The sequence below is a fragment of the Schistocerca piceifrons genome, chromosome 7 (assembly GCF_021461385.2).
Source record: "Schistocerca piceifrons isolate TAMUIC-IGC-003096 chromosome 7, iqSchPice1.1, whole genome shotgun sequence".
NCBI classification, from domain to species: Eukaryota; Metazoa; Arthropoda; class Insecta; order Orthoptera; family Acrididae; genus Schistocerca; species Schistocerca piceifrons.
The window spans coordinates 540,318,897-540,390,985 of record NC_060144.1 but is presented as its reverse complement, the minus strand read 5'-3'; positions in this window follow the sequence as shown (position 1 = coordinate 540,390,985).

The window sequence follows — 72,089 nt, the reverse complement described above, 5'->3', positions numbered from 1 at the left end:
AGCGCTAAATGTGCGTCTTGCTGTAAGATAATTCTGCGGAAGTGTCGTAGTTATCGTCCTCTGTAAGCAAAGTTCTGCTGAAGACAATGTTCTTATCTCATCATAAACGAAAGTGAAATGCTTTGCGTATAGATATCGTAGTTATCACGTACCTTACCCTCATCTAGAAAGTACTATAATGTAACGTATCGTTGTGCTACGAAAAAGGCTATCTCGTTGTAGCTACACCACAAAAGTTACTACTAGTACATGTATTACTTTCCAGAATAATTCAGAAAAACTGTGCAGATATAAAACAGGAACACCACAAAAGTAACATTGTATATTGTCACTCATTAGTAGCGTCGTGATAAAATCGTGTGGCTGTCACATAAACTAACCACTGTGTCATCTGGTATCTCACAGGAAGTACAGGGTTATTACAAATGATTGAAGCGATTTCACAGCTCTACGATAACTTTATTATTTCAGATATTTTCACAATGCTTTGCACACACATACAAAAACTCAAAAAGTTTTTTTAGGCATTCACAAATGTTCGATATGTGCCCCTTTAGTGATTCGGAAGACATCAAGCTTATAATCAAGTTCCTCCCACACTCGGCGCAGCATGTCCCCAACAATGAGTTCGAAAGCGTCGTTGATGCGAGCTCGCAGTTCTGGCACATTGTGTCTGTTCACTTCACCATTAAGAAAAAATGTTGCTTCATCACTGAAAACAAGTTTCGCACTGAACGCATCCTCTTCCATGAGCTGTTGCAACCACGCCGAAAATTCAAAGCGTTTGACTTTGTCATCGGGTGTCAGGGCTTGTAGCAATTGTAAACGGTAAGGCTTCTGCTTTAGCCTTTTCCGTAAGATTTTCCAAACCGTCGGTTGTGGTACGTTTAGCTCCCTGCTTGCTTTATTCGTCGACTTCCGCGGGCTACGCGTGAAACTTGCCCGCACGCGTTCAACCGTTTCTTCGCTCACTGCAGGCCGACCCGTTGATTTCCCCTTACAGAGGCATCCAGAAGCTTTAAACTGCGCATACCATCGCCAAATGGAGTTAGCAGTTGGTGGATCTTTGTTGAACTTCGTCCTGAAGTGTCATAGCACTGTTATGACTGACTGATGTGACTGCATTTCAAGCACGACATACACTTTCTCGGCTCCTGTCGCCATTTTGTCTCACTGCGCCCTCGAGCGCTCTGGCGGCAGAAACCTGAAGTGCGGCTTCAGCCAAACAAAACTTTATGAGTTTTTCTACGTATCTGTAGTGTGTCGCGACCATATGTCAATGAATGGAGCTACAGTGAATTTATGAAATCGCTTCAATCATTTGTAATAGCCCTGTACTTTAAATCCAGAATGTATTTTCAAGTAAACCAGAATGTTGCATTAAAATCTCATTAGCAGTACTGGTAAATGTTCTAAGTATGTAAGCCTTATAGTCGTTACGTAATCGTGCAACTAACAAGCAGGAATATACAAATAACAACACTATGTCGTCTGTTCACAATTACAATGCATTCGTAATTTCTGTTTAAAACTGTTCCCTCGGTTCTAGACTGGATATTCAGCTTCAAACATTGTTGCGTGTTAACAGATTCTAAGTCTGACAAAGCATAATAGTAATGTAACGTGAAAAATTTTATAGCAAAGACTAAGTAAAATAAAAACAGGTTATCTTTCAATAAACGGTTTTACATGTGAAATGTGGTGTAAACCATTACTCTTCCTAGTACGCAGAGTTTCAACTTCAACGCAATTATCATGTGTTATACGTCGGATTCTGTAAGGTCCATTGTAAACTAGAAAGAATTTGTGACTGAAGTGTTTCTTCGTATGTGACAATGAATGAGCTTTAATGAGAACTTTCTGACCAATATATAATTTCTTTGCATTTGCTTTACTGTGTAGTTTTCTCCTTTTGTCTGCTGCAGATTTTATATTTTTAATAGCCAAATCAACTATGTCTTTGTGTCAAAGCTTACGTGTATTCGGGAAAGGTACAAGCTCTCTGATTCTGTTCGGTGGTTATTCATTCTTCAGTACAAGAGTAGGTGGTAAAGCAGCGGAGTCATGAGGCATTTCATTCATCACATTTTGAAATAAGTGTAAATATCTGTCCCAATTCTGATGTTTTTTGTGACAATAATGTCTGCAAAGCTTATTGATTTCTTTCATAATCCGTTCAGATGGGTTACAATGTGGTGAGTACAATGAAATAAAAACAGGTTTGATTTTATGGGTCCGAAGCATGCGTGACCAAACAGCAGATCTGGATTGCGGTCCGTTATCTGAAATGACTTTAGCAAAGTGGGCAACTTCACGTAAGAAATTTTTAACAAAGGCGTTGGATACAGACCCTCCAGTGGCTTTATGTAACGGAGTGAAAGAAACAAATTTTGAAATAAGTTCAACAGCAACTAGAACGTACGAAAATCCATTCGATGTTCTGACAAGAGGTCCCAAGAGATCAACAGCAGCAAATTCTTTTAATTTATAAGGAATGATAGGAAACAACAGAGCACGATGTGAGATAGTAGATGGTTTCGCTTTTTGACAAAGTTTACTAATAGACAAGACTCTTCGAATTCTCTTTTCCATATTGTTAAAATAACAAGTCGTCCGAAGAATATGATAACATTTTCGTGGACCAAAATGTGCGTAGCTGAAATGAATGTACCAAATGAGCTTATTAACAAAATCATCTGGAATGCAAAGTACCCATAGCTTGTCATCAACTGTGCAGCGTTTGAACTGTATGTTGTTTCTAATCAGATAATAATGCCGAATCTGTGTGTGTCTTTTCATGCCATTTACTTTTGATGTCTTTCCAAATCGGATTTTTATCTTGTTCATGAGCAATGTCCTTTAAAGATGTGGTGATTAAGTTTTCAAAGGCGACTTTCTGAATGTAAAGAATACTTAAATTTTTCTCGAGGTTGCCTTCTGTGTTACTTTTCTCAAGCCCAGCCGGTGCGCGTGACAGCGCGTCCGCAACAATGTTCTCCTTGCCGGGAATGTAGACTATTGTGAAGTGGAATTCTTGCAGAAACAATGCCCAACGTTTTAACCTGTCATGATTTAATTTTGAAGACATAAGAAACTGTAATGCACGATGATCACTGTATACTCTTACGTGCTTACCAGAAAGAAAGAAACGGAATTTGTTAAATGCCCAAACGATAGCTAAAGCTTCTAATTCAGTAACGGAATAATTTTTTTCAGATTTTGTTAGCACTCGGCTAGCAAATGCAATGGTTTTCTGAACGGTAGTGTAGTTTTCTATGGCTTCTTGAAATAAATGGGCACCAAGACCGACTTTAGAAGAATCCGTGTCAAGGCAGAAATCTTGTGACAGATCTGGATGAGCTAGTATTGGCGCGTTAAGTAACGCTTCTTTCAAAGAATTGAATTCCAACTGTGCTTGTTCGTCCCAGTTCCAAATAGTATTTTTTCCAGTGAGAGAACATAGTTTTGGTGTAAATAGAATTTGCATATTCAGAAAACGACGGTAAAAATTTACGAGACCTAGAACACTGCGGACTTGTTTTTTTGTGGATGGAACTGGAATGGCTCTGATTGCTTCTAACTTTTCAGGATCCGGCTGAATGCCTCCAGAAGAAATAATATGTCCCAAAAACTTCACCTTTGTCCTACCAAATTCAGACTTTCCCAAGTTAACTGTAATTCTAGATTCTGCAAAAATATGTAACACGCTGTTGAGGATGCGATTGTGTTGTTCCCATGAGGCTTCTGCTATCAGAATATCGTCCACATATAAGGTGATGTGACGTTTTATGAACCCGGGTAATATGGAATTTAGCCCGCGAATGAATGCTGCTGAAGAAATGTTCAAACCAAAAGGAAGTTTCCGAAACTGATAACAAACGCCGAAACAAAGGAAAGCTGTGTATTTTCTACATTCTGGATGAAGTTCGATCTGATAAAAGCTGGATCTGAGATCAATAGAAGACAACACTTTTACACCATTAAAATTTTGAAGAAGTTCTTCCAACGTTTGCGGCCTCTCTGTTTCAGGAATGATGATAGTATCGATTTGTCTCGAAGCCAAGACAAGCCTGATCGATCCATTTTTCTTCTCAACAACATGTAATGGATTGTTGTATGAGCTTACTGCAGGCTCAATAATGCCCTCGTCAAGCATAGATTGTATTTCTGTTATAACATGGTCCCTATAATGTGCCGGAATTACGTATGGTCTAACACAAAATTTAGTATGCACTCGAACACGAAATTGGTATTGAAATCCCTTGATTGTTCCTGTTTTGTGAGTAAAAGCTGTGGAATGTGCTTGTAAAATCTCAAAAAGGTCTTGCCTATCAGTGTCATTACAATTCTCAATATTTTGAATTTTATTCTGAATTAACTCATTAGTATCAAATGCGCCATCTATATCATCCCTGTCAGTACTTGCAGAATGATTGTTAGTGTCAAGTTCCGTCGAAAATTCCATACTGTTGTCTAACAGGAGGTAAAGCCAATTAATTTCCTCGACATGGTTTGAGAGCCAATCTTCAAATTTCAAAGCTATTGATTTACCCTCTTTCTCTAAACTTATTTCAGCATCATGAAAGTTTTAGATTGCTTTGTATTCATTAAAAAAGTCTACTCCCAATATAATTTTCGTCGACAATAATTGGACAATAAGAAAGCTCATAGAGAAGCTGTGGCTTTGACAACAGAATTCTAAGTTGGTTTGTTGGCGTACATCTACACTTTCTCCAAAGATTGCACCTTGTAATTTAATCTTACGTAACGAAAGTGTGGGGCAATCGTTCGATTTGTTGCATTTGCTAAACACTGTTTCACTAATTACTGAAATGGGACTGCCAGAGTCAAGAACTGCCGTAAATTTTACGTCATTTATTGTAATGTGAATCACAGGATATGCAATGTTGTTATGTTTTACGTTGTGTTCCTGGAGTAAGATGTCCCTAATGTTTTCCATTTTTACGTAAGTACTAGCTACGGCAGCTGCGTCGTCAGTTTCATAAGGACGTTTTGTGGCTGCCAGCGGTATGAGTCATTGCCTATTGCCACCTTGATGGCGCGCGTCGTTATTGGGATTTGGAGACCTAACTTCTACAAATTCACCTTGTCGAGAGGGCCATGCTCTGTTTGAATTGCGCCAGTTCTGATGCAATTCAGGTCAGTCGTTAAGATCATATCGTCTGTCGTCATGTCGGTAGATTCCATAGTTTCTTTCTTGTCGGTCACGTGGTGGATAATTTCTCCCTGAATCGTAATTGCGCGCTGGTCCATTGCGTCTAAAGTTATTCTGCCTCCCTTGATAATGATTATTTTGGTTCCCACATTGTCTGTTTCTCTGATTGTCTCTGTGATTGTCACTACCACTGAGAGGTGATCTTTCCCTGTAATTATTACTACTGTGCCAATGGTTGTCGTACGGGTGGTGTCTGTTTTGGTCACGATTTGTGTTGTGAGAATAGCCTTGTCGTGTCCAGTTATTACTTCTTTCATCGCGGAATTGCGACGGATGTGACCGGCAATTGATATGTTCCTGTTTTCGCGTTCCGCGATTGTCAGTGTCAATTTCTAATTCTTGTAAGAGTCCCTGAAAAGCTTCAATGTCTCTTTGCAACGTCCTGCCAAAGTAATATGTCGTAAATGTTCAGGTAATTTGATTAAGCAAATGCGGATGAGTTCTGAGGGGCTGTATGGGTTTGACAGGTACTGATTCTTGTGCAACATGTCTTCAAAATATTTCACAAGACTCGAAAATTCAGATTGTTCGAAATGTTTCATCATTATGATGCTATGTTTTACTCGGTCCTGTCTAAATAGCCACACATAAATTCTAATCTGTGCTCTAATGACCAGTTGGGAGGAAAACAATGAGAGAATTGATGGAGCCATGCTTGTGGATGAATGTCGTTGCCAGAATTCTTAAATGTTTTGAATTTACATGTAGTAATGAACAGGTTATAGTCAAAATCATCGTGTCGGCGAGTCGCATGTCGGTCATTCTTACGTCGTTTCGGCGGTTCCATCTCAAAATTCGGTGTACCTTGCCAATTTCTCTCATAATTTCCGAAGTGCCCTGAGTTATTAATTTGTGGCTGTTCCGTATTTCTATGTCCCTCTTCTCGTTTTGGAGCACGAGTGGCCTCTAAAATATGTAATTCCTGTATTACATGTGTCAACTGATCTTGTACTTTCCGGATTTCTCTTTGGTGTTGCGTATTAATTTGATTCTGAATTTGTTTGAATTTCCTAATTTGTTTGCACTCTTCTGTGTCATTAAAGACTACCGGTTTTGTGTCATTCAGATTATCATCTACCTCCGCAGATAAAATATTTAGCTGATCCGAAAGTTCAACTACTTTCTCCGATAATGAACTAATTTCCTCCATGTGTCTTTCTGAACCAATTTTCACAGTATCTACTGTGTCCTTTAAGTTTTCCTGAGTTTTTGCAAGTTGCGTAACCGAATCGGTAGATGCAACTGAGTCAATTTTAGCTTGCAAGGTGTCGTGATTTTCATGAACTATAGTCTGATGTTCCTTTATGGCTGCTACGTGATTCTGTAATGCATTTTCATGACGCGAAAAAATTGTTTGGAAATGCTCACAAATTTGTGTTTTTACGTCATTACAGACTTTTTGACATTTCCATTCGATTTTATGTAACTCAGTAGTTAAATCTTCACGTGTTTGTTCAAGTGTGGTGTCTAACTTTTGAAGATTTTGTACCATTGTATCTAATTTTTGAAGATTTTGTTCCATTGTGTCTAACATTTGAAGATTTTGTCCCATTTGTATCTGATTTTGTTCAAGCGTTGTGTCTAACTTTTGAAGATTTTGTTCCATTGTGTCTAACTTTTGTAGTCTTTGTCCCATTTGTTGCATTAACTGTAATAACAATGCACTGGTGTCTGAAACATGTTCCTCAGTGCTTTTCGGCAGTCAAGTTGCACCGGCAACATTCACATTTTGACAAGCAGAAAATGTGTCTTGACTTATTTGAGAAAACGGTGAGGACACAAAACCTGAATCTGCAGTATTTGCAAAATTGTGTCCTGTCATTCCCGATTCCTGAGGCAAGTTTGTTTCCGATCGATCGATCGATCGATAATGCATCCCTGTTCACTACTTGTTTCATTGTGTACACCATTATTTGCCGCCCGCTCCATTTCCCTGTGCACAATTACCAAATTACTACTTCGAATGTCTGTTAATTCATTACACAGTGGTGCTGATAAGCTACGCTTGTCGTCACTATTATTTCTCAGTTTACTTTGGAGCCTAGTGTTACGTTGTTCATACACCGTAATTGTCACAATATTTCACACGACAACACAGTAAAGCACAATTTGAAGAGCAACATAAGAAATCACATTAACATAGCATTGAAAATGATATCTCGATAGGTGCAAGCGCAGCTGCGAAATACTTGGTGCAAATCTACATGCATGCCACAACTGTTTTACTGCACAAGAATGAAAAACTACAACTACAAAGGAAATTCTCTCTACAATTACGCGCAAGCAATAAACAAAAGCTACACTAATTACACAAACTACTAGAAAAAATCAGAAGATTCCAGTGAGGTATCCTCGGCTAAGGGTCGACATATAAAACGTCCCCTGAGAAAAATTACTGACACACAATATTTTTTGCCGCAACGCAATCTGACTTTCAAAAATCCCTACAAAAGAATGGCCCTGACTAACATTAACCTATACGTTTCACAAACACTTACCTCACAAAAATCTTGGTTACTCAAACTACTGCAATATAGCGAGCGCCACTACTGCCACCTAAATAAAAGATTCAAACTACGGATGGCACTAACTACTTATCGGCATAGTTAGCAAATGAACGATTTTAATAGAGAACAAAAAATGTATTTACCTTAATAGTCATCAAAAGTCATAATATAAATAGCAGTTCTTGACATCCAGTCTTACAAATTTCAAAATTCCGCCATTTCTCTCCCCACATCCACCACTGCTGGCGGCTCACCTCCAACTGCGCAACGCTACGCGCTGTTTACATCCAGCTGCCCAACACTACAATGGCAGACAACAATGCAAACTAGCCACAGACTGCACACAGCACAGCCAGTGATTTTCATACAGATCGCTACGTAACGTTGCCAATAAGAAAACATAAACAGCCTACTTACACTAGAAAGCATTCTTTACGCTGCTTTTTACAATGGAAGTTAACATCTTAGAAAATACCGTCGCCATCCCTGTGTGGCACTCTTATCTTGACGTGGGACAGCAACACTTACAATGTCGGTCCGTTCAGTGTTTACCTCTCTTTGGAGCCTGTCTTTCAGTGAGAGACAGTTTCACAGCTTGCTTGCGGTTGTAAACTCGCAGCCCTCAACTTGTCGCAGATTGTCAGTGAGCCCAGGGTAAAGAAAAACACTACTCGTATCTTTCAGCATACTGAAATTAAACTGAGAAGTACTTATTAGATTCGAAAACATTGTGTTTTGTTTCAGTCACATGTACACTTCGTGCGTCGCTAGAAATTTGAACTCATCTGGCAGTCCAATTTGAAAAGCGGGTTAGTAACTACATTACGGAACAAGTTTTTAAGAAAAACCGCCCCGTAATACTTCACTGCAGCACATCGGCACATCGAAATTATCTAAGTTATAATTAATTGCTCTGGCGCGAATGAAGTGTAGCACTGACTGTGTACATTGCAATATCGAAAAAGACGTTTCAATGATCAAGGCAGAGAGCTCTGTACACTCTGAAGTTAAGGTTGTTACGAGACGTTTGTGGAATTAACTACCTGACTTTTTGTAGTGGTACCTAAAATTACTGAAAAAGCTAAACAAAGGGGACAGAGTGTCTCTGAAAAGATAAAGGATTTGAGATGTACATCATTAAAACAAAAGCGTTTTTCGTTGCGGCGGCATCTTCTCACGAAATTTCAATCACCAAATATCTCCTCCGAATGGGAAAATATGTTGTTCAATCAGTCCTACGTACATAAGGGGGAAACGATCATCATAATAAAATAATGGAAATCAAAGCTCGTATGGAAAGATATAGGTGTTCGTTTTTTCCAGCACGCTGTACGAAATTGGAATAATGGAGAATTATTGTGAACATGGTTCGATGGAAACTATGCCTGGCACTTAAATATAATTTGCAAAGTTGTGTATAGCACATCCAAGTGTAAACACAGTTGGGACTCATTGTTTCAGCTTGTAACATGTCAGTATACAGCACTACAATTCACTGTCATCTGTACATTACACAAATATGATAACTCGTTTCTCTTATAATTAATTTTGCTGCTCTGCATACAACCTGGCGTTTAACGGATTTAGATTTTCATGTGAATTTAAAGCGATATTGTTGAAAATAAATTTTAAAGATAACCAACAACATTTAGTATAGTAGATTGAGTAATTAGTCAAAGGGACGACGGACAGAAAAATGCTGAGACGAAATCAGATAGGAAAAGCGTGGGGGTAGGCCATTGGAAACAAAAAGGTAATGAAGCTTCAAACGTAAAGGTGGAGGAGTTAGGTGTGTGCCCATGCCGCCCAAGAACTAGATCCAGACAAGCTTGGGAGGATACTGTACGGAGAATGGTAAGCCAGGTGAAAGTACTGCATCACATTGTCTTGGATGTATGTGACTTTTGTACCAGTTATAAGGACAGGTGGTACATATGGCTCCATAGCATATTACAACGTATTGAATAGGATAGAAGAGCTTAATTCGGTCAAAGTACAACAATGAGAAACAAGGATCTCTGCTTCGATAAACCTTCTAACGCATCCGGGTGTGGTATTCTGTATAACTGCGAATTCATGGATTAGTATTGCTTTTTCTGAATTGAATGTACAAGTCGATTGGAAATTGTCTGTAAATGTAGATGAATACTACGGTTGTCTCATTTAATGTCACCTGGGAACTGCCTCCTTTTTCATGTCCTAATACCATAATGTTGTAAATCAGTTAAGACTTTTAAGGCAGACAGTTAATCCGTTGAAGGAGTAGTAATTATTTGGTTTCAAAGATGTCGGTAATACAATTATTATGAATGTGTTGTCAATCTTTTCGCATGAGATATCTGTTTGAAACAGAAACTTGTACCTCACTAACAAGGCAGCATTCCCAAAGGTCAATAAACGATTCTGATGAAACTTGGCGGGTGTATGGAGTCACTAAAATAGTGCAATACGTGTTTTTTGTTTGTGCTCAGCTTTAGTTTTAAGCATTGGAACACACCCAAAAGGTAATTTGGTATATTAGGTTTAGAGGGAATGTCTTCGAAAAGATGATGCATACGAAATATATTTCACACAAAAGTTGATACGTAGTTAATGTTATTAGTAACTGTATACTTAAAGTATACCACAATTTAAAATTTTGCAAGATGCCCTAACACAATTAATTAATTCTGAAACATCAAAACATTCGTTAGAACATAAATTAAAGAAACTTTTAAGCCACATACGTGTTTGCGTGATAAAGTAGATTTCTGTAATAGCTATTTTTTGAAATAAGCTGTAGAAAATGAGCTGTTTGAGGATATTCAACATACGTAATTAAAATATCAAAACATTCATTACTACTCTAAATATTTATTTTACTTATATTCGTTTTATGTTTTAATTTTTTGAAGTTTACATTCACTGCATCGTGTTGCCCTATATTGCCCTTTCTAAGCAATGGCGAAGCTTCATAAAGCTCGTTTTCTGACCCTTGGGAACGTTCCCTTGTAAACGTTCCTCTACTACGTTTTGATATGTTCCTGACCGACGACTGACAAGTGTTATTACATGGGCTCTTGCCTAATTTTGTTGCTGATGTGCCGGTGGTGAGTGTGTGTGTGTGTGTGTGTGTGTGTGTGTGTTTGTGTGTGTGTGCGTGTACGTGTGTTCGTGTGTATACCGTGTTGTAAAGACGATTTTCTGGATCTACTGAAATCAAATATTCAGGGTGCAGTTGCAGCTTTTAACTGTATTTTCAGGAAAATCAACTCTTCTATCTGCAGAAGTTGCTAGTAGGACACGGTAAATAAATTTGTATCAGTTCATACTTGTACGTCAGAAGTAAAATAGCGAAGTCAGAGACAAGTTATTCCTTTCTAATCGCAGTCGTTGGTAATAGAAACCTATTTCAATTTCACAACTTACTTATTATTGGACAACCTTGTCGTTAACAGTAGCGCATTAAGAAGCTGTACTGATGACCGTTTTACTTTCACCATTAACGTGAATGATTGGTGTTTGCAGATCTTTGTCATACTGTTCTTGTAACTGCATTTCAGTTAATTTTTTGGTCTATGATAAACGAGGAAATTGCGGTATGACCTTATTATTGCCTTATCGAAATAGAAATTCAGTTCTTTATCGGAATTATCTTTCACGACGTGTTTTCGTAGAAAACTGGGTTTGGAGGGAAAGAGAATATGGTCTCGAGGTACATCTTACGTGCATAGATTGCAAACAAGTCTCTGGTAAAGTCAAATGATCCTGTCAATGGAATATTATTACTCAACGATGCCACCATCCTGCCGATATAGTACAAACTGTAAGTAGGCTGTTTAGGTTTTTTTATTGGTAACGCCACCTCTGTATGAAAATCACTGGCTGTGCTGTGTGCAGTCTGTGGCTGCTTTGCATTGTTGTAATACTCGCCATTGTAGTGTTAGGCAGCTGGCTGTGAACAGCGCGTAGCGTTGCGCAGTTGGAGGTGAGCCGCCAGCAGTGGTGGATGTGGGGAGAGAGATGGCGGAGTTTTGAAATTTGTCATGAACTGCTATATTTATATATGATGATATCAAGGTAAATACATTGTTTGTTCTCTATTAATATCTTTCATTTGCTAACTATCCCTATCAGTAGTTAGTGCCTTCCATAGTTTGAATCTTTTATTTAGCTGGCAGTAGTGGCGCTTGCTGTATTGCAGTAGCTTGAGCAGCGAAGATTTTTGTGAGGTAAGTGATTTGTGAAAGGTATAGTTTAATGTTAGTCAGGGCCATTCTTTTGTAGGGATTTTTGAAAGTCAGATTGCGTTGCGCTAACAAAATATTGTGTGTCAGGTTAAGCACAGTCTCGTGTAGAATTGTTCAAAGGGGACATTTCAAAACCTTATACCATGTTCCATAAATTATACTGCAAATAGAAAACTGGCTGTGTGAAAAAATTAGCAACAGTCGAGGATTACATCAGGTCAGTAACTTACGTCCTACAGCTTTTAGTATTTACAAAACGTAACGGAAAAATTTCTTTCCTCTAATACCGCAACTGTTGCACAACCTAGGGCGTTGATCATTATACAGATGAAAAACTGAGGTCATATGTGAGGAAAAGAAAAGAAAAAATAAATAAGAATAATGAATTAAGGAAAACGAGAAAAGAGACGTTAAATGAAATTTTATAGCGTGATAGTTACACTATCTTCTTTTTTTTACTATTCAGAGATGTAGATGGAGAACAGCAACCATTTTAGTAAGACACAGATATGTGTAATGGGATTCTTGATGTCTATGGTAGGCAGTAGGATATCTGAATACTTAAAAAAAATAGACGATATAATCTATGAAACTAATGAAAGTGGCTTCTGCTCCTGAAAAAAATCCAAGGTGGAAGAGGCCCAAAGAAGGTATTCTTAAGTAGACTGAATGATGGAAGAGACACGGGGAGACAAATAAAACGTGACCAGGGAAGCGAGTCGCCTACAGTCGTCTCAACAGATCTGCGTCTAACACAGGAATGACTTGGCGTTCAAAGAGCCTTTCATAATAACAGCTTTTCTCCGCCCTTTGGAAAACCGTAGGCAGCACGCGCGTAGGATGAATCAGAGATTGTCCACTTGTTACCGGTGTCCGATTTCGCAGATAACTTGATTGTGCGCTGGGAGAGGGATGAGCAGCGACCCGTATGGAACAGGTTGCTGGCTTCATTAGGAGGCGCCACCTGCGCGTGTGTAATAAATTCCCCCTCTGCAGTCCATCAGAGAGCCTCCGTGTTGATAACGTAACTCAATCCGACTGGCGCGAAAAATAAAAGCACCCTCCACCGCCGTGCGGAAGGCACGTCGCAGTCCATTGGAGAGAACAATAGCCGTGCGTCGGCCGCTCGGATGTGATGAAACCGCCTGACGGTCTCTCTGCCCAGCGCACTCCAGCCGTGGCGTGCTGCGCGGAAGCCGCTGGTCAACCGATAACAATGTCCGCTCTTTTTGTTCCGTTCCCGATCCGGATTTGGTTCCCGTCCGTACCGTTGTGCAGCTAAAATAAAGAGGACCGTTTCAGTTACCACACGCTTTGAAAGAGGACCTGGTATTGATCCACACCAAAACGTCAGGTCTAAAAAATTCAGAAATTCCGCCTCTCCTGTAAAACTGGATCTAGAGTGTTCAATAGAGATAAGGCACTGATGTTAACAGTAGCTTATAGCTGCATGGACCATCCGTTTCTATCATTGTTAGATCTGTTACATCGATTTACTGACCTGAAATATTTGTATTTAGCGGCATAAAATTATCCTCATCTAGCACGCTATGTGTTACTGTCAGGCGAAACCAACTAGAAAAAGGAACAATTCTTTAAAAATTGGGGTAGAAGCAAACAGCCGATCATGTATTAGAAAACCGACTTCATCCTTCCCGTTTGATTGATGTTTCTCATAATGAGCAATGAGAAGTAGTGATCGGAATATTCTTTGAAGAAGATATCGCTTTCAAAGGTGATTTTTGTTGCACAGTTTCGAGAGTTAAGACTGTTATCTTCAGATTTATAGAAACTTTGCGCTTCTTGTCTTAGCTGAATGTGTTTCAGTATTGCCTCTTCCCACGTCTCTATGAGTACTGTTGTTATGTCAGTGTAAGGAAAAGAACCGGCTGTGCTGTTAAATATTTTAATCAAAAATATAGAAACCAATTTATCAAATATTCTGTTGTATTATGTGCTCCACAATCAATTCATGAGTGCAGTATATGACGTTCAAAAGTATATCTACAGATCTTACACGTGCACGTGCGAGAGTTTCTCTGTTCGCACGTCGTACTAAACAGTTTTTAAACAGATCGACTCACATTTCACCGAACGATCCGCTTTTGAAAATAGCTACAACCTGAAACATGCCGGTAGTGTTAACACAAGATGAATTTCATCTGCACAAAAATCTCTGAAAGCCTATGGAGAAGATAAAAATTGTTTTATAATACAGAAATTATGTCAGGTTGATGGTTCGACACACTAGGAAACTAATGACTCCCTAGAAATATTGATTTCACTTTCCATAATAGCAAAGTTTCGACATTACGTTATTAATAAATTTCATTGAGACAGAGACGTAAGAAAAATGTAGTGAATGTTTCAACTACAACAACATTCCCTGCGATGCGATGTGTTCACAATTATTCATTTACTTGCACACATATCCTCAGCCACAGCAAAAACTGTTACGAACAACTTTACTAACACTGTACCACAGTTCTCTCAATATTTACCACGAAACGGTTTCCATAAACTCTAAACCACAAAGCAGAAAAGACACTGTGACGTAACTGTAAATACAGTTATACGTGAACGAACCGCTAACGTTAAAGTATACCACTGCAAAAAGTGTAAGTTAATGATTTTTGTACGCACAGTAGTGTCTTCACACACAGATTTCTGTGCATCTGTTCGTGTTACAAATCATACATATCTTGATAATGTGCATGTACCTTCACATTACTTCAAAATGCAAGTAAACTGTCAATCACAATTATACTTAATAGCTTTTTCAGTTACAGGATAATCATGTGAGTTAGTCAGTTCAGCATATTGCAGAGGACACTACATATTTCTCGACAGTATATTATTAAGAAACTTATTGGCACATATGTAAATCAGCGCATAATGCACGTATAACTGTAACTGATAACTCCTTAAAACTGTCTTTTACTTCTCTAATATATACTTTAGAATGTGTCAATGCGACTTCATGGCCGAATCTGTAAAAAGAAGGATAAAGGGGCATTACACGACAGTCAGTCGTGGAGTATTTTGTCTTTCCATAATCTTCTCGATTCTCAGATCTGTTTCAAAGCTACAAGTATTTTTTCCGATTGATGAAATATCAGTGCCAATGCACAATATTAAAATAATTTGAAGTCTGTATGACGTCCACCGCACTCATCGCATGAACAGAAAAAATATACGTTTTGTCATGCAGCGCGATTTGTGGTTTCCCTTACGCATCTTTGAAACAATATTGTACAGACATTCCAGCTTACGCACTACTCCGTTTGGTTAATTCTCCTTTGTCCAAATTCGTCTCAGCAATATAAAACTACAACTATAAAACAGTGGTATAAAATTACCAGCATAATATGACTGATAGCCAAGTGAGGAAGAATAATAAACAAAAATCACCAAGGCCTGCAGCATGTTTGAGTAAAGTAACAGTAAAATACGAGGCATTACAGAAGGGGAAACCCTCTACAAATTTTCATAGGAAGTACGGAAGTAGGAAGAATTTCAACATCGAAAGATGTTTACTTACAACATTAATTAGCGTTCGAAATCCTCTTATAAGGGAAAGACGCAATATTAGCTGCTTGCGGCTTCGAGATAATGGACTAAATTCTTTCGTCAACAAACGCACAGAATTTTCAATGTACCCTGCTTCTAGATGAATATACGGTATTAAGCCCTTTTTTAGTTGGGATCAGTACGTCCATAAAATACATTTTTGCAAGTTCTGCATACTAGACAACTACCGATGCCAAAAATGTCTTCGGAATCGAACCTGGGACGTCTGACTCTGACAGGAAAGTGTTTTACCGACCGAGATATCCAAACACGACTCACAGCCCCATCTCAAGCTTTACTTCACTTTTATGGTGAATTGCCATCGACTCCGCTGTATGACTGCCGTGTTTATTCTTTATAAAAGTGTAGAGCCGGCATCTCAACACTTCACCGTACAACAGTACAAACACTGGTTGAATTAACCTTCTGGAATTTTCCTGAAAAACAGTACACGTATTTTGGAGGGATGCTTTTCCGAGGCCGCTTATAATTAGCATTCATCTACCACGATACTTATCTCGGTCAAAGCATTCATGTAGGTAAAACTTCACGCAACAAGCATTATAGTCTTTATTATTTATTTGTAGTCATTATAATTAGTGTTATCATTCGTTTCATAATGTTTACATCATCTATTGACCCCTATAATATTATACGCGTTCTCGGTGTTCCTGTGTTTCGTGGCATTTTAGAAGATTTTTCACATTGGTCGTCTTCAAAAGAATGTGTTCTTCTGCAGATTTTCCTATTGTTTTAGGACTCGAGTACTTAATTTTCTGCTCACAGCCTTTCCCATCTGTGGTGTATTTAAATATTACGATGGTGCAATATTCCATTTTACCAATTAGGCCGAAAAGCCAACAAATCAAGTATTTCAAAAAGACGTTTAAGGATAGCTGTCTAGCAGATTCAACTGACACCACTCTTATGTTCCTGAGGAAAATACACCAAAAAAATTCACTGTTTTCAAGAGGCTGGTGTTGTCTCTATCTCTAGGCAACACTAACAACTTATTTCCATAGAATTATTATTAACTACGCCGCATTTGTAGAAGAATGAACAGAATCGCACTTTCCATTTTAATACATCATTCAATAGCCACGGCTAAGTGACTTTAAAAAGAAAGCACTCATTCAACAAAATTTATAGCTTCACATTCCTTTCAGAATTTACTGAATGGATTCACCGAATCACTATTTTTCAATAAATATGCTTAAACAGCAAATGAATTAGTTTCAAGTTTCGTAGTATTTAGGAATTTAGTTTCCAGACATTTTACAATACTTATCTCAAAACTTGATAAATCAGAATTGTTATCATTTTTCATATGCAATGACATGCTTTATATTTAGAAAGTATGCTTTGATGTGCATGTAAAAATGTCACATTTCCGAGGTGTTAGCAGCTACAAAATATTTCTGATTATTGCCATTTATTGTTTCCTTATGTCGTTTGCGGGTGTACGATAACAGATCTGTGTTTTAGTTACTATATTAGTCTAATTAACACATCCACTTAACTAAAAATTCGCGGGCTGCAGCGTCTGCCATTAGTAGTTTCAGTCCTGGACACAGGTAATTTCGTATTGGAGAAGGGTACAGCGTGGGTAGCTCAAAAGTGACAGACAGCTAGACGAAAACTTGTGTTAACTGCTGAAGGTTCGTAGATCAAATTACTTGCTCTTTGGTTTATATCTGAACGTTATTACGGATCACGTTGATTTATGTCACTAAAATGATTATATAGTTTACGTATTATTTTTAGTCGGTTTGCTAATGCTTACACGAGTTTCGACAGTAACTGAGTCACAGCGGCAGGTTGCTATCCCTCCTTTCATGTTGAGTGTTATTTTACGCACATTTAGTACGCATATTTCGATTAATTTTTGTAGGAGCGGATGATTATTAAATTAATTTAATTGTATACCATCTTGTAGTGACTGTAATTTGTAAGTAATATCCATCGTAACGAAATCAAGGATATCCCCATTGAATAAGTTGTTACATAGAGAAGAACTTTCCGAAAAGATATAGAACCACCATAACATAAAATATATTTTCATTACTGTAGGACGGACGACATCCGTTACGAAATATTATTTCCTGGATATCTACACTTGAATGGCCGTCAAGCAAATCAAGATTGATATTAATGGACCTAGTCTTTGCTTATAATTAGCAGAGATGACTACAGCAGAACGTCTGCTAAGTGTCCTCCTTCCTGGCGATAAAGTTGCCTTGGTAACTTTTTCACAGGATAAAGTCACTGTAGCACAATCTTCTACTGCGTAAGAAACTTAAGCATTCCAAACAACGTACCGCCCAAGCTTCTACATCACCCACGTTACTCCAGGAGAAGATTCCACAGTCAAGGATCCTGCTTGTGGCATTCACATACCCCAGCGGCGGTAACATCACTCAGTAACCCTTGGCCGCAGTTTACGCTTGCTCTCTCTCTCTCTCTCTCTCTCTCTTTCTCTCTCCCTTTGTCCCTCCGACCGTGGTCAGTGATTACACGTCTATATCACAGCTCCGCTAGCTGAACGGCATCTTCCATTCAGAAATCGAAAAGCTGTCCGCATATCCCCCTTCCTTGTATAGATGTTATTTCAATTAAACTTAACCAGAGACTTTTACGTAAATCCTTCCACATTTCAATCACAAACACACCATTGGTAAAAATGCACTATCCACGACGACCACACAAGGCAATAACTCAGTAACCCGTCAATTAGTTGCCACTGATAATTCTAGTGCGATGTAAACCAGTATGCTACCTCAGTTTTAGCAGACATGTAACGTGTCGTACCCGCTGTATCCCAGCGAGTGTAAAGCAGAACCCAGTATCCACAAAACATGAGGAGACTGTCACTATACCGTACGTTCATTAGAAACACTACTCCACCCTCAAAATTTCATACTTCTCACTCTCAACTCAGAAGGTATAATGTTTTCTCACAGCTGTCCTCCAGAAAATCCGTCCCTGTAAGCGAAACTCCATGCTTGATCAAAGCAGACTGGCTGGTCGTTCCATGTGTCACTTAGATGCAACTACCACGTTCTTCAAGGACTATTCGAACTGTCCGTTCTTCGGTCTAAGTATCCCTTTATGATCGCCCTACCACCATATCAAGTGCGCTATGCCTGTGCTAATCCAAACCCTTGGAGTGGCACCTGATAAATTCCCTCAGGCATACCCACTCCCCGTCCATGTCTATTTCTACTTTTCTACCTTTGATACGTCTCCAGTCACATGTTTACCCGAAGCTTGTGATTAAGTCTTGAGACCGTCATCCCCCTGATTACCTACAGAAACATTATCATCATCTCCTTGGATAGCACAGACCTCAACGCTCTCCTGGAAATAACGTAGCTACATGACAAAGGTATGTCTTAACTCATATCTTCCAATTTTTTATCCAATTCTGTTTTTATCTACAATGTATTTAAAAAACCTGTGCCGTTGGAGAACAGACTTATCCAATCTATCTCTGGAGGACGCAAAAAACAATAAATTGGAAACGATTCAGTTATGTACAGATGAAAATGTAATCCATACATTACATGTATATAATTAGTTACCTGCACCTGTCGTAACTATGTACGTCAGATCTTCGCTATTTTTATCGGTGATATCCCTTTGTAGGTTCAGTACAGGCTGAAATCAGAATGTTGTGTCAGACGTGTACACTTCTGTCTAATAAACGAGAAGTAACTTGAGTTAGCATTTTGATACAGTTTATTATCATTTTCTCTATTGAATCAACAAGCTCCTGACTGGAATGAGATTTTCACTCTGCAGCGGAGTGTGCGATGACATGAAACTTCCTGACAGTTTAAAACTGTGTGCCGGACCAAGACTCGAACTCGGGACCTGGCCTTTCGCGGGCAAGTGCTCTACCAACTCTTTATTTTATTTTATTTTTTTAAATCTCATTTTATTCGGATTGGTTCGTCACATCTTCTCGGGGCGGACGTCGTAAGATACCCGTTTTAGTTCGTTGTTGATCGGTAAACTCAGTTTTTTTTATTACAGAGGGCAGCTAACCCTCTGACCGATCACGCTGAGCTACCGTGCCGGCTTTTTTTGTTCGTTGCATTAGCTCGGGGCGGACGTCGTAAAACATTCTTTTCAAGCTCGTTGTTGATCGATTAACTCAGTTTTTTTATTACAGAGGGCAGCTAACCCTCTGACCGAACACGCTGAGCTACCGTGCCGGCTATGAATGAGATTTCCACTCTGCAGCGGAGTGTGCGCTGAATGAAACTTCCTGGCAGTCGAAAACTGTGTGCCGGACCGAGACTCGAACTCGGGACCTTGCCTTTCGCCGGCAAGTGCTCTACCAATTTTTAATTTTATTTTTATTTTTTTAAATCACATTTTGTTCGGTTTTGTTCGTCACATCTGCTCGGATCGTACGTCGTAAGACACCCGTTTTAGTTCGTTGTTGATCGGTGAACTCAGTTTTTTTTTATTACAAAGGGCAGCTAACCCTCTGACCGAACACGCTGATCTACCGTGCCGGCTACGAATGAGATTTCCATTCTGCAGCTGAGTGTGCGCTGATATGAAACTTCCTGGCAGTTGAAAACTGTGTGCCGGACCGAGACTCGAACTCCGGACCTATGCCTTTCGCGGGCAAGTGCTCTACCAACTGAGCTACCCAAGCACGACTCACGCCCCGTCCTCACAGCCTCACTTCTGTCAGTACCTCGCCTCCTACCTTCCTAACTTTACAGAAGCTCTCCTGCGAACCCTGCAGAACTAGCACTCCTGAAAGAAAGGACATAGCGGAGACATGGCTTAGCCACAGCCTGGTGGAACTGTCATTTGTACTCAGACGATTCGTATGAAAACGTTTCCGACGTCATACTGGCCGCACGACGGGAATTACTACACTTTGAACGCAGAATGTTAGTTGGAGGGCCTGGGCATTCCATTTCGGAAATTGTTGAAGAATTCATTACTCAGTGATCCTAAATGTCGAGAGTCTGACGAGAATGCCAAATTTCAGGCATTACCACAGACATCGCAGTGGCTGACGGCCTTCACGTAACGACCGAGTGCCTTTGCAAACATCACATCAGCCGCAATGGCTCTCTTCGGCTCATAATCAAATCGTTTGGACCTTACATGCATGAAAAACCGTGGCACGGTCAGATAATTCCTAATTTCAGTTGGGAATAGCTGGTGGTAGGTTTCGAGTGTCACGCAGACCCCATAAAGTCCCGGACAGAAATTTTCAACAAGGCGCTGTACATGCTGGTGGTGGCTCGATAATGAAGTGGGATGTGTTTACTTGTAATGGACTGTGTCCTCTAGACCAACTGATCATTGACTTGGAATTGCTATGTTCATCAACTTGAAGACAAGTTTCAACCATTCATGGATATCATGTTCGCCGATTCTACGGAGAATCTTAACGTTCCTTGCCTCATTACTCCACTTAATTTTCAGTCTTCTTCTCTAGCACCACTTCTCAAATCCTTCGATTCTCTTCTGTTCTTTTTTCACACAGTTCATGATACATTACCACAGAGTGCTGCTCTCGACGTACGTTATCAGTAATTTGTACCTCAAATAAAGGCATATGCTTGTTATAAATACGTTTCTTTTGGACACAAACACAGGCTTTAATTGCGCCAGTCTTCTCTATGCTTGCTTCATGGGTCGAGCCTCTTGGGTTTTTTGCTGTTTACGTCGCAAAATTCCATAACTTCACCTACTTCATGATCAAAAATTCTAATGAGTTCTTCGCTGTTCTCATGTCCGCTATTTCTCAGTAGTTAATTACGTACTTAGTTACTTACATGTTCCATCGATCATTTTGTACGTTAGATGGTAATGACGTGATACAAGTCATTATACATTCAGATCGCAAATCTGTTTGTATATGCGGCTACAGACTGAACATCTGTAACTTTTTCACAACAAGAAAAAAAGAAATGCAGATATAAGTCAGTAATTCGTGTCCACCACATTTTACACGTTACAATATTAGAAATTCTTCTACGGAGCAGAAGGAGTTGTCAAGCAAAACTTCTTCAGTTTTTTTTTTTTTAGATTTTACTTTTCTGTCTCTCACATTGTTTTATCTACAACAATTTCATGAAGGAATAAATATACTGCGAAGCAGTAGTCGGAATGCGCAACTCCTTAAACAGGTGCCTACAAGATGATTGTGGGAGAGCACCACATGTTATTCTCACTGCACGTTTTTGCGTAATGAGGCCTTTGTTTCTTAAAGACGAGTTACTCCGGAACATTATTCCAAATGGCAGTACTGAATGAACACATGCAAATTATTTTGGCCAATTGATTTGTCTCTCCTCAAGATTTGCAAGACTCTAAGCCCAAATGAAGCTGAACTAAGTCGTCTAAGGAGTTCCAAAATGTATTTATTCTCATTAATATGGACCCCTAAGAATTTTGTAGTCTTCAACCTGTTTTTTATTTCCTCAGCATGACTTATCATTGGTGCAGTACCTCTAGATGTGCAGAACTGAATACAGTGGGTCTTTTTAAAATTGGGAGTGAGACCATTTGCTGAAAAACTTAAGAAATTTGTTTACTGTGTCTTCTGTGTCTGCATGTATGCTTGGACTGATTACAATACCAGTGACATCAGCAAAAAGAGCTGCTTCTGCTTGTTGCATATTAGATGTAAGGGGGTTTACATACATGACCGACGGTAGTGGACGTAAGACTGAACTTTGGGGAACCCCATACGTGATATCTCCACAGTCAGAATTATGTTCATGTTTGCTTGAATTACTAAGTACAGTTTCCTGCATTTGACTGGTTAGATATGAAACTATCCGTTGCTTGGTTATACCATCAATCCCATAAACAGTTTATTTATCAAGGCGAGTACTGTGGCTAACACAGCCAAATGCCTTGGAAGGGCTGTAGAAAGTACCAACCGTTGCTATTTTATTATTTAATGCTCGTAAAATCAGGTTGGTGGACATGTAAATGGCGCTCTCAGTGAGCAACCCATCTGAAAACCAAACTGCGATTTGATAAGGATACTACTGTTTCTGTGCTGTGATACTATTGTAGAATTCATCATCATCTCAAAAGTTTTGGAGAATGATGTCAGCAGTGAAACATGTCGTTAATTATTGACATGTCTGTTATTACTTTTCTTAAAGAGGGGATTAACAACGGAATATTTCAGTGTCTCTGGAAAAATGCCTTGAGTTAGTGATGCATTGCATATTTCAGGTAAGACTGGGCATATTACATGGGAACAAAGTTGTAGTACGCTAGTTGAAACACCATCAAACCAGATGAGCTCATATTTTCGAGAGAATGTATAATTCTCTTAATTTCAGAGGGAGAAATTTGTGATACATTCATATGATAGGATTTTATGAACGTTATATTTTCAACCTACTACTGTGATTATGCTCGTAAATTGTTCGTCCCACTGATTTCTACTATATATAAGAAATGATTATTAAATGCATTTGCTACCTGTGGAACATCATTTATAGCCATTCCATTCAGTTCAGTGATGATGCGGTGTTGTTCTGTGACTGTTTGTCCCGTCCCTCGCTTCCCTGCGTTCCATATTGCCTCAGATCTGTTGTCAGAAGTACTGATTTCTGACATTATGTGCATCTTCTTTGATTTTATAATAACCCTTTACAGTAATTTTGAGTAGTTTCTGTAGTGTGCAACCACTGCAAGATCCCTATTTGTTCTTTTCAAAAGATGCATTGCCTTTTCCTTTCACAAGGTACTTTAATACCTCTAGTGCTCCATGGGTTTTTACCTGGCTGTTTAGTCTCCTTTCGACTAACTTATGCGGAAAGCTATAATGACAGGAATTTATCATGGAATAGGTTAAATTTTATAGTACGTTTCATTATAAACTACCGTACATACCATGTCATTTCCTGTAAGATATTCGTAAAATCATTTATCCTGGAGTTAATTATCCTAACTCATTTCCACTGAGGAGCATCCATACTGTACAGCGCTATATCGCTTAACGTAACTAACTGCGCATGATGATCAGAGAGACAATTTTTTACTGGGTAAGCAGATATTTTTTACATCACTTAAGACTTTCGGGCTATTACACTACTAGACATTAAAATTGCTACACCTAGAAGAAATGCAAATGATAAACGGGTATTCGTTGGACAAATAGTTTATACTATAACTGACGTGTGATTACATTTTCACGCAATTTGGGTGCATAGATCCTGAGAAATCAGAACCCAGAACAACAACATCTGGCCGTAATAACGGCCTTGATACGCCTGTACATTGGGTCAAACAGAGCTTGGATGGCGTGTACAGGTACAGCTGCCCATGCAGCTTCAACACGAAACCACAGTTCATCAAGGGGAGTGGCTGGCGTATTGTGACGAGCCAGTTCCTCGGCCACCATTGACTAGACGTTTTCAATTGGTGAGAGATCTGGAGAATGTGCTGGCCGGGACAGCAGTCGAACATTTCCTGTATCCAGAAAGGCCCGTACAGTTCCTGCAACATGCTGTCGTGCATTATCCTGCTGAAATGTAGGGTTTTGCAGGGATCGAATGAATGGTAGAGCCACTGGTCGTAACACATCTGAAATGTAGCGTCCACTGTTCAAAGTGCCGTTAATGCGAACAAGAGGTGACCGAGACGTGTAACCAATGGCACCCCATACCATCACGCCGGGTGATACGCCAATATGGTGATGACGAATACACGCTTCCAATGTGCGTTCACCGCGATGTCGCCAAACACGTTTTGCCATTCGTGCACCCAGGTTCGTCGCCGAGTAAACCATCGCAGGCGCTGCTGTCTGTGATACAGCGACAAGGGTAACCGCAGCCATGGTCTCCGAGCTGATAGTCCATGGTGCAGCAAACATCGTCGAACTGCAGATGGTTGTTGTCTTGCAATCGTCCCCATCTGTTGACTCAGGGATCGAGACGTGGCTGCACGATCTGTTACAGCCACGCGGATAAGATGCCTGTCATCTCGACTGCTAGTGATACGAGACCGTTGGGATACAGCACGGCATTCCGTATTACCCTCCTGAACCCACCGATTCCATATTCCGATAAGTCATTGGATCTCGACCATCGCGAGCAGCAATGTCGCGATACGATAAACCGCAATCGCTATAGTCTACAATCCGACCTTTATCGATGTCGGAAACGTGATGGTACGCATTTCTCCTCCTTACGCGAGGCACCACAACAACGTTTCACCGAGCAACGCCGGTCAACTGCTGTTTGGAAACTTTCCTCATATCAGCACGTTGTAGGTGTCGCCACCGGCGCCTACCATGTGTGAATGTTCTGAAAATCTAATCATTCGCACATGACAGGATCCTCTTCCTGTCGGTTAAATTTCGCGTCTGTAGCACATCATCTTCGTGGTTTAGCAATTTTAATGGCCAGATGTGTATTTCTAAATTCCCCATTGGTTATCTATATACAGTTATAAATAAATGTGAACTATTTTTCAACATTTATTATGAGGCACGTACTTTTGTGTGTTGATCACTACAAAATCTACTTGTCTCAATGTTTTTGAACTTATCTTCATTACATTCATCTTTCTACGACTTACTCTCAGTCCATATTCTGTACTCAGAGTCATCTGCGAATCTATTCATAGATTCATCCTGAATTTGGATGCCACTCTTGACCCTGTCTTATTTATATCTTTGTTGTTTCGGTGTACAGACTGAAAAGATGACAGTAAGGTCTGCATTCGTCTCTTACATCTTTTTAAATCTGATCACTTTGTTCTTGGTTGTCTAATACTATTGTCCCCATTTGGTTCTTCTACACATTAGTAATGTATGTTAGCCGTCTTTCCCTAGAACTTTCTCTTATTTTTCTCAGAGCTTTGAACATCTTGAACCATTTGTCTTTGAACCCTTTTTCCAGATTGAAATATTGTATCTTCAGATTTGCTTCCATTATCAAGGGCCTCATCAGGACTGCCTCTGGTGCCTTTATCTTTTCTAAAGATAAACTGATCATCTAATAGACCAAAAATTTCGTTTTGATTTTGTGGGATCTTGCCCATTCACAGCTTATAGGGTGCCTAAAGGATGCTGCGTTCTCGGAATGCTATGCAACAATTTAGACAAATAATATTTGAAGTTCTGTTTTTGTAAAGCAAATGACAATACTTTGGAGATTCATCGGTGTCACAAGTAACATGCAAACAGTAAAACTCCTCGCTATAGACAAAGTCCAGACAAGTAACTGATAAGGATCACAACTACTTATTCTTGTAGCACGCTCCGCAAGTACGTTCCACTAATGTCAGAACTCTGAGGCGATCTGAGCGGCCGAGCCTATCAGGAGGGGCCCTTATATTCACTTCTTGTAGGGGGCGCTCCTGCCGCGGTGCGGTGCAATTCCGAGCACCAATGGCTGACGTTGCCTCACCACCTTCTCTGGTCTTGCGTTCCGGCGCTTGTGTTTACGCCGGAACAGCTTTCTTCTTTATATTATTCTTGTCAGCAACTGGATGCGTGAGATGATTGTGCGGCAGTCTCGCAGTTATCGACCCCTGTTGTCATCGAAATTGTGTTGATGTTATTTTTCTGAAAGTTAGAAGGTATGTCACCACCTCATAGATTCTATATACCAACTTTCCGCCACAAATTCAGATGGAATGTTGCCTGTCTCTTTTGCATTACTTGAAGCTTCATCAATGCTTTCAAATTCTATTACTTGATCCGCTATTTCCGCCAGTTCGACTCCAGTTTCTTCTATGATGCCACGAGACAATTACTTCCCTTATGGAGGACTGAAGTGTGTTTGACAGCGAAGTTCCCGTGGCACTCTTAATACAACTGCCCTTGCTTTTAATTTCAACGAAGTTTGTTATGAGTTTTCTGTACCTCAGTCCACCCTACCGGCGTTTAATTTTTTTCCATTGCTTCACTTACTCTTGCAGACATTTCGCCTTGGTTTCCAAGAATTTTGCGTTTGTTTCATTCTTAAGTGATTTGTAAAGCTGTATTACTGTCTTCTGTTGAATTGAAATATTTATGCTGTTATCCAAAAGTTCTTCGGAGTTACTTTCAGCGATACAGTGAAAAATCGCAAGTGAAGTTAAACGGAATAACAACCAGTTCCGACGCAACCGGCTAACGGGTATGCTTCACCTGCTAGACTGGTCAAGGAACTGAGACACCTGCTCACTCTTAAACACTGACGTCAAATGACATTAAAGTGCGTGTGATAACAACTGATCAAATTTACACCTAAGGTGTTAGTATTAACCACAATAATCTATTTTCTCTAAAAACCCCATTTAATTCGAATGCTGTGAATCCCCAGTAATATCAAATTGTGCATGCATTTTCATAACGGATATGAAAATATGCACCTCAAGATCATACAAATGGACATACATTAAAATTTGATAGCAACGTCTCCGAGATTAAAAGGACGCACATGCACTTCAACAGGAACTTACAGCTTAACGCTCGACAGGAAATTACTATGGAAAGTATTTGAATTTTAGTTTGTACACAAATCATTTAATTAATTGCACGTGCTCTGCCACTTAACCTAGAGGACATAGAATTTATTAATTAATTACTGTGAATCTCTTAGATGACCAATTAAGTAGCGATTGACCAGGCGTTCTAGCAACCTCAAAGTTAATAGCTTAATACTAATAAAGTTCTTTAACGAGTGAGGTAAGTGTCAACAGCCAATGCACGTGAATCCGCTTTGCTGTACGAGCAACTACTGGGCTTGCTACACTCAGAATTACTGTGCCAAACAGAGAAGAGCTCCTGTCAACACACCAAAAGCGAGTGGAATTAATTCACAAATTTCAATTTCAAAATACCCTAATCAGACAGCCCATTCAAACGAGATGCAAGCGGGGACTGCACTGAAACTATTTTATGAACCACAAAATCTAAAAGGGGTGTACAGGATGGCGGGTATGGGCTGGCGGTGGGCGTTATGGAATAATAGTGTAAATTTTAGTGAAAGACCATTTATTGGCTAAAGCATGATGAAAAGGGGCTACATAGGCCTAGGGAGGTGAGGGTGAGCCAGAGCTTACAATTTGGCGAACATTGTTCGCGAAGCTACCGAAAGTGGTCGTCTGCCAAAACTAAGTCCACAGTGCCGTAGCACCGGGAGAAGCGGGAGATGTTCAGTGCTACAGGACGCGCCTCCGACTCGCGGGTGAGCAAGAATACAAGAGAGCGGGCCCGGCGACGGGCGGCCGGGTATGTTCGACGCACCACGCGGCTTCCTCCACCCTGATTGGTCAGGACCGAGCAAACCGTGCGGGCGGCATGGAACTTTCCAGAGCGTTGCCTGCTAAGCGACGCCTGGGACGGCGTTACCTCGTCAGCACACGAGAGAGGCGCGTGAACAAGGTGCCCTTTCTCGGTGCTGACTTCCTGTTACTAGACCGTGGGACGAAAGAATTTACAGGCAGCTAACACTGCCGGCCGTGGCTTGGCCGTAATGAAGTAATGAAGTTACTGGTTGGAGGCTCACATAATAAAGTAAAATCTCCTATTGTCTGGCTCATCCTTTACAGGGGACTGTTCTTAAATACCCAATTGCAAACACGAGAAATACTAAGAGGGCTGAGTTGCATCGCTCACAATTTAACAATGAGAAATATACCTGTCTGGCCCCAGATGAAATATGTCTACATCATTCAGTAATACGAGGAGTACAATACACAGCATCGTCGGTTAAAACCACCGAAGAGATTGGAATAACTGGTCGCACACCAAACTTTCTCGCACCAAGACCACAATATGCGGCACAACGACTTTAATAGCCTTCGAAGTTCGAAATCGTTCTCAGCGTAACAAGAAAATCTATAATGGACCAGATATTAGCCAATGCGGTATTCAAGGAATATGAAAACGTTAATGAGGCCAGGATTGGCATACGAGCCTGTTGCCAGGGCAATAAACATTCACACTTTATCTGGGAATCATCATGCAATATAACTAACGCAGGTTTGACCCTCTCGGTGAAGTACTTCAGAGGATAATTCTGCGTCGTGGTAGCATGCGTTACACCATTCTGGAAACAAAGCTTTCCAAATTGCCTAGACACAAATGCTGGAGAGAGATTGCTCACCATATCCTTGTGTGAACGAAACGACGAAAATTTCAGAGTCAGATGTCGTATGCTGGTTATTACTCCACCACAGGGCGCTAATTAGGTGAAGCGGGATAACCCATTCACTGCCACAAAGATGAACTTTCTCTCTCTTTGAGTGCGAGGTAATGGCCTCACAATACCTTTAAACAACCAGTCCATGGGATGCACGGCGCGTGCGGACCGCAGGAGCCTCTTGCGTCCATCCTAATTAGGTTGGGCTCCCTTGTAAGCCGAACGCTGACCCGCAACAACGTCGTTACAGAGAGAAGGCGAAGTCAAGGTCTTTCTAATCTTACGGTTTGCGTTGTAAGTGTCCTGATGATCAGCCCCCACCCCCATTCCCCGCTTCAAACTCGTGATAATACAGGGTGTCGAAAAGTCTTCCCATGATTACATAATTTGATAACTCAGGCTAGAAGTAAAATACAAATATGAAACTGGCGTCTAATTGTTTACAAACTATCAAAGTTTTTTTCACACAACAGTAAACTTCCACATGAGCACCCTTGGTAGCACGTAGCACATCTAGGCAATATTCAATTTCCGTCCACACTTTAGCCAACATCATTGGAGGGATCGATTCAACGATGTGGTTATCCGTTGCCGCAGGGTTTCAAGATCTGGTACACGTGTTCGGTAGACCTCGTCCTTGACATAACCCCATAAGAAGAAGTCTAATGGGGTTATGTCAGGAGAGCGTGGAGGCCAAACCGTTGGCCCATCACGACCAATCCATCGCACAGGAAAGGTCATATCGAGATAGGCGCGGACGTCCAAACCCCAATGAGGCGGTGCAGCGTCTTGCTGAAACAAGACATCGGGGTGATACTGAAGCAGCTGAGGAACAGCGTATAGTTGCAACATGTGCAGATACACTGCAGATGTGATGGTAGCCTCAGCGAAGAAGAATGGCCCGATAATTCGATCGTGCAATAGCGCGCACCAAACATTCACCTCTGGTTGCCTCTGGTACTCTCCATGACCTCGCCAGGGGGCTGTGAAGCCCAAATGCGCACATTATGGCGATTCACTACTCCACTGATCAAAAGGGTCGCTTCGACGGAAAAGGCAATTCGTCTGAGATAACCATCATCGTCCCCAATACGTGATAGCAAAAAAAATGGCTCTGAGCACTATGGGACTTAACTGCTGAGGTCATCAGTCCCCTAGAACTTAGAACTAATTAAACCTAACTAACCTAAGGACATCACACACATCCATTCCCGAGGCAGGATTCGAACCTGCGACCGTAGCGGTCGCGTGGTTCCAGACTGTAGCGCCTAGAACCGCTCGGCCACTCCGGCCGGCCTTGCGTAATAGCATTTCGACCGCGAAGTCATATCGACTTGTACTGTCATTTGGCAACAAGGCCTGAAAGATTGTCACTTTGTATGCACGAAACAATAAACGTTTGTCTAAAATGTCATGGAGAGAGCTTTTTGGCATCTGTAATTCACATGAGGCCCTGCGCACCGATTTCTTCGGACTTCTCAGAAAAGACTGCCTTACAGCATCCACACTGTCTACTGAGGTTCTTGGTCGACCAGACCTTGGAAGGTCAGCAACCGATCCTGTGTTCTTGAACTTCTCATACAGGCTTTAAGGCTCTTGACATCAGGTGGATTCCTTCCATACGTTGTCTGGAAGTGTCTCTGCACTGTGGTTGGTGATCGTGTCTCATGGTACCACAGGACACACTGTGACTTCTCCTGATTGGTTAACATGGCTTCTTGGGCACTGCACCTCATCCACTACTTACGTGCTGTGAACCCAAAACAGAAAAAAAACTTTGATATTTGTAAACTATTCGACACATGTTTAATATTTGTATCTTACTTCTAGCCTGAGTTATCAATTTATGAAATCAGGGAAAGACTTTTGACTCATCCTGTATTTTAAACAGATGGTACCACCTCGCGTGGGAGGCAAATCTAGAACGCACCTTCTCGCTGGCTGCGGTAACCAAGTGTTCCCTTTCATAGCTCGTAGCTGTGACTTCCTCTCCCGCTCTCAACCCTATCCCAATCGTTCGTAGATCCTCTGAACCGCCGAACAATCTGCACACTTCAATAACGACGGCACAGGCTTTTAGCTCAGGCCCCTCAGAGTAGAGACGATCCCTACCGTCCTCTTCTAACGTGTGACTGTAGGCGACAGCCACCACGGTTTCCGAACCTCTTATGTGTTTGACAGAAAAAGGGAACGCGGGGATGCGTACTTCCCAGTGCGCTATTTGAGCCGTCGTACGGGGACGCGCTAAGACCCAAGAGAGCGTCAGCATATCGGTCTCGAGTTAATATTCTCAATGTTCCAGCTAGAATTTGAGTTTTTCAACAGTGGAAATACAGCGAGACCCTCCAACTCATAGGTGAAGTACCAACTCACTGTCAAGGACAAAGACCTGGAGGCGTACGCTACTGACTTACGGTTACCGTCCAGCTCCTGCAGTAACATAACCGCGATCCCTGAGTTTGACGCGTCTGTCTGAACGACAAATGGGCACTCGAAGTCTGGCACCGCCAACACAGGAGCATTACTGAGGGAAGACGTAATCGCTTCAAACGCCTCCTGATGGCTGTCGGTCCGCTTGGTTGGCTCAGCCTTCTGCCACAAGTTATTGAATGCTGCGGCTAATTCGGCGAATTTAGTCATGAACATCCAAAAAAGTTTCCATGATGGCAAACCAAGCTATGCGCTTCCTTGTCTTAGGCGGGAGAAAGCTACAGATCGGCTTAGTGCGCGACTGATCTATCGTGATCCCTGCGGCCGAAGTCAAAGGGCCGAGAAAAGAGCCAAATTAACTTTAGAGGGCTTGATAGTAAGCCCCGCCTCTTAATCTCGTGTAGACCCTCTTTAGATTTCGTGGTATACAGGAAACGACGGATTTATGAACTACCACGTCATCAAGGTAATCGTAAACGATGTTGAATTTAACGTCCTCAAGAACCGAGCCTAGAGGACTAGACAGCACAGAGGCACCTGTAGATAACTGAAAAGGCACGCTATTAAATTCAAGTGGGTTTCAATCCGTGGCAAAGTTTACGACAGCCTTGGAATCCTCTGCTTGCGATATTTGGTAATAACCCTGATTCTGATCAAGTATGGTGAAATATCGCGCCCCAGCAAACAGGTAAAACAATGATGCAAGCCAGGAAGATGAATTGAAAATAACCTTTTGATTTGGGGCACGATAAAGAACCACTGACCTGTGCCCTCCACCGCTGCTCTTAGCTACAATAAAGAAGTTTAAGGGGAAGTTTAAGGTCTAATAATTTCGTTTCTTTGCATATTTTCTGCCTACAGCCGCAAACTTTCTTTCTGGGAAGCGACAACCTATCGGGCGACTGTTTGACCTGCACCTGATTCGAAAGCCCATTGCGATACTCTTTCTTATTTTATACGACCAGCGTGACTGTGAGCACCTCGGTAAATCTCTGCAATACTTAAATCCCTCCAATACTCCGAGTAGGTGTTCTGCTTCGCTGACTTGTATGTGTGCCGCATCAATCCCCTTGGATTCGATCGATATCCTGCTAATACCGGATGACCATGAATGTCCGTCTAACCTAAACCTTTGCGATGGACGGAAACCAAAATAAAACAATCCACCTGGCTTATCCAAACCCGTCTTCTTAACAAAATCACATTCCAACAACAGGTTAATACTCAAATACCTTGTCACAAAGGTCCAAAGAACAAGAAAAATTACCAATCCTACAATTAACCTGCAGCGCTCCAATCACGGTGAGAGGCTGACGATTAAGAGTACTACAAAACCGAGTAACAGGAATCAAACTACAAAATTTACAAATGGACCGGTAGCGGCGATACTAAACTAATCTTCACCTGAACACACCACGAAGACCGACCGGTACCGACATGCCGCCACGTCATCCTCAGCCCACAGGCTCTTCCGGCCATATGTCAGTTTCCGACACCGGAGCCGCTACTTCTCAGTCACGTAGTTCCTCAGTTTGCCTCACCAGGACTGAGAGCGCCCTGCTTGACGACAGTGTTCGGTAATCGGATGGTCACCCATCCAAGTGCTAGCCTAGCACGACAGCGCTTAACTACGGTGAACTGACGGGAACCTGTGTTACCACTGTGGCAAGGACCGGCGATACTACTCATAATTTAACAGCGAAATACAGCTTCCTGAGTCAAGCAAGCCACATACTGGTCCGTGGTTAATACTAGCGCACACGAAGGGAAGCAGACTGTTACTCACCGCCCTTAATTTCGTAAGTAGCCTGTTTATGTGTCTGTATGTTGGCAGCGCGGTTGACAATAACGCTGACAGCGCTGTGCGATCTCTGTAAGAGACTCTGTGTGGCTGGTCGGACCAGCAGTTCGAGGCGAATAGCCAGCAGTGTTGGACGTTGGAAGTTTATACTTAGCAGTGATGGAGGTCGGGAGTCTGAAGTGTTAGCGCGAGTGGACGGTCTGGACGTTCCGTCATAGAGATTTAAAGTTATTGACAATTTTATAATAACAGACGATTATTTCATTTTTGAAACTGGATGTTACATTATTAAAGTAAAATTTGATAAATACATTGTTTGCTCTGCAACAAAATCTTTCCTTTGCTAACCACATGCCTGTTAGTAGTTAGAGTCTACAGTAGTTAGAATCTTTTATTTATCTGGCTGTATTGGTATTTGCTGTATCGCTGTAGTTCGTGTAATGAAGATTTTCTGTGAGGTAAGTGTCTTATGAAATGTATAGCCCCGGGAGTAGACAACATTCCATTAGAACTACTGTATAGCCTCGGGAGTAGACAACATTATATTAGAACTACTGGCGGCCTTGGGAGAACCAGTCCTGACTAAACTCTACCACCTGGTGTGCAAGATGTATGAGACAGGCGAAATACCCTCAGACTTCAAGAAGAATATAATAATTCCAATCCCAAAGAAAATTACCGAACTATCAGTTTAATAAGTCACAGCTGCTAAATACTAAATCGAATTGTTTGCAGATGAATCGACAAACTGGTAGAAGCCGACCTCGGGGAAGATCAGTTTGGATTCCGTAGAAATATTGGAGCACGTGAGGCAATACTGACCCTACGACTTATCTTAGAAGAAAGATTAAGGAAAGGCAAACCTACGTTTCTAGCGTTTGTAGACTTCGACAAAGCTTTTGATAATGTTGACTGGAACACTCTCTTTCGAATTGTAAAGGTGTCAGGGGTAAAATACAGGGAGCGAAAGGCTATTTACCATTTGTACAGAAACCAGATGGCGGTTATAAGAGTCGAAGGCATGAAAGGGAAGCAGGGGTTGGGAAGGGAGTGAGACATGGTTGTCGCCTCTCCCCGATGTTATTCAATCTGTATATTGAGCAAGCAGTAAAGGAAACAAAAGAAAAATTCGGAGTAGGTATTAAAATCCATGGAGAAGAAATAAAATCTTTGAGGTTCGCCGACCATATTGTAATTCTATCAGAGACAGCAAAGGACTTGGAAGAGCAGTTGAGCGGAATGGATAGTGTCTTGAAAGGAGGATATAAGATGAACATCAAGAAAAGCAAAACGAGGATATTGGAATGTGGTCGAATTAAGTCGGGTGATGCTGAGGGAATTAGATTAGGAAATGAGACACTTAAAGTAGTAAAGGAGTTTTGCTATTTGGGAGCAAAATAACTAATGATGGTCGAAGTAGAGAAGATATAAAATGTAGACTGGCAATGGCAAGGAAAGCGTTTCTGAAGAAGAGAAATTTGTTAACATCGAGTATAGATTTAAGTGTTAGGAAGTCGTTTCTGAAAGTATTCGTATGGAGTGTAGCCATGTATGGAAGTGAAACATTGACGATAAATAGTTTGGACAAGAAGAGAATAGAAGCTTTTGAAATGTGGTGCTACAGAAGAATGCTGAAGATTAGATGGGTTGATCACATAACTAATGATGAAGCATTGAATAGAATTGGTGAGAACAGGAGTACGTGGCACAACTTGACAAAAAGAAGCGACTGGTTAGTAGGACATGTTCTGAGGCATCAAGGGATCACAAATTTAGTATTGGAGAGTAGCGTGGAAGGTAAAAATCGTAAAGGGAGATTAAAAGATGAATACACTAAGCAGATTCAGAAGGATGTGGTTTGCAGTAAGTACTGGGAGATGAAGAATTAAGTGAGGATACCTTACTGGAATTTTCTGTTATTCTGGTAGTTTGAATAATGAGTGTATGATTAGAAATTAGATATTGTCTACTGCTAGTGCATAATTATATATAGAGAATTTCCTTTGTAGTTGTAGTATCTCATTGTTGCACTGCGTTTTGATGAGCAAAGCAGTTGTGGCATGGAGCTGGATTTGCATTAAGTGTCTTGCAGTCGCGTCAGCAGCTAATTAGATATTATTATTTTCAGTGTTATTTTAGTATGTCTTCTTATTTTTGCTTTTCAAATTGTTTTTTGTGTGTAATTGTGTGAAACACCATGACAAGCGTAACTCTAGCCTGAAAGCAAATTGAGATATGACAGTGACAATGAGTGCAGCTTGTTAGTATCACCTTGTAACGAATTGACAGATGTTCAAGACAGTAATTTGGTAATTGCGGATAGGGACATAGACCAGCCGGTAGATAACGGGGAAGAAATGGAAACAATCAGTGAACAGGGAAATATTGTTGATCGATTGGTCGGTAACAGTTGTGAGGTAACGGGCGAATTGTGGCGCCCTGAAAATGTTCTGAGTTCGGAGTTGGCGTGGCCACACGGGCCACTCTGTCAGCTGGGGCCCGGCAGCAAACACGTGGTGCCAAATGTTAGCCGGACGAGAGGGGTAGCCCCAGCGCATGGTCCAGCTGCATGGCTGGGAATTCCATGGTGATGCTGTGTTGATGAAGGAGACGCGCTTGGAGTGCCAAAGATGGTGCACTTTGTGAAACCTTAATGGCAGACATTTCACAGTTCGTATAAGAAGTTAATAGTAGCCAGATTACTCATGATACCTCAAAAAGAAACATGTACACTAACGTTATTTGCAAGGCGGCTCTGATGGTGTAATCAGATATTCAGTATCTTTATTAGTTTAAAGTTTAGTATGTGACTGTAAATTATACAAGTAACACCCAGAAACGAATTTCCATAATCTAAATGCTTCACCCCTTTTCGGCGATCGACAAGTCTGTAGAAAGCTATTACTGTAAACTTAAATCGGTATAAATTACAGGCATGTAACTTGAATAGTACATTAGTTATTGGAGGTCAAAGTGGCCAATTACTATCGATAGCGTCATGTCATAAGTACTCCACAGTGACACGAGAAAACGATAGCAGCATGCTTATAAAGATATTTATGCGTCTATGTCTTTGTTTATATCCGATATATATTATTCATGAAGAAATTGGTCAAATATTTAGAAAACACAGAGACATTAGGCTACTGACCTAATTATATGTTTATTTGAATTTGATTTGTTTATGTATTTAGTAATGTGTGTTAGAGAGTGTTTATGTTCTAGCCGTAAGAATATTTATTTAATTTCAAGTTATTTAAATGTAAATCCAGTATTTCGAATGTGTTTCATTATGTTTGTGTGGATACGTTGGTTTGGAGACATGGAGGGAGCGCTCTAGCCAATCACTGCGCTCGTTACTAAGAGAGAACTATGGAGGTTGGGGAGGAGCATCGTTTCTGGAGAGAGGAGAGGAGTTCTGGGGAGTACGGCACAGGACACGGGAAGTGCTGGACGCGACGGCGCGACGGACGTAGGGTCGCAGGAAGGACTTGGAGAGTGTGGAGAGGTTTGTGCATGATCGCGGTCGACTGAAATACTTCGGAGTGCCGACTTGTGAACGTGTGAGATTTCTGTGCCTTCCACAGTGAAGACGTGGCATGCGTTCAGAAGTGAATATCTCGCGAGATATGTTGTTCAGAACTAATTACGTGAAGTAGGAATCTATTGTTTCCCTGTTATTCAACTTATATTTTATTTTATTGCTGGACCACCAATAAGTGTTTTGCAGAAATATACCGCATTCTCAAAAGTACTTCTACTATTGTACTCATCATTTAAAGTCGTTAAGACAGTACCTGCAGATTTTATTTAATTGCAATCTTTCATTTATAAATTTATATGTTACATTCATAATTCGCCATTGCCGAGTGATAAGAACCATCGACCATTCGATTCATATGTGTATTCATATTGTATACTGTAGATTCAGCAGTATTTGGCTTCTAACGCGGCAACTACGTATCCCAGCCCCTAGACAACGAAACCTGCAAAACTTTTAATGTTTCAACTCTGAGTCAAAGGGAATGTAGCTGAGGGCCACCATAACTCATTCATTTCATTTTATTAATTAGAAAGCCCGCACAGTTCGCCTCAGGAATGCAAAATAACAGAATGAAATCTGGCAAATACAGTAGATTCAGGTTTCGCGTCATCACCCTTTTGTCAACTAAGTCAAGATTCATTCTTTTCTCTTCAAAATATGAATATTGCTGGTGCAAATGCACTGCCGAAAAGCACAAATCAGGACATTACATTTATTGATACATTGTTATTACAATTAATGCAACAAATGGAACATAATCAGAAACTAATAGACCAAAAGTTAGATACAATGTTACAAAATAAGGAACGAATACTGCAACAGCTCCAAAATTTAACACAATTGAACAACCACTTGAACAAACACGTGAAGATTTAACCTCTGAGGCACCCGAAATCGAACTGAAATATCAAAAGTTTCTGAAGATGTAAAAACACAACATTGTGAACATTTACAGCTTACCTTTTTGCGACACGAAGACACATTACAGAATCATGAAGCTGACACAAAAGAACTGCAGACTAATGTTCACGAAAATCACAACGCCTTGCAGGCAAAAATTGACTTAGTTGGATCTACCGATACGGTTATGCAACTGGCAAGAAATCAGTTAAATTTAAAGGACACAGTAGATACGATTTCGACACAAATGTACAATCAAAAATTTGGTTCAGAAAAACACTCATAATCTGAAAAAGAGCCGAACTTTCAGACCAAGTAATAAATTTTTCTATGAAGGTAGATAATGATTTGAATGATAAGATACTGGTAGCTTTATTGATACAGAGGAAACCGAGGACATTAGGAAATGTAAACAGAGTCAGAAATAAAACAATACGCAACATAAAAGAGAAGTGCGTGAAAATCAGTTGGCTCAGGTGATAAAAGAGTTACGTATTTCAGAGGATACTCGCGTTCCCACACGGTATTTAGAAATACCGAAAGGTTACAAAGCAATAATACATGGTATTTCGGAGGTCTTGAAACAATTCGACATGGTGCAGTAAGCCTTGAGAAGGAACTGCTGACTCGACGTAAGAATGACAGATTTGCGATTCGGCGCTATGATGACTTTGACTATAAGCTCTTCATCACAGCGTGTAGATTCATAACATTCAAATATGCTAGTAATGATATACATTCACATGCCTGGCTTCATCAATTTTCTTATTGCTTTCCTCCTAATTGGTTATTAGAATACAGACAAAAAAAGAAAAAAATACTTTATCAAAAGGTTATATCACATTTCTCGAGTAAAACCGATTATTGAGAAACAACTTGCTTTCTGACTTAGGTTTGCCATTAAGTTTTTCACTACAAGTTACTATTACGTTTTGTCACATTTCGCTTGCAGCGATGTTTTGAAGTCAGCTATCTAGTCAACAACGTATGGAACTTATTAAGACAATAATTTTACGAGTTCACTTCTATAAGGAACAGACGATACAGTCTCATTGTGGGTACATTTTTGCTTTTTGGTTGCACGATTACGTCACGGCTATAAGGTCCACATACTTGGAACATATACTATTAATGTGGTTTTAATGCAACATTTTGATTTACTTGAAAAGACATTTTTATTTAAAGTACTTTCTGAGAAGTCACAGACAAACAGTATTTGGTTGACCTGACAGCTACGCGATTATACTACGATTCTACGTATCTTAATTATTGCTTTTGCGCTGTATATGTTTTACGTCTGCACTGTTTTTCTGCATTCGTCTGAAAAGTAAAACGTGTTTTGGTAATTCAACAAGACAGGTAATTTTCTTAACACAACAATACGTTACTGTATGGTACCTTCAAGGTGACGGCAGTGCACGTAATAACCACGACATTTATACGCATAGCTCTTTACTTTTGTGTATGACAAAGGTAAGAACATTGATTTTTGGAGAACTTCGCTTATGAACGACGATAACTGTGACACTTAGTACATTTTTTCCGTTAGCCAGTGACAGAAAATTGCAGCAAGAACTATAGATTAGCGCTACATGATAATCATTTGAGTGATTACCTTTTGTACTTGGAACATTTTTAGAATTATTTTTGAACTACTATGATAAGAGAAGGTTTTCGGCGATACATTTCATTCCGCAGTTTTATTCTGTAGCATCTGAGAGTTTAATTACATTATCCCTCATCGGGCACGCCTACTTTGTGAACCATGCGTGTGGCAAGCGCAAGGAGCCCTAGCTTATGTGGTATTTGCTTACACTATTTTACACATCGGTACCATATTTCTCTAACACAGAAGTACACAGCTATCAGGTCATTTCTCCAACACAGAAGTACACAGCTATCAGGTCACTGAAATGAGAGAAATGAACATTTAACGTCAGTGACACATGCCTATGTAATTACACAGTTCGATTACTTCGCAAGTAGGAAACTGTACTTTGTCTGTATTCTGTGATCTGTTCACATGTATTTTCGGAACCAATGTCATACAGTAAGAGCTTTGCGAGATATGTTTTACCTGGGATCATGATTTTTGAAGTATGTTTTAGGTAGAAACAAGTAGAGAATTTTTTTAAAGGTTTTGAGATTATTGGAGGAAGCTATGACGATTTTGAGAGTTGATTGATGTGTTATGATGATGTCTATTTTATGTTATGTATTAGTAAGGCGATGCTATGTACATGAATAATGGGTAGGGGTTAGAAACTCTGGTTCGTGGAAAAGAATGTTGAAAACCACGAATCGTACTTTAAGAGTTATGAAAAGTGAGTATATATGTGAATGTGAGTACCTCAATGCTGATGGAAATTTTTGGACAGTTTTTTTGATGGGATGTTTCTACACACTTCCAGTGTAAATTTTCAGCCTGTGAAATTTTTTATTGGTATCAAACTGTCATTCTAGCTGAAACTGCTGTCGTAAATATGTTGGCAAAAAGTGTTTGTAGCATTGACGTAATGCTCTGCGGCACCCAGCTGCGTGCGAGCCACCTTGAAATATACCCACTTTTGTGTGGAATTTCAAATTTAATTGTGCCGCTTTAGTCACTTTGCAGCTCCCCGCACTCCTAAGCTCTCGCATATCTGCAGAAAAGAGAGCCCGTTGACCTCACTATTGACAATTCTTTACAGAATGCACCATAAACACAACACTCTATTACTTGGAAACATATGATTACACTTTGAAGTTTGTACTTTGTGCCGGCCGCGGTGGTCTAGTGGTTCTAGGCGCGCAGTCCGGAACCGCGGGGCTGCTACGGTCGCAGGTTCGAATCCTGCCTCGGGCATGGATGTGTGTGATGTCCTTAGGTTAGTTAGGTTTAAGTAGTTCTAAGCTCTAGGGGACTGATGACCACAGAAGTTAAGTCCCATAGTGCTCAAAGCCATTTTTTTTTTTTTTTGTACTTTGTGCTACTTGCTGAAATGCTTATGAAGTGATGAGAAATGTTCTTACATCTAAACACCAGATTATGCGAAGTATCTCTCTACGAGAGTTTCGAGAATTTTTACTGACTTATGACAATGCTACACATGTTTTACTTTGACCATAATTGCCTATTTTATTTGATATCTACTTTCTAGTTGGCCTTGAGCATTGCTTTTACAAAATAAAATTTAATACACATGCTAACGTATACACTTTCTGTCAACACATCTATTGCATAATAATTCAATGATCCACATTCTTAAAAAAGGAGCACTAAGAAAGGAAACAAGCATTACAAGAAGAAGGGACTAATAACAGGAATTAACAGAGCCTAGTGTGGCATTGTGGCGAGAGGGAAGCAACTCGGCATTACTTCTCTGGTTTCTGTATTGCTAACCTGGTGTCCTGTTGTTTCGGATTGTCCCTCGTTGCACAGTAGTAGCACTGAGGCGCCAGGTTCAATGTAGGTTTGTGATCCAGATGAAGTAGGGTTTGTCGGAATGGCAGTTGTTAAATGTTAACAATGTTCTGTAATATACTCGTTTTAATGAAGAATTCTTTGAAAGACACGTCACAGACTTTCCAGTATGGCGGCTCTTGGCTACGCCATTATACACAACCCTTTACAACACACTGATCGCTTGCCATTATCGTTATAGATACTGCCCTCGACACGTGGCGTTCACTGATAATTAACACCCGCACTTTAACTTTACATCTTTTTTATCACTGCTATATTTACTCGCGACCATTCTTTTGGAGCAGCCTCAGGTTACTCTCGACCGTGCGTACTCGCCCTGTCTTCCCGACGCACAAGAGAGAACCCAACATTCTCCCTCAGCCAATAGGGACACTCTACTCGTCTCCTATATATATATATATATATATATATATATATATATATATATCAAAACTCTCAGCCACTGGGCGTTTAGATCGCTGTTGCCAGGCGGATCTGACGTCAGGTATGCGGACATTGTGATGGAAGTTTGTCTCGGAACACTGTGTTAGACTGTAAGATCCTACTCCCGAACAGTCGGATCTTGTCTCTATTAAGTTAGCACATCATAGCCTCTTAAGATGTTCTCGTTAATGCCCCTTGCTGCCGCGTAATTGTCAGATGGACATGTAGCCTAGCTGCCACTGAGCATTGCCGATTCCACAAATTTGTGTAATGATTGGCACAAACACATCAATGGGATGCGCGTATGCATTTCTAATTGCATACATAATTTTTTTTCAAGGACTTGGTAATTTTTTGGTATAATAAATTGTTGCGGTACAAGACTTTAGTGATAAGATGTGCCATAAACATTAAGATGTGAGTAGACATTTCCCTTATCAGCATTGCTGCCTCTACTGTAATATTTTTTTTTTGCTAGTGCTTTGTCATGTTGAAATAATTGTTTTTAGTAAAACTCTACCTCTTGCCTAAAATGAAATGGAAAATATTATAAGAAGCCGTTTTCTATTTCTTGAGCTAAATCCTTTGAATACTTTCACAATTAAATGACTATCAAGTAATTTTTTTTCATTTTAACAACAATGGCGTCGCTTCAACAATGCACTTCCACAAAATGGTCAGGGCATCATTTAATTGTTACGATATTATATATGGGGCAGTGAAGGTACTTTCTTGCTAATAACAGAAACACATGTTCACTGGATAAGGACACATATATTTAACAAAAATTATAATTACACTACATATAGTTAAATTAATTACAGACCGTGATGTATATGCGACCTTCAGGTAGGACGTCAGAACCAAGAAAACGAAAGAGAAGCAGAGCACAAAGAAACAAAAGTTCTTTTATTATATACTAAGTAAGAAAGACAATGCCTATTACAATCCTAGGACCTCATATAGTGCTTTCATTGTCGCTGAATATCGATTACTAGATTTTATATTCCTTTTTTCTGGAAGAAATGCTATAAACCTAAGAATAATATTGTTTAAATTGCGTCAATATTATTATTTAAAATATTGCATCTGACAAATATTTCGTGTTTTTTAATTATGTGTGTGTTCATTTACAAGTTTGTATCCTAAAGCAATATTCTTTTTCATAAATTAATGTACGAATATCCTTCATTTTTTAAAACACATATGACTAATATGTAGCTAATCCTATATATTCATTTGGTAGTTAAGTTTCGTCTGTGACTTTTTACTCACTTCACCCATCCAATGGGATCGGTACACACGTTAAACATCCCACTGTTATTGTTGTAGTCTTCAGTCCTGAGACTGGTTTGATGCAGCTCTACATGCTACCCTAGCCTGTGCGAGTTTCTTCCTCTCCAAGTACCTACTGCAACCTACATCCTTCTAAATATGCTTAGTGTATTCATCACTTGGTCTCCGTCAACAATTTTTACCCTCCACGCTACCCTCCAATACTAAATTTGTGATCCCTTGATGCCTCACAACATATCCTACCAACCCGTCCCTTCTTCTCGTCAAGTTGTCCCACAAACTCCTCTTCTCCCCAATGGTATTCAGTACCTCCTCATTAGTTATGTGATCTACCCATCCAATATTCAACATTCTTCTGTAGCACCACATTTCGAAAGCTTCTATTCTCTTCCTGTCCAAACTATTTATCGTCCATGATTCACTTCCATACATGGCTAAACTCCATACGAACACTTTCAGAAACGACTTCCTGACACTTAAATCTATACTCGATGTCAAAAAATTTCTCTTCTTCAGAAACGCTTTCCTTGCCATTGCCAGTCTACATTTTATATCTTCTCTACTTCGACCATCATCAGTTATTTTGTTCCCCAAATAGCAAAACCCCTTTACTACTTTAAGTGTCTCATTTCCTAATCTAATTCCCTCAGATTCGCCCGACTTAATTCGACTACATTCTATTATCCTCGTTTTGCTTTTGTTGATGTTCATCTTATACCCTCCTTTCAAGACTCTGTCCCTTCTGGTCAACTGCTCTTCCAAGGCCTTTGCTGTCTCAGACAGAATTACAATGTCATTGGCGAACCTTAAAATTTTTATTTATTCTCCATGGATTTTAATACCTACTCCGAATTTTTCTTTTGTTTCCTTTATTGCTTGCTCAATATACAGATTGAATAACATTGGGGGGAGGCTACAACCCTGTCTCACTCCCTTCCCAACCACTGCTTCCGTTTCATGCCCCTTGACTCTTATAACTGCCATCTGGTTTCTGTACAAATTGTAAATAGCTTTTCGCTTTCTGTATTTTACCCTTGCCACCATTAGAATTTGAAAGAGAGTATTCCAGTCAACATTGTCAAACGCTTTCTCTAAGTCTACAAATGCTAGAGACGTAGGTTTGCCTTTCCTTAATCTTTCTTCTAAGATAAGTCGTAAGGTCAGTATTGCCTCACGTGTTCCAATATTTCTACGGAATCCAAACTGATCTTCCCCGAGGTCGGCTTCTACCAGTTTGTCGATTCATCTGCAAACAATTCGATTTAGTATTTAGCAGCTGTGACTTATTAAACTGATAGTTCGGTTATTTCCACATCTGTCAACACCTGCTTTCTTTGGGATTGGAATTATTAAATTCTTCTTGAAGTCTGATGCTATTTCGCCTGTCTCATACATCTTGCTCACCAGATGGTAGAGTTTTGTCAGGACTGGCTCTCCCAAGGCCGTCAGCAGTTCTAATGGAATGATCTCTACTCCAGAGGCCTTGTTTTGACTTAGGTCTTTCAGTGCTCTGTCAATCTCTTCACGCAGTATCGTATCTCCCATGTCATCTCTTCCATTTCCACAATATTGTCCTCAAGTACACCGCCCTTGTATAGACCCTCTATATACTCCTTCCACCTTTCTGGTTTCCCTTCTTTGGTTAGAACTGGCATCCCACGGGGAAAGTTATTTGTTTCAGAATATAAGACAGCCTCCATGTTAATTCAGAATATAGGCTATCTACATCACAAAGTTCATCTAAATCCGTCCAGCCACTTCAGCGTGAATGAGTAACAAATATACTGAGTCGACGGAATAGAAAACAATTCGCATGTTGTAATCCATCCTCACTAAAACTGTACAACGTGCTACAAACAAAGGCCGTCTCTCTATTTGTCATATACTATTTAAACGGCACCGTCGGTGTGAGTATTCAAGGCGATTCCGTAGATGACCAGGATTTAAGAAAGTTGTCAGAAGACTCATTGGAATTTTGCACGAAATGATCACCGTTTCCAATTCATGGAGGGTTTTTCCATGGTGAAGGCGTTGCAAAGTACGCTGAAGGTCCCGGAGGTGAGTAACAATGAGCCTTGGACGGAGAATGCGGAGAATCCAGTTTGCTGACAGGAGAGTAATACACCGGTGGACACTCTGCAGACTCTAAAAAAAGTTCAGGTATTTACGACTCTATGCTCAATTATTGAACTATGTAGAAAAAGAAACGTAAGTTAGTTGCGAGCTACAGCGTGTACACACTTTGTTGAACATATTAACGTCACTACAGATATTCGGATTTAGGTTTTCACATGTGCGATATGCCTGCCAACCTTGGCGATGAGGTGCCGCAGACGAGTAGCGAAATTCTGCGTGACCCGTTGTGGTGTCGGAACATCGATGTTGTCGATGACCTCCTGAATGCCTGTTTTCAGCTCAGCAATGGCTTTGTGGTTATTGCTATACACCTGAATATAGCCCCAGAAAAAGTAGTAGCATGTGTTAAGAGACAGAGAATACGGCAGAAAATCTAGGCCCATGCCACTGGACTCATGGTACTGCAGACACAGAATGCGGTCGCCAGAATGTTCCTCCAGGACATTAAAAACTCTCCGGCTTCGATGGGGTCGAGTTTCCGTCGTGCATGAACCACATGTTGTGGAAATCATGGTCACTTTGGATAATGAGGATGAAATCATCATTCAAAACCTTCACGTACCTTTCGATAGACATGCTGTCGTCAAGCAATATCGCACCGATTATTGCGTGACTGCACATTGACCACCATACAATCACCTGCTGAGGGCGAAGAGACTTCTCGATCGCGAAATGCGGATTGTCAGTCCTCCAAATGCGCCAATTTAGATTATTGACTAACCCATCCAAATGAAATATGGGATTTCTGCGCTAAACCAAACCATACAACGCATACTAATTTCCATCGTGGCACGCGGCCAACCTTGCAGTTTGACGCCCTAAAGCAAACCGTTAAGAAGTTGTGACTATTTTATTTCTTATAGTCCAGTAAGTATTCCAAATGGTTCAAATGGCACTGAGCACTATGCGACTTAACTTCTGAGGTCATCAGTCGCTGAGAACTTAGAACTAATGAAACCTAACTAACCTAAGGACATCACACACATCCATGCCCGAGGCAGGATTCGAACCTGCGACCGTAGCGGTCACGCGGTTCCAGACTGAAGCGCCTAGAACCGCATGGCCACACCAACTGGCCAGTAAGTGTCGCCCTGTAAATAAAGCAGGTAGGTATCTTAAAAGGATCGTAGGAAACAACGTGCTAACATGCACCTTCAGCGCGCCGACAGGACAGAACGAAAAGCCTTTCTTTAGCTGTAGGCCTCTGATCGCGAAGATGACGAATTTCATTGGTCGGTCTGGTCTGACGTAGTCACTGGGAAAATCATTGAGAAGCGGGAGGACGCCCTGGGAGAAGTGACGCTACTCACTGGGTGAGTGCTCGTGAGGGGTTTGGATTGGCTTTTGAAGAAGGAGTGATTGTTACGAGGGAAGACATGGGGAAATAAGGTAGCACTTTGTCCACTGGTAGTTAGAGAGGCAGTTTGAATTCTGTTTGCAGAATTCGGTGAGAGAAGAAGTTATTTAACATTGCAGCTCCAACTGTAGCATCGTCTAGCACAGTGGCCACCTACAGCAGCACTGGCCGACAACAAGACGCTGATAAAAAAATGTAAGGTCGGTAGTTGCCTTTGGCTTGTATAGGTTACAATGTAGTCAGTAACCGAAGTGTTAGTGAGTAGGAGGAAGACGTCCCTCTGAAATGCACAATTTTACTAAGTCAGATTTTTGCAGTCACTGTCATCAGATAGCAGAAACGGAGAAGTGTGCTAATACAGTAGTAACCCACCTATCGGTTACTTGTCTTGAATCTCCACCAAGCTTAGTTACTTATAACTGTATCACTTTCTTGCAATAATTTTATCAGTGACTAGTGTCTGTTGAACATGTTGGTCTCATACAGCTGTGCAACTGCTGAAATCGTTTTGTGCGAGGACTTAGAATAAATAACAGAACTCATGGCAACTTTGACTTTCATTACATACGTATCACACCTGGTCACAAAATTAAATTACGGTCTCACTATTCCACCATCCCTTGGATGTCTGTAGCTCCTTAATTATGACGGAGCGAGGAGGCGCAGTGGCTAGCACACTGGACTCGCATTCGGGAGGACGACGGTTCAAACCCGCATCCGGCCATCGCGCTTTAGGTTTTCCGTGATTTCCCTAAACCGCTTCAGGCAAATGCTGGGATGGTTGCTTTGGAAGGGCACAGCCGATTTCTTTCAACATCCTTACCTAATCCGAGTTTGTGCTCCGTCTCTATTGACCTCGTAGTTAAACGCTAATCTCCTCCTCCTTAATTTGGGATTGTTAAAAAAATCCTTGCACAACAAATGATAATTTGCAGTCTCCATTGGGCATCTGCAGTACCGATACGTGTTAATTACTGGAAGGTATAGGCTGTGGGGTACATCAATAAGAGAAGCTGTCTATAAATTTCGGGTAAGTATTCTTGACAATAAATTCCATTATATTCTAAGAAGTAGTAATATGGACATGTAGTTCTCTTCTCGTCAAATGTGAGATGATATTATTAATAGGTCTTTAATCTAACATTCCTTGCTTTTTTTATTCTTCTGTTTTCGTTATGAACCCTTCTGTAAAACTTTGGCCACCTTCCCGCCCCAGATAGTTAATTATTTTTAAATTGCTGTAATATATCATGACATTCGAACCTCCATGAGGCAAAATTGACACTTAAGTTAGAATAAAAAGTGAACAAGTGGAAAGGGTTTCACTAGAGAATGAAACCAGATAATTTTAATAAGAAACATTACTTAGTGCTTAAGAAATACAATTTATGAAAACATTTAATCCTAAATGGTTTTCTGTAGTGTAAGAATACATTCACCTAGAAGAGAGTTTCAATATGAAATTTTTTACATAAGGAATTTCCATTTTCCTCCTTGTACACTGCAACGCACTGCTTTGTAGAGAAATTAACTTAATTTCTTGTTCGACGACAATCATCTCGTGTCCTTTTTGCATGCATGCGTTTTCACAAAAAAGAAGTGCCTGGGTCACTATTCTGCGCTTTGAGTACTTCTACATTACAGGACTTGATCATTTTCATGTTTGATGTATTGTTATTGTCTCAGTCTTCTGTGAGAGTATTTTCAAGTCCACAAAATCTTGGTATCCCGAATTTCTTCCTTGTGTTATAAATGGGACCTAATTTAAGAGCTCGCTTAATTGACTCCTCGATGACCGAATTAACACTGTCTCCTTCGTTTTGAGTGTAACGTGTAATAAAAAATTCGTTTGTAATCGATCTGATCTTAAATTTATACAATGCACAGGGGCATATTCCCATTGCGATTACTTCTTTAGCTACATACAGTATATCGCTGATAATTAGAATAGTTGTGTTTACACAGTGTCTGTATTTTACACTGGAATGTACTTCGGACTTATATGCATGCCTGAAAGACATAATAATGTGAGATACAAACGCTGTATAAACACGGACATGGTGTAATAATAAATGATATTAGAAATTAAATTCAACTTACCGTATTCTCTGAAAGTTTCACAACTCAGAATGTGCCGCTATTACTGAATGACGCTTGCAGACCTGATACCAGCAGTGTTCATGCCACACTGTTTTCTCTGTGGTGAATCTTGAAGTGGGTTGCAACATAACTGACGCAACTGATCTCAAGAAGCCGCGGGACAGAGATGTGAGGTGCTTGGAGCACGTTGGGACACTTCGCACGTATTTCTCAGTGACATAGGTAAAATCTCCCCTTTTTCGACTCGTGTCATTTTTCTTGCCGGTATGCGATGTATAAACTGTTTGATTCTGACAGTGTGCATTACTTATGACGACGTATTTCTCTGGAATAATGTACATCAATGCTCCGTTGGATTGAAAAACAAACAATTCTGTTCGCAAAAATTGTAACGGTGTGCCACGCTGTTTGCAGTTGTACGTTAAACTCTGTATTTTATTATTATATGATTGTGGCTTATTGAAAAGCTATAAATAGTAATAAAATAGAATCATATTTGGGACGATGACTGTTAAGAGTTTTTTCGAATACATATTTTTTACACAACAGATAGCTTAACTACAAATTAAACCCTGTCGTGCAAATAGCGAAATGCATTTGTCTTCACCTCTTAGATTTGTGTTTCCGTGATGTTGTTTCTATCACTGTTTTACTTATAATATGGGCATTTTATCAACTCATCCATTTAACAAAGAAAAAAATGTTGTGAAATTTGTAGATTCTATCAATATTGGACATCCACTGTTTATGGGATTTAAAACACGTATATGTAAGACAAATCATATTTTAGAACTTCTAGAACAACTTAGTTCAGCCACATTTGCACCTAGAATCATGGAAAATCTTGGTATGAGACAAATCAGTAAGCTGACCTTCTCTCATGCCTATTGTTACTTCTCTATTTTGCATTTATCCATTTATGGAAGGAATTTCAGGTGATTATAACAGTTAATACTCTAACGGCAGAGGTTGTAATTTATAACAGTGTTATATTAAATGTATAATATTATCTTGAGTAGATAGTGACGGTGTTCTTGTCTTAACGTTTAATTCAAGAATCCTCGTTTCCTAGGCATTCTCAGAAACCCCGAAATGATTGATCAATGTGTTATCGGACAAACTTTTCTAACATAGCCTTCTGTTTTAATAGAAGTAGGCGATACCAAGATTAATCCTGAATCTGGTACAGGTGAACATTCTGTGCTGTTTCACTGAAAGAATTTCATTTGATTTTGTATTCGATGTATTATGTTTCACACAAAAATGTGCCAGAAAATAATTTATTATACTCTGTTTGCGCGGTTAAAATTATTCTTTTTGTAGAGATATCTGAAATTACGAAATATCTGGTACAATTAAAATTCATGTAATTAAGTGCACTATCCAACGCATATAATTAAATTTATTTCTGGGTTCATTTATAAAAAAATGATATAACTTGGAGACGATTGTTCTTTTGTCAAGAAAATATGTCATCTCTTCTGCCTTGTAAACTCCTAGGGATATTTTGAGTACTGCAGAATGTAAGTAGTAGTGGGTATGCCTCTGATGGAATCAGACGTGTTTTTGATTGTGTCACTAATTATGTAATTTGTGGTGTGACATTAGTGGAAATTGTAAAGACGATGTGAAATTGAAAAATGCGACAAAGAATAAAATTTAAGAATAATACAGGCAAGTCATCAACAGTTATTTAGTCATCAGGAACCTACAACGTTATAAATCAAAATTTCAGCAGCAACAATGTACCCCAAGACGCAAGAACTGGAGCGAAGAACAAGAGATAATGAAGATAAGTAAAAAGCTTTTCTTCTGTAGATCTTACTTGTGCAGAGACAGAGAATTTTAATAGTGATGTGTGGGAGGGTAAGATTACAGTCGAGTAATTTACAAACATAGCGAGTGTCAAAAAGACGTAAAGTGCAAAAGTTTCTCAAGTTAAAAAAGTTAGTCAGAGTATAACGTTAACTACCTGTTTTAGTCAACAACATCTTATTTTGCTTATGTTTGGTTCGTGGCGCTGCAGCTTCTTTTCCCATGAATGTGTGCTGGAGCACCTCTCTCTTCTTGTTTACGCATGAAAAATTTTAGCACAAGTGATTTCTTTTTTCGAAATTAACGCCCGTGTCAGTTAAGTTGCTTTTTCTAATTCGTTCCTTCTCTGTACCCTGCCCTGTGAAGAGCCGCAACGGACCTCTGCCAAAACTTACAAGCGAGCAACGTAATTAACATTAATTACTCAAGTTAAGAAGCTCCCTTTATTTAGCTAATTCCACGTAATTGCAATTCGTCTTGAGCCGAAACTGGCGGACAGACAAGAAGACCCAAGCGAGCGGCTTTTTCGGTCAGGCCGTCTCCCGTGAGATTTCAGAAAATTGCCTCTCGTCTCAGGACGCTAAGAGGACGACAGGAAAATTAGGGAGTGGAATGGGCTGTTTAGCATGATCAGATGCCCCTCCTCTGGGCTCCTCTGTTTGTTCCGGATGAAAGGGAGTCTCCGGGGAGCTGATACAATTTACCGTTTTCGTTCCCTAGCATCTTTCAGGACAATAACGCATAGGTATCACTGGTTAATTCCACCTAGATAACAACGGCTGCTTCATTTTCATAAGCTGTTATTCTTGTGTTTTCGGACGTAACTGCGTCATCGAGAGGGTTTTTTATGACTTGTGTCTCAATATCCGGAAACTGTATGTATGGCATGACAGTTAACAACAGCATAGAAACAACTTCGCACATGGGTCGAAAAAATGTCTATGAGCTCTTTCTTCTTGTCTGGCGTTAACATTATCGGTAAATGGCTAGTAACTTACGAAATTAGGATAACATGATAGTATCTAGGGGTGATTACCGATAGTAACCGCTACCGAATAAGGTATTAAATCAATGAGCCACCAATGACGATTGATTCCGCTTGTAATGAGCATTAACGAAGCTCAGATACTTTAAAAGGCATTTATCTTCGGCGAGTTGCAAGCAAATAACAGACTGTAGCTCGTTTGTATTACATTATGCCTTAATTGTCTCATAGTTAAGAAATTTTCAGTATTTCTATGAGTCATGTGACTGGAATTCTACGGTACAGTCTATATTACTAAAGTACTAACGGGTTTCGTTGCGCACGAAATCCAGTTGCAGGTTGCCTATCTAACAACTTCCAGGGGCAACAAGCATTTTATTTTCTGCATTTGGTAAAATTGCTAACCGAAATTAAAAAATTTAAATGCTGTCATAATCTACTCATTGGGAGGTATAATCGTATGTTGAAGGTTTAACATCGAGAGATTTGTTTTATACTTGTAACCGGTATGTACCTCTATATTTGGAGGTTGCGAAACTCACACCACGCATATTACCCAGACTATACTCATTCTGTGATTGAAAATAGGAGTATAACGTACTTGAGGCATTATTTCATACTTTTACGAAGTTTTTTCCACGCTGACACCGTCCACAGAAGGATGAAAGGGAAAATTTAATGTTCGTGCACTTAAACTTCAAAATCAAGCATTGCGTTTTACTGTACTACATCTTTATTATTAACTCTATTCGCAACACATTTTTCATACAGTATCCACATACATTATCTGATCAAAAGTTTCCACACATCAATTTTTGTACATTAATATGTCATGTAGATACAAACATTACCGCGTGTTTCTCTACTGTAGGTAATTCAAATCGAATGAACTGAGCTCATAGCGTTAGGCATTTAGCACTTAACGTAGATTAAATACGTAGAGGAATCATAAGCAAACAAATAGCTGCGAATATACCCCATTTATATTACAAGTGCGGAAGTTCGTGTATATGTTTGTTATTGGGTCACGCTAAAACACGTGGACAGGAGATTGCTTGCCCCCTGGATTGGCACACAACGCTACTTTTAAAAGTGTGTAATGCAAAATACTTATTTATTTGCACGACGTAACGTGAAATATGGACTAATAATTGAACTCCAAGCTACGACAAATGTCAAATCACAACTGGGAAGCTAATCAAAAAGCGCACTGTGTAAACGTTAATTTCCAAATTGAAACAGTGTTACGACAGTACTGCGTTGCAAGGCAACAGGTGATTGAAGATTTACCACAAACCCAACACCTTTGGTATGATTTGCTCTACCAAACTGTCATTTAAAGCCTTATTAGCAGTAACAGCTTTAACAAGCTACTAGTATATCAGAACAAATTGCAACAATAGAATGTTTCACGTAGACGCACGGTTAGAGACGCCATGTTACCAAACTAAATTGCGCATTACCCTGGTTTGGGTCTATAAAATTTTTTATTATATTTTCACCGTTATAAAAGATTCTGAGAGCTTAGTATTTGAAAATGATATAGTTACAACATTGCTCCCCACTAAATATTGCTTATTTTTATTACGCTTGTGTCCTTTTACAAGGTTGCTCACACGTGGTGTTACCAGGAGGAACATTCTGGCGACCGCATTCTGGGTCTGCAGTACCATGGGTCCAGTGGCATGGGCCTAGATTTTCTGCCGTATTCTCTGTCTCTTAACACATGCTACTCCTTTTTCTGGGGCTATATTTAGGTGTATAGCAATAACCCCAAAGCCATTGCTAAATTGAAAACAGGCATTCGGGAGGTCATCGACAACATCGATGTTGCGACACCACAGTGGGTCACGCAGAATTTCGCTATTCGTCTGCGGCACCTCATCGCCAAGGTTGGCAGGCATATCGCACATGTGAAAACCTAAATCCGAATATCTGTAGTGGCGTTTATATGTTCAATAAAGTGTGTACACGCTATAGCTCGCAACTAACTTACGTTTCTTTTTCGACATAGTTCAATAACAGAGCATAGAGCCGTGAATACCTGTACCTGTTTTAGAGTCTGCAGAGTGTCCACCGGTGTATTACTCTCCTGTCACCAAACTGGATTCTCCGCATTCTCCGTCCAAAGCTCATTGTTGCTCACCTCCGGGACCTTGAGCGTACTTTACAACGCCTTCGCCATGGAAAAACCCTTTAGGAAATGGAAACGGTGATCATTTCGTGCAAAATTCCAATGACTCCTCTGCAGCCGTCCAGACGCCACGGCGTTACCTGCTGTTCGCATTGCTTCGACTCACAACGGGCAACGCTTCACCCCATCCAGTACAAACAACAGCCTTCGGCGAGCGCTGAACTACTTGGCGTCGTTATCACCTTATACAGCCTGCGTTAAGTTAACGGCGCCCTTCGGCCCGCTTTGATCTACTTTCTGTGAAATTGCCACCTCAGCCGCATATAATTCACAAGAAATAAAACGGCAAGTACTTCGTGTTCTGACATTCAATATAGAATAGCCTTTTATAAAAATAAAGGAACACGGTATACATAGATAATAATAAAGTCGACGAAACCGTCCGTTTCACCGACTGTCACTACTCCAATTTAAGTTTTACAGAATTCCTCAAGTCGGTTCTTCTCAAGTATCGCGTTTTGGAGCTCTGTCACTTTTCTTGCCCAGTTGAAACGTATAGACACTACGATCAAATTTCCACATTACATTATTCTCCAATAATGTCCAAAGGAGTGACTGTTATGGAATCTGTAGAAAGAGACGCCAGTTCCACAATAGAAACCAGTACTATGTTACCTCCACGCATAACCATCATGTTTCGCTTATGTTACACATTTCAGTAAACAAGGAAGTGCACGTGCTGTGGTAGCAGCGGAGTTGGAAAAAAAATTAGAAACAAATATTCTAAGAAAATTATGACACCTGTAAATTTAGCCACACATTCCTTGCCCATAAGTAGAGGAAACATACCATAGCCTTAGTGTGATCCAGATCAATCCTGATGGCATCAGACGAGCCAGTGTGTCCCAAGAAGGATCTTGGAAGGTTTTACAATTAACCCAGCTGGGAAAAGTAGTCAAGGTGATCTAAGTTATATGAGAAAGTCGTCTAGAGAACTGTAAATGCAAATAAGCCTAGGTTCATCGAAAACTGTATCCAGTAAAAGACACAACACAACTAACAAAGTAGGCGAACTGAAGGAGACGCAGTTATATCTGAACAAATTCCAATGCATACAAAATGTGGCAAAAGGTCTAGACTGTTTGGTCACTGGCACATAATGATAGGCCAGGTTGAAATCGAGAATTGTAAAAAGACGGACACCAGCAAACAAAGCGGAACAGTTGCGGAGATCAGGCTAGGGGATTAACTCACAGTTGTGGAGATCAGGTTAGGCAATAAACTCCAATACTACCTTTTGATTCAGGACCTAGCAAACAGCCATCGGCCAATAACTCTCATCATTAGGTTTTGTTATTAAAGGAATAGGTGAAGTGTATGAAGAAGTTATGGCCTAGTAGCCTCGTCGGACAAAAGTTGATTGAGCCATGTTATGCGTTGGTTGAAACCTTGGTTCCTATTCTGTGTTTCTTTTCCCGCGGTTATTGCGATTATTCTGTTCTTCTCTCTCTACGTGATAGGCAGCAGCGGTGTGTATCGATATTCGCACCTTGTACAATCTTTGGTCTGGTGCTTATAGTTTCCGGCTGTGCTGTGTGCGAGCAGTCGTTCGGTTGGCGTGGAGCAGCGAGGAAATCTCTGTGGGGCGTAGATTGGCCGGCCCCTATGGCGGTCTCTACACAGTGTCGGAGTGTGTGGGGCTATTCCCATTGCTACGTGGTTCATGGCTCACCGACGCTGGACACGAAAGTTGAGTTTGGATTTAATTTACCAGTAAGTCAAGACTGTTCACATTGTGCCGTTTGGTTCTCGATGTTGGCTGTTGGGACATTTTCGTATGCTACAACAAGTGTGTTCGAGTTGGATAAGGTTTAGCCACCGTCCGGTGGAGTGTAACTGTATTTCGTTATTTGCAATTGAAGTCCACCAGCGGAATATTCTGCCTTGTGGCCGTTAACGTTCCGGTTACCTGCCCTGGCCATTGACGTAAATTCAGTGTCTTTTCCTCACTTTGTTGTCGCTGTCCAGCACGGTGTGTAGGTTTATAGCTTAATGCATGCTAGGTTGTAGGCGTCCATGCCTTTTTACGTTTCTCATGGAACTCCTGGTTGTGTGCTGGTCAAGTGGAGCACACGTTATCTTGTCAGTGGGTCCGTTGACTGTTGATTGGGTTGTCGTCGGATCGAGAATGGTTGGGCCGACTGCCAGCCTCATCTAAGTGATCGTCACTATTTCAAGTGCTGGCCGATCCCCTAAACTTCTGAGCGCCGTTAGCTGCACTGCCCTTTCTTATTTTATGTTTGTATTTCTATGGCTCATAGCCGATCGTTTTGAATTAAAGTTGAATTGGTGTTTTAAGTCATGGACCTTCAGCCGCCTTAAAATTAAAACTCCTTACTTGTCAAGTGTTAGATTGTTTGGGCCTTCAGCATGATTAATATATTGTTTAAAGATATAACCTTCTGCCTTCTGCTACTAAAAATTATTTTAGTTGTGTTTGAAGTCATGGTCCTTCAGCTATTTTAAAACTAAGGTTCCATTCTTGTCATGTGATATATTGTAGGAGGCCTTCAGCCTAATTTAAGATGTGGCTTTGTTGTTTAAATTTATTTTACCATGAGTTTTAAGTCATGGGTCCTTCAGATTTTTTTAAATTAAGGATCTTTGATTTTCGAGCATCAGACTGGGGCCTTCAGCCTAATTGAAAATAAGGCCCTCTGCCTTGTGTTTCTTATTTAATTTTTCATTGAGTCTTAAATCATTGGTCTTCAGCCATTTTCAAATTGATTGTTGCTTTTCAAGTGTTAGATTTTTGGGCCTTGAGCCAGATTATAGAACGTACTTTACGTGAGGCCTTCTAAATATTGTTTTTGGGTCTGTATTTTGAGTTTATGGGTTTTAGCCGTTTTTTTCTAATTAAAGTGGTTGTGCCCTAAAGGCATACGGTAGTGTGGCGTATTCAGCCGATAACTAAGTCGAAGAACTTGTACTGTAATGTTTGGTCAAATAAATAAAGTTATGTGTTGGAGTGTAGCTGATAGCGCTCATTTAGGCCCCTTCCCACAATTCCAACTACCTGTCCGGTCCTGCTGGTTTAGCAAGGCGTTTCATTGATCTATAATCTGACATAGTTCCTTCGTTTGAGGATGAGGTAAACAATAGGGAACTTTACAAACATTAATTTGATCTGGAAGCTGAACTTGATACTTAATGTAGTTCTCGACCCCTAATTTGACGATAAGGACATCAGGAGACTGATCGAGTACTTGAACTAATTGCTGGGTTTATAACTCGTTCAGATCCCCCCCCCCCCACTCCCCACCCCCTAAGAGGAATGACTCGATCCGGTATATTACAAAAACCCAGAGCATAATTAATGCTCCACAAAAGAATTGTTTCAATATGTTATGTAAGATACACCTTGTCTTCTTTATGAAGTTGCTGTCAAGCAACAAGTCAATGGACAGTTGCTTTTCCAGCGATAGAACTTACGGCCCATGACAACTCATGAACATTTACATTTAAAAAATGGAAATAAGAATCCGAAAATCGTTGAGTCAAGAAACGGGCTATTTTGAGCGGCTTCAACAATACGGTTAAACTGGCACCGAAACGAAAAAGTGTGTATAATCATGTAATCTTATCAGCCCACACATCATTATTGAAATTCTCATTCTTTGCACAAATTTTGGAAGCTTCTAGAGACATAAGATACACGAATGAATAGCTATAAACTTTATTATCTCGTTGTTGTCGATGGCTCAAAGTCTTGTCTAGGGGTACATTATTGCTGAAATTTCAATTTTATATGTTCTTGATGACTAAATAACTGATGAAGATTTGCCTGTATTATTCCTGAATTTTATTCTTTGTGTTATATTTCAACATCACACCGTTATACATTTTCCACATTCAAAAAAACCAAACATTACGTAGTTGATGCCAAACGTAAGAATACATGTACTTGCAACAGAGGAATGCGCACCACTACTTACATTCTGCACTACTCACAGTATTTCAAAGACTTTACAAAGCATAAGTGTTTACAGAACAAAAGATGAATTTTATAAATTAATCCAGAATTTAATTTAATTAGCTTTAGATTGTGCAATTATTAATATGAATTTTAAGTATACCAGAAAATTCGTACTTTCAAGTATTTTTAAAAGAAGAGTAATTTTTACTGTTAGTACGTATTGATTGTAACACATTAATTTCTTTTTTATACGTTTTAGCCTGAAATATAATACATCGTATACAAAATCATACGAAATCCTTTAACGGAACAGCTGAAATAATTTTACCCTATACAAGAACCGATAGTATACAAGGTATCGGTTGTCTCCATAAAAAAGAGTAATGTTAGAGCAAGGAGATTCTTTACGACCAGAAACCTGTTTTCTCAGCAGCAGTCGCCATCCCTACCATGCATATCTCATTGTTCTGACGAATAGGGACCATCGAGCACTGCGGAAGCTGGTTATAAACAATTACAAGAAATGACTTGTGAGTTAAGTGCTCCAGCAGTGCTGCTGGCACAATGACTGTGTGTAGTCAGTTAGAAATAATGTGGTACGATGGTCGAGCAGCCCTTCATAAGCCACAAATTTCTGCAGGAAATTGTGACACTTCATGTGGCGTAAAGACTGGAAGGTTGATGACTGAAAGCAAAGTACCAACAGTAAAGTCGGAAATGGTGGTGCTCTGGCATGGGTTAGGCTGTAGTCCTCTTATTGCACTTAAGAGTTCCCTAATGTGGAAGGGTATGGACGTATTTTTCAGCACTGTGTACTGCATACTGTAGAGGGAAAAAACTGTTCGAAGGCGATCACTGTATCAGCACGATAACGCACATCATCACACAGCAGCGTCTGTGAGGCAATGTGTTGTGGACAACAATAACCCGGAAAATGACCTGTCCAGAGTCCCGATCTAAGCCCGATGGAACACCTTTGCGATGGGTTAAGACGTCGACTTGGCTCCAAATTCTCCAACATCACCACCTTTCCCAGTTTCGAGTCTGGAGAAGTATTGGACTGTTATTCCTCCGCAGACATTTGGTCACCTCATTGGAAGCGTCGCCTGCAGTGTTCAAGGCGCGACAAAGGTGAACGGTGGTTACAGTTCATATTAATGTCCATGAAAAAGTGCCCGGATACTTTTGACGGGATAGTGTATTTTGTAGGTAGCCATCGCGAGAGCGTTATAAATCTCATAGAAAGTTTGAAGTGTGACACACTTGAAGGTTGACGACAAGCTAAACGGAAGGGGCTGCTCACTAAATTGCGAAATCTGATCTTCGCCGATGATGTAGAGCGTACATTATGACAACCAACTTTCAAATCGCGCAGTGATCACTATTCAAAGATAAGGGAAATCAGAGCTCGTACTGAGGCGTTCAGACAGTCGTTTTTCCCTCGCGCTATCCGCGAGTGGAACAGAACGGAAGGGGGGGGGGGAGGGGGGGGGAGGAGGGGGGGAATATGACTTTGGCGCTAATTGTACCTTCCGCCACACACCGCTTGGTGGATAGCGGAGTATATATGTAGATGTAGATGCAACTGTTTTGAGTTTAATTTTGTAAGAAGCTGTGCATCGCATAATTCATCTTTCCTTTTCGTTGAAAGTAACAGGAGTTGGCTGCCGCTGGCTAAGGTTCCGGCTGTGTTTTTGGTCTGATAGGTCAGTATATGTTACAAAAATGTGCACAGTAACAGTTAATGAGTTTCACGCACCTTGGAAAAGTTTTCCAGCAAGGCCAATTTGCGGCTGGTATTTTACAGATATGTCTGATACTCCATTAATTTAGAATTCTGTGTTGATAATCTGGTGCTCTATATATTGGATACGTAAAGCTGGAAAATGTTAAAAGTACGAAATATTTGTTGCAAATAATATGATGATAATAACAAAACAGTTTCAATAAAGCGATATTAGGACGCAGATTATATTTGACATAAATTTGCTGTCGACGAGGCAAGAGCGAAACAAAAAGTGTCACTGTAATTATTCTTCATGATCGGACGGCATATTAATATGACTATGGCATGCTATTCAACCATCGAAAATTTAATAATGTATTCCGAGCATTCATCACAGGTCTAATAATTAAAACGGAAAAGTTACGTCAAAAGCTGTAGAGCATATTCACGTCCCGTGTGTACTGCTTGCTCGTGAAGCAGAGTTACGTGATTACCCGCTGTGGTTATCAGGTTAAGACTCTACACAGACTGCGTATGTACTGCGACAGTCGTATGCTGAAGAAACTGAACTTAAATAACGCAATATATTAAGAACACCGAGAGCCAGCGTGTCAGAGGATACACTTACTACAATGTTTTGAGCCATTCTGCAAGACAGTAATTTCCGAGTACATTAAAGTAAAATATATTTGCTTGCAATGTCTGACCACTCTGATGATGCACACAACATTATTTCTTTCGGCATCTGTACCATTGTGCTAAACTGTAGTGGTTTCGTCATTGTTGTAAACTTTATTCCGAGCAACTGAAGGTCACACTCATCTCCCATAGCCTATCTCGTGAAAATCTCTCCACACCAAGTCTTTGTGCAACTTCTACAACCTACGAACACTTGAAAATGATCGTTCTGGTCTTGGCCTTACTCTGCAATGTCTATATCCTCCACCACTACTTGATGCCTCAGGATATGACGTATCAGCCTACCCCATATTCTAGTGTTCCTATGGCATAAATCTATATTTTCTCCAATTCGATCCGGTACCTCTTCATAACTTCATATGTTCAGTGCTGTTCTCTAAAGTCGCTTACCAAACACTGTAATCTCTTCTCTCTAATCCCGATAAACACTCTCCTCTTTTTCAAAAACATTTTTCTTTCTATTAACTGTCTGAATTTTATATCATATACACTTCAACCATAGTCAATTTCTCCCCAGAAAGATTCAGCATGTTTCAGTGTCTTCTGAAGACATGGTAATTCCATTCGATTTTCAAACACCTTTGCAGCCTCTGGCAAAACTGCAATATCCCTGTCAAAATTTTTCTCCCTTTTCCCTTATTCTGTTTGGGTTTCTTTACCGATTGCGTAGAAACGTACGTGTTAAAAAAGGGAGTTTTCTTATTGGTAACGCCACGTAGCGCTCTATATGAAAAATCGCTGGCTGTGCTGTGTGCAGTCTGTGGGTAGTTTGCATTGTTGTCTGCCATTGTAGTGTTGGGCAGCGTCAGCTGGATGTGAACAGCGCGTAGCGTTGCGCAGTTGGAGGTGAGCCGCCATCAGTGGTGGATGTGGGGAGAGAGATGGCGGAGTTTTGAAATTTGTCATGAACTGCTATATATATTATGACTATTATGGTAAATACATTATTTGTTCTCTATCAAAATCTTTCATTTGCTAACTATGCCTATCAGTAGTTAGTGCCTTCAGTAGTTTGAATCTTTTATTTAGCTGGCAGTAGTGGCGCTCGCTGTATTGCTGTAGCTAGAGTAACGAAGATTTTTGTGAGGTAAGTGATTTGTGAAAGGTATTGGTTAATGTTAGTCAGGGCCATTCTTTTGTAGGGATTTTTGAAAGTCAGATTGCGTTGCGCTAAAAAAATATTGTGTGTCAGTTTAAGCACAGTCTTGTACAATTTTTCAAAAGGGGACGTTTCATAAGTCGACCCTTAGCCGAGGATACCTCACTGGAATCTTCTGATTTTCCCTTGTAGTTTGTGTAATTAGTGTAGCTTTTGTTTATTGCTAGCGCGTAATTATAGAGAGAATTTCCTTTGTAGTTGTAGTTTTTCATTGTTGTACAGTAAAACAGTTGTGGCATGCATGTAGATTGGCAGCAAGTATTTCGCAGCAGCGCTTGCAATTAACTAGATATTATTTTCAGTGCTATGTTAATGTGTTCCCCTATTTTTGCTCTTCAAATTGTGTTTTTCTGTGTTGTCGTGTGAAATATTGTGACAATAATGGCGTGTGAAAAACGTAATACTAGGCTTCAAAGTAAACTGAGAAATGACAGTGAAGAGGAAAGCAGTGTGTTAGCTTCGCAGAGTAATGAATTAACTAATGTTCAAAGTAGTAATTTGGTAACTGTGCATAGGGAAATGGCGCGGGCGGCAAACAATGGCGTAGGCAGTGAAACAATTAGTGAACAGGGAAGCATTATCGATCGATCGCTCAGCAACAGCTCGCCTCAGGAATCCGAAATGAGAGCTCACAATTTTGCAGATACTGTAGATTCAGGTTTTGCTTCCTCACCGTTTTCTCAAATTAGTCAAGACACATTTTCTGCTTGTCAAAATGTGAATGTTGCCGGTGCAAATGCACTGCCGAAAAGCGTAGAGGAACAGATTCCAGACACTAATGCATTGTTATTACAGCTAATGCAACAAATGGAACAACACCAGAGACAAACACAGCAAAAGCTTCAAAAGTTAGACACAATGGAACAAAATCTTCAAAAGTTAGGCACAACGCTTGAACAAAATCAGAAACAAATTGGACAAAATCTTCAAAAGTTAGACATAATGGAACAAAATCTTCAAAAGTTAGACACCACACTTGAACAAACACGTGAAGATTTAACTACTGAGTTACATAAAATAGAATCGAAATGTCAAAAAGTCTGTAATGACGTAAAAACACAAATTTGTGAGCATTTTCAACCTATTTTTTCGCGGCATGAAAATGCATTACAGAATCACGAAACAGCCATAAAAGAACTGCAAATTATTGTTCATGAAAATCATGAGACCTTCCAAGCTAAAATTGACTCAGTTGCATCTACCGATTCGGTTACGCAACTTGCAAAAACTCAGCAAAACTTTAAGGACACAGCAGAAGACACATGGAGGAAGTTAGTTCTTTATCAGAGAAAGTAGTTGAATTTTCGGATCAGTTCACTAACTTATCTACAAAGGTAGATGATGATCTGAATGACACAAGACCTGTAGCCATCACTGACACAGAAGAGTATGAACAAATTAAGAAATTCAAACAAAATCAGAATCAAATTAACACGCAATACAAAAGAGAAATCCGGGAAGTACAAGATCAGTTGGCACAAGTAATACAAAAATTTCATATTTCAGAGGACACTGGCGCTCCAACACGGGAAGAGGGACTTAGAAATACGGAACAACCACAAAATAATAACACAGGACACTTCGGAAATTAAGAAAGAAATTGGCAAGGCACATCGAATTTTGAGATGGAACCGCCGAAACGACGTAAGAATGACCGACATGCGACTCGCCGACATGATGATTTTGACTATAAGCTGTTCATTACTACACGTAAATTCAAAACATTTAAGAATTCTGGCAACGACATTCATCCACAAGCATGGCTCCATCAATTCTCTCATTGTTTTCCTCCCATCTAGTCGTTAGAGTACAGATTAGAATTTATGTGTGGCTACTTTGAGAATGAACCAGCTGAAAGAATGCGATCGGTCATTCACGATTGTCACAGTGAAGGAGAGTTTTACCATGCGTTCCTCTCAGCATATTGGTCTCCAGCTACACAAGACCGAGTAAAACATAGCATCATGATGATGATGAAACACTTTGAACAATCTGAATTTTCCAGTCTTGTCAAATATTTTGAAGACATGTTGCACATGCATCAGTACCTGTCAAACCCATACAGCCCCTCAGAACTCATCCTCATTTGCTTAATCAAATTACCTGAACATTTACGTCATATTATTTTGGCAGGACGTTGCAAAGACGACATTGAAGCTTTTCAGGGGCTCTTAGAAGAACTGGAAATTGACTCTGACAATCGCGGAACGCGAAAACAGGAACACAACAGTTACAGATCACATCCGTCACATTTCCGCGATGACAGAAATAATAACTGGGCGCGACAAGGCTATTCTCACAACACAAATCGTGACCAAAACAGACACCACCCGTATGACAACCGTTGGCAGAGTAGTAATAATTACAGGGAACGATCACCTCTCCACGGTAATGACTATCACAGAGACAATCAGAGAAACAGTCAATATGGGAACCAAAACAATTTGTAAAATTTTTTGTGGGGAGCATGGGGGCTATGTAAGTAGGCTGTTTATGTTTTCTTATTGGTAACGCCACGTAGCGCTCTATATGAAAAATCGCTGGCTGTGCTGTGTGCAGTCTGTGGGTAGTTTGCATTGTTGTCTGCCATTGTAGTGTTGGGCAGCGGCAGCTGGATGTGAACAGCGCGTAGCGTTGCGCAGTTGGAGGTGAGCCGCCAGCAGTGGTGGATGTGGGGAGAGAGATGGCGGATTTTTGAAATTTGTCATGAACTGCTATATATATTATGACTATTATGGCAAATACATTGTTTGTTCTCTATCAAAATCTTTCATTTGCTAACTATGCTTATCAGTAGTTAGTGCCTTCAGTAGTTTGAATCTTTTATTTAGATGGCAGTAGTGGCGCTCGCTGTGTTGCTGTAGCTAGAGTAACGAAGATTTTTGTGAGGTAAGTGATTTGTGAAAGGTATTGGTTAATGTTAGTCAGGGCCATTCTTTTGTAGGGATTTTTGAAAGTCAGATTGCGTTGCGCTAAGAAAATATTGTGTGTCAGTTTAAGCACAGTCTTGTACAATTTTTCAAAAGGGGACGTTTCACCCTTTGCACTACTGTGTCTCCGCAATATCTTTTGACTCTTGAAATTGCTGTCTGGTTGTTACGCTATTTACTCTTTCGCTCTCTGTAGTTTATCCCTGAAAATTTCAGAATTTCAAAGGATGCATTTTAATTTTTTAAGTCTGGAAATTTTCCTTTAGTCAGTCTATCTTGTATGACAAAACGGTAGCATCAGGAGTTCCCAGAACGCTTCGACATTACTCCAGAACGGAAACTGGTCGTCACCCAGATCGACTTTTATCAGACGTCCATCGTTTTGTAGATAATCTGTATTAATATTTTGCAACATGGATCATTAACAGGTGGTTCAGCAAAATACTTTTGAGCACTTGCTTTTCTTGCTATTGCGATTATTGTACAAGGTTGTTATGCTTTCTAGTGTAGCCTACCAGCGACAACAGTTAAGTCTAAGTTGATTTTTCTTATGACCTTAACAGCTCTGCTCAAATGTCTTATATCTTAGGCACCTCGTTCGGACTCAGGACTTTTCTGCGCTCTGTAAAACTGATCTTAGAGTATAGGACGTCCAGTCTTCTCTTCAACTATTGCCTCTTCCTTTTCGATAATACTGGCAGAAAATTCTTTGTTTTCTTTTATACGATCCTTCAATAAATTGATTTCAGTTTACGGTCTTCTCTTCTTTGTTTGGGTCAGATTGGTGGCCTGAGTCCATTGTGTCTACACAGCTACTTGTTCGACACTGGAAGCTTTAGTATTTCTGTATGGGGTAAGTATCTTTTCTCACAGTCAAACAAGTCTAGCTTTCCCGCTTTAGCCATTCCAGCTTTCCTTATTTGCACTTTCTGTCAGTATCATTTTTAAGATATTTGTATTCGCTTTTGACTCCATTTTAACAGTCTCCTTTCTTTGTTTAAATTTAAAATCTCGTGTCTCTCTGCTCAGTTACCTCCCTGCTGTCGTTACTATTTCATCTTTCGTAGTTTTCATTCGTCTTGTGTTGTATTTCTGTCATCTGTTTCACTCAGTCGCTGACTGGCTTGACGATTGCTGGTTCTTATAACGAGCCTCATTCAGTCTGTTGAATTCTCTACCCTCCTGCAACAGTTTCTTCAACCTTTATGTGGATTTCATTTCTAATAGTTTGTGTCGGAGTTCCTCGAAATGTTTCGCACTTTAAAAATCTGGATTTTAAATAGCTGTAATCTATTCTAAACTTTTAGTTGTATCCACATCGCTTGTACGTTTGTATCATCAAACGACGTGTCAGCGGTGACGACACTGCGGCCGTTAGTACTGCGTACAGTGTGCCGTAGGCGATGACGCGCTAGGTGACGTGCTGCAGATCCTCAATTCAGACGTTACCACCCCTGCCACTAATCACTTACTGTTTCTTAGTTATCGTTTTTGAAAGATTCCAGAATATTCTTGTATTTCTAATGTTTGTGTACGTAGCAGCTCTCTCATTCCGAGAGGTCAATTTTGTTCCTTTCTGCTCGTACACCGGTGTCCGTAATAAACATGCATTCACTGTTGTTGTATGTCATTGGGAACACTGCTCTCAGATTTGGACTTCATTCTGGTTACGATGTGACGTTTCTGGTGGAGAAGCAAGGTGCTTAGAAACATCTACGTCAAGAGCGCTCCAATTTGGCAGCACAAGAGCTGTCGCATGCACGATTAAAACCGGACGCAAGTGTTACATCATTCCTGCATATTCTGCCTGGATATTAAGTAGACCAAAGAATTACAAAACAACAGCAAGTCAGCGTCACATCAGGCTTCCACAGAGGTTTTCCGAAGAGGCTGGTGAAACCCGATGAGATGGCTGAAACTATTCGAGTCGCTAAGCACGGTGGGATGAATAATGTATTTGGTCGAAGTGTACATCTGATTTCATCTTACAGCCCAGCAGTGGTTCGAGAACAACGCAGAGAAGCGCAGTAGCTCGGATAAGTTCCAGGCTGAACTGAAGAAATCAACAGAATGTCTTCTTAGAGGAATAAAAACTAAAGAACAGGCCCCTACGACAGGGGAAACGACACACTCCTTGGTACTAAATATTAAGGCCCTATGATGTATTGTGAATTAGAACATGTCAGAGATTGACAAAATGACTGACAAAATCTCACTCTTAATCGAAGGAGTCGCCGAAGGGATGAATCAAGCTCATCTTGTTAAAAATGTCACAAGAAGAGAGGAACTCATTAAGTGGTGCCAGGCAATTAAGGAAATGCAAAAGAGAGGGGAAAAATTGTTTCATGCAAAAGAGGTACGACTAAGTCCAGAATGTGATACCTATGGCACTGAAAAGACCATCATGTCCTCACCTCTCTCATACGCCAGGCTGTAATGATTTCTGGCGTACTACTTCGATACCCTACCACCTATCAATAACTTATCATTCCTCATACGCTTTCAACTTAAAATTATCTTTCAGTCGCGATATAGTGTTTGTTTACGTTGTTAGAAAGTCGAATGAAGAGGTTGCAGCAAAGCCGTGCTCTTCAATAATAATCAGTAGAAGCTCGACTGAATACAATGAAATAGCCGATTAATCAGTGACGACGAGAAAAGTAGAGAGATGAATGACAGCCTTCACCTCGCTTTGTACCAAATGTTCGTTGTTTTATGAGCTACATGTTTTAACGCAGTCAAAACAGGAATGTGTCAGACATAAGATCGTACGATGGAAGCAGAATGTAAATGTATCCAGTAATACCAGATATATTGTCGCTAACTTTGACTTTTGCAGAAGTCAACAAAGCATCTATCCTGTCCAATACACTACTCATTACTAGGAGATATGTACCGATTTCGAGCCACTGGAGTTGCCCTATGCCCATTTGGAGCCAGGTAAGGAGATTTATGGCGATTTTGGAAAAAAATTTCGTTTCACCATAGGGTGCAATACATTCAAGAGCGAGAGCGTATCATTATGCACATTACCTCTCCTAAGACACGTCCCTACTTTCTTTAGCGGGAAGCTTGATCTCAACTCCGCTCTGCTCTTTTCCCTGTTCTCACTTACACCTTTCCTAATTGATTTTTTGGAAACTGTTCAATCAGAGGACATTCAATCATTTTCTTTACAGTAAATACACATATTTAACCCAGCCGCAGTTCAAAATTTTACTGGCATATCATCTCATCCAATCACATTTAACAACACTTTCTTAAGGCATTGCCCTTCCTATCTTTTCTATTTCGTTTCTTGGGTGTAGGCCAAGAGAACTTCCTGCTGCAAGGATGGACTGGGGATGACATCGTTCTCATCCACTGCTGATGCCAGATACGTTACGTGTGCATGGCATCAACCATATTTACCCCTTCGCCGACAGCAGATCGTTCATCATACGCGAAGACCTACAAAATTGAAACATCACACTATGAGGAGTTTAAGAGAATGTTACTTCCTAATTTTGCTAGGTTTTGTGTTTCCCGTATAGCTATTGCCATCAGTATGCGCCTAAAAATATTTGTGTGGAGGTTGTGGTCATCGCCATCAGATGATACCATAATACTTTAGAAGGTTTTATTTCGTGTTTTGGTGTTTTGCGCAATTTTTTTCTAGTTATAGTCACTTTCGTAGGTAAATCAGTGACATATTTTCTTTTTTTTACAATTGAAAACTAGTCTTAAGTATTTATAAGCAAAATGTAAAACTGTTTACTTCTGGAATTCAACAGTTTTGCGCTCTTAAGTGTCTATGTTCGAAGTACAAGTGCGCTGAATTTTGATCAGAGTGTTGGGAGACATGTGGGGACAGCAGCACGGCGGGTACAACAAACGAACTATCATCACCACACACTTCATCAAGCTGTCCAATAATGGTTCACTCCATCAAACAGCTTTTTCTGGCTGAAGATGGTGATGCATGCTGTACTACACTAGAAAAATATAACTGATTTTATTGAATGCTGATATAACTTTCATAAGGGACGACTTTAGACCTAGATCACACTACGTACCAGTGGACCGGATAACATTTTTTTCTTATTTGAATATATTCGGTAATGGTTCACTTGAACAAAAAACATTTGAGAGGGAGAAGTGTATGTTCGAAATATAATACATTTCCTTTTGGAAGCATGATGAATGTATTCCTGTACACCATATTATTCCCCATTCTTTTGGCTACGCCCGCCTCCGTAGCGCTGCGATAGTGTTACCGCCTACCACGCAAGGGGACGCGGGATCCCCGGCAGGGGACTGGGTGTTGTATTCTTTCATCATCATCAATACGCAAGTCGTCAAAGTGGCGTCAACTTAAAAGACTTGCAATACGGCGGCCGAACCCCGATGGGCATGTCAAGGCCACTAAATGCCATACGAACATTTCATTTTTCTTTTTGCTACAAATCCTATTTTTCAACATAATCTCCGTTCAATGTGACGGCCTTACGCCACAACACTGGAAGGGCCTGTATGCCCGCGTGGTACTACTCTACCGATCGACGTCAGAGCAAATGTCTTAGTTCGAGTCATTCTTGTTCTACTTCCCGCGGAGTGCATCCTTCATTGAGCTAAACATATAATTCGGAAGGTGCGAGATACCGGCTGTATTGTGGATCAGGAAGAGAAATCCAATGAAGCTTTGTGAGCTCCCGTCTGGTGTGGAAACTTGCGTGAGGCCTTGCGATGTGTAAAAAGGTGTATGATCGTGGTTGTAAAACTCCAGTCTGCTACTGCTGTACCATAACCTTAAATTTGGAGGCAGGTGGTGAAATAAAACTATCTTGTTCGAGCAGTTATGGTATAACGCAACAGAGCAGTGTTACCCTCTGAGAGGAATTTTGTTACGTTGACGGTGTTGTACCTAACGGAGATGGCTTATGGGAAGTGAAAATCAGAATTGCGTAAATTTTTTAACAATAACAAACAATAATTAACCTATCTACACTGTTCAAAGAATAAGGAAAACGGTCGCCAGCCTGGTTAGGCAAGAGAATGATTGACATTCTTGTTCAAGAATAAAAGTATGAGCAACTTTAACGGACAAACACAACCTATATTTCGCTACACGCGAGAACAATGAAATCTGATACCTGCATATGTTCACGGTTCAGATTGGAAACTGACAGAGCAGAACAGACTATTTGCATCAATATAACAGATAGCATTACACACTATTACTTTTCACACATTTTCCTAGTTGACATAAAATCGTTAATGTAGTTCACTGCAAAATTATGAACTGATCACAGGTTAAGTCTCTCTTAGCTTAATACTTTTTTATTTAGAATGAAAGTTAATTGGAATTCACTAACAGGTTACTTCCTTCACTGTCTTTTGAATAAAGGAATTATTGTTTTCATAAATAGTGGTCTTTCTATTTAATAATTATTTATCATGAGCATAAAAGAATAACATGTGGATCCTATTACACTATTAATATGCACTTTCATTACCCAAAAGAAACAAGTACTTAGCAAGCATGAGTATACAATTTTCCACTATTGCAGTTTTCCACTTTTACTACAGTGAGACACAATGTTGACAAATTAGCAAGAGACTGACTCATCTTTTAAAATTTACTACAGGCAGCACTATGATGATTAACTAAGCAAAACTTTATAAGCCTCAGTTTTAAGAACTTTTAATCTTTAAAAGAAACAGCCAATTGTCTTTATTACCACAATCGTCTACTTTCAAGTTAATGATTAAATAGGTGACTTTGAAACTTCACAAACTTTAAATTGGACTGTTTCCATCACTGAGAGGCTTTCACAAAACTACATTTACTACCTCCCACAATTTCACTAAATCCACGGTAAATCTGAATACTCCCTTCTTACCAAAGATCAAACAACATTATTTAATTAACTATTTGGCTTTGAGGTTTTCATTTTTTCCACAAACTAGGACAATCGGTAATCATAATTCAAATGGAGAGGAACCTGAGAGGTGTTGTGATAGGGAAAAAATCGAGGTAGGTACATGAATTCAGTTATAAGTTACCTTATATTCATGTACACTAAAACATCCAATGAGCTGATCCTTCACTGTACATTACTATAGTGCTCCATTATGTGGTGGCGATTGCATGTTTTTAGGTGGAATTGCAGGTATAATTGCTGGACTCGGTAATTTCTTGGTGGCGATGATAGATACCAATTCCAGAATAGTTCCAGCTATTTATCCATCTATCCGAGGCATTGGAAACCGGCAGGGAAAACCTCTCTCGGAACCAGCACAATACACAACTTTTACATGGGCAGTGCACAGTTCTGTAGCTCGTCCCCGACTGCCTCTTGTTCCATCTTTTCTACCTAGGCCAACCACAATTTGCCCATGCTACCAAGTTCCGTTCCCGAGGGGAACCACACTATCTTTTACACACAGGATAACTAAGATCCCTAAGTGAGAATCAGCAGTTTACATAACAGCAACCAAACACATTAAATAAAACAGAACATTTGAGATTTCTACAAAAAATTATTCACACAGAAATTACAATTATATACAGGAAGTTTTGTTCCCTCCAAATGGGACAAAGAATTTAAATGACAGATATGCTACACTGCATAGAATCAAACCACGACATCAAAGTTTTAACAAAGAAAGGAGTATACAATTTTATGTTATCGATTCAAACACATTTACAGATACTCAATGTTATTAACATTAAACCAAAGCAAAAGGCAAATTAAATCTGTACAGCATTAGAACTATGGTGTTACATGGTCCGTTGATGAATTCGAATGAGAGTGTCCACACGACCCACCATGTAGAGGTCCCAGCCTATGCAGCCTGCCGGCACGCGGGATACTGGGCCGAGTTGCACGACCTCGCTGCGACGGTGGCAGACGATTCGCCCAACCTCTCACCACGCTTTTGCGCTCTTGCAGGTCTCTTTAGTAGCAACTCAGGATGCGTGGCAGGTGATAATCACGGTATTTTTACTGTCAGTTTAACATTTCCATCACAGACCTACAACACTTGCAACAATACCCACGTCCACGTCCAGAAGACTAGAGAAAATCTGAAATAAAATAAAACATGTAATCAGTTTCATTTGATTGCACTTTACATTTGTGAAAAGTTAACTAGTATCTTTCAAGCAACACACAAAGCTGAAGTGGAAGCACAGAGATCCTGGTTAACATACGATAACAGACAACGGTATGCCATAATCTCTGAACTAAATAAAGAGCTACAGAATTTCTACTGGAAGACAGTAATTTACTTCAACAGTCCTACAAAGCAACGATACATCATAGAAAAAGCAGAACAGATAACTAAGCAAGAAACAGCAGAAGAACAGAAATCACAAAAAGGAAATCATGCTTCTCTTGAGACAACTACTACAGGAGAATGTACATGCACGCACACGCACACGCACACGCGCACACAAACACACACACAGTCAATACATCGATTTGACACGTCACCCAACAACAATAAATCTTACTTACGTACAACTCAGTGCAGAGGAAACGTAATTGTTATAGGAAGATCTTACATACAACATCAGCAAGGACTAATCAACAAATGCAGCCATTAGAAACATCAGAGCAGAAACAGAACATATTGTAGCACAAGATGGAAAAAGAAAGCCATGATATAAATACAGAACTAATCAGAGATTCGACAGTAAAGAAAGTAAATGTCTTCATCAAATACAAGGAATCTCATAGAAATGAACAGGAGATAACGAAGAAACACTTACAATTAAGTCAATAAAGAAAAAAAAAAACGAAGCCGGCCGGTGAGGCCGTGCGCTTCTAGGCGCTTTAGCTTGGAACCGTGTGACCGCTACGGTCGGAGGTTAGAATCCAGCCTCGGGCATGGAAGTGTGTGATGTCCTTAGGTTAGTTCGGTTTAAGTAGTTCTAAGTTCTAGGGGACTGATGACCACACATGTTGAGTCCCATAGTGCTCAGAGCCACTAGAACAATTTTTGAAAAAGAAGCAGCTGTAGTGCACATAGATGTACAGGGATTTATGAATCGAACAAAGACAGGCTATAAAAAGTCTTAAAAACTGAAGTCTTGCTCAGTATTAGATTTCAAACGAAACTGAAAAACATTAAAATGTCATAAGCTGCCAGGCAAAACAGAAAAAAGCATAAAAAATGTTCAGCAACACCGGTGCTCAGGCACCAGCTTAAAACACACAAAAACAATATCCCCTTGTAACCAACTATTAATTTCAAGAATGTTCCCATATACCACATTTCACCAATTTCTAACTGAACATTACGAACTAGAGAACAAGAGAACTATACAAAACTTCTACAATAATACGAGACATGTACTTCCCACCAATTAAAACTTTAATTTCCATCGATCTTCAGGTCATGTACACTTTAATCCTACTTGGTGACATTATCAGCATTTTAGAGGAACAACTGGTAAGTAACCCTTAAATCCCAAATACCACTACAAAGAATTTAAAGTGACCGGAAAGTGACTAGCTTCAGGATTATTATATTTACAGAGGAAA